The 70,932-nt window shown below is 43.8% G+C and overlaps 7 protein-coding genes across 7 annotated transcripts in view; 3 read left to right on the forward strand and 4 right to left on the reverse strand.

Moving 5' to 3' along the window:
* Positions 1–11,966: 11,966 nt before the first annotated feature.
* On the forward strand, positions 11,967–18,311 carry LOC111079392 (phospholipid-transporting ATPase ABCA3-like). Its single transcript, XM_041594781.1, has 7 exons — positions 11,967–12,303; positions 12,356–15,074; positions 15,131–15,439; positions 16,690–16,987; positions 17,052–17,690; positions 17,776–17,841; positions 17,905–18,311. The coding sequence occupies exons 1-7, from the start codon at positions 12,265–12,267 to the stop codon at positions 18,188–18,190; spliced, it is 4,356 nt and encodes a 1,451-aa protein (XP_041450715.1). The 5' UTR covers positions 11,967–12,264; the 3' UTR covers positions 18,191–18,311.
* A 1,700-nt stretch (positions 18,312–20,011) lies between these two features.
* Positions 20,012–26,792, forward strand: LOC111079359 (phospholipid-transporting ATPase ABCA3-like). The gene is given in 7 exon segments (XM_041594782.1): positions 20,012–20,297; positions 20,455–20,853; positions 20,906–23,660; positions 25,589–25,762; positions 25,764–26,202; positions 26,282–26,347; positions 26,409–26,792. Coding segments are annotated over 6 exon segments (3,732 nt in total). The 5' UTR covers positions 20,012–20,297; positions 20,455–20,841; the 3' UTR covers positions 26,695–26,792.
* A 2,258-nt stretch (positions 26,793–29,050) lies between these two features.
* Positions 29,051–32,303, forward strand: LOC121404715 (phospholipid-transporting ATPase ABCA3-like). The gene is made up of 3 exons (XM_041594783.1): positions 29,051–29,480; positions 29,533–31,297; positions 31,336–32,303. Exons 1-3 carry the CDS (start codon positions 29,262–29,264, stop codon positions 32,301–32,303), a joined length of 2,952 nt encoding a protein of 983 aa, XP_041450717.1. The 5' UTR covers positions 29,051–29,261.
* Positions 32,304–35,495: 3,192 nt separating this feature from the next.
* LOC111079447 (phospholipid-transporting ATPase ABCA3-like) lies at positions 35,496–40,780 on the reverse strand. Its single transcript, XM_041594784.1, has 7 exons — positions 40,769–40,780; positions 37,962–40,716; positions 37,644–37,889; positions 36,826–37,123; positions 36,123–36,761; positions 35,972–36,037; positions 35,496–35,910 (listed from the first exon to the last, which is right to left on the reverse strand). Exons 1-7 carry the CDS (start codon positions 40,778–40,780, stop codon positions 35,625–35,627), a joined length of 4,302 nt encoding a protein of 1,433 aa, XP_041450718.1. The 3' UTR covers positions 35,496–35,624.
* Positions 40,781–43,298: 2,518 nt separating this feature from the next.
* On the reverse strand, positions 43,299–58,463 carry LOC111079425 (phospholipid-transporting ATPase ABCA3-like). The gene is given in 10 exon segments (XM_041594785.1): positions 43,299–43,582; positions 52,843–52,942; positions 53,004–53,069; positions 53,148–53,665; positions 53,667–53,787; positions 53,852–54,158; positions 55,731–56,796; positions 56,850–57,842; positions 57,878–58,399; positions 58,452–58,463. Coding segments are annotated over 10 exon segments (3,891 nt in total). The 3' UTR covers positions 43,299–43,396.
* Positions 58,464–61,119: 2,656 nt separating this feature from the next.
* On the reverse strand, positions 61,120–67,314 carry LOC121403809 (phospholipid-transporting ATPase ABCA3-like). Its single transcript, XM_041594786.1, has 6 exons — positions 67,243–67,314; positions 64,523–67,190; positions 62,439–62,580; positions 61,737–62,375; positions 61,592–61,657; positions 61,120–61,530 (listed from the first exon to the last, which is right to left on the reverse strand). The coding sequence occupies exons 1-6, from the start codon at positions 67,279–67,281 to the stop codon at positions 61,245–61,247; spliced, it is 3,840 nt and encodes a 1,279-aa protein (XP_041450720.1). The 5' UTR covers positions 67,282–67,314; the 3' UTR covers positions 61,120–61,244.
* Positions 67,315–69,927: 2,613 nt separating this feature from the next.
* The window catches only part of LOC121404716 (phospholipid-transporting ATPase ABCA3-like), a 1,419-nt gene continuing 414 nt past the window's right edge, over positions 69,928–70,932 (reverse strand). Inside the window, exons 2-4 of the mRNA XM_041594787.1 lie at positions 70,541–70,932; positions 70,396–70,461; positions 69,928–70,334 (exon numbers count right to left, since the gene is read on the reverse strand). The exon at positions 70,541–70,932 is cut by the window's right edge and continues 247 nt beyond it. Coding sequence (XP_041450721.1) covers positions 70,049–70,334; positions 70,396–70,461; positions 70,541–70,932 — 744 coding nt within the window. The 3' untranslated portion in view covers positions 69,928–70,048. The remainder of the gene's footprint in view (positions 70,335–70,395; positions 70,462–70,540) is intronic.

Here is a 70,932-nt window from a genome sequence, read left to right on the forward strand (position 1 = left end):
CATTAAAGCCAATCGAAAGAGCTGTCAATAAGAGTGAAAATCTATACAAAAAGCAACGAAAACAGAAAACGAAAATTCTATATAAAAAATACAAATGAATGCAATAAAAAACAGAAGAAAGCTCCAAGAGGCTGTATTACTCATAAGAAATATACTCGTAGAATTCTTTTTTTCTGTTGACAAATTGTTTTTCTTGAGAGATTCCAAGGCAATGAATGTTTTTGGGAATACGTGAATACAAAAAACATATGACGTGACTGATGGATGAGGTCTACCACCTCCATGAAGAAGATTTTCACATTTCTACAAGAATCTTCTCTCAATCTGCCTGCCACAATCATCCTCTACAACCCAAAAGTTAATCCAAACCTAAGTCAACAAAATACACGTTCGTTCGCTGACGTCAAATCAATCCAAAAGTAACACAAATCAGGGGGCCAATAGAAATCATACCACCGACAATTAGCCATATGCGAAAATCCCCTCCGAGAATGTGTGAAAATCTAATCAAATCACACACGATTTCGATTCCACCCTCTATCCACCCATTAAAATATATCATTTAAAAAGTGACACAAAGTTGAATTATAAATGGGAAAAAAACTTTATGGATATTCTACGTATCGTTCGCTGCCTAAGTAATTAAATTTTATAAATGGAAATTTAGTTTGGGTCCAAAATTTTGAACATTTGCCAGCTGGCGCGAGCAACGCAACGGAACGCCAATCCATGCCACACGCATTGCAAAGAGGAAAGACCAAAAGTGTTTACGAGTGGGAAAGGTAAGTTCTGGGCCAAATAATACAATTTGGCTTAAGAGAGAAATTTAGTATGAAATGGGTTGAAGGTTTACAAACGTTATTATGGCCAAAGATTTTAGAGACATTTCAGTGAACAAATAGATTTAATTTGCATAATTTTGAGGCAGTTCTGAATGTGCCTAAACATCAGTACACATTTATATTTTCTTTCATTTAAAGTGAACTATTCAGGGATTATTTTGGGTATGATAACATTCAGAAAAATTATCTGGGATTGGTTTCCAATAAAAATACTTCATTCAGGAACACCTTAACCTATGACAATTTCCACTGCCTTTGACACGTGTTTCCAAGTCCCAAAATATATGCCACAAAGCGCTGCCCATCCGCAAGGTTGACAACCAATCCAAAATCCAAGCGCTAATCAAGTGTTAATTAGCCGCTGATCAGACATTACGTAGCGTCTGTGACAATATTGATCGAGTACTATTCAATTGACTTTTCGAACTGGGAAACACGAGAAGAAAACAAGCCGCTTACAAATATTATTCCATAATTTCCATAAGCGGAAACTTTTTTACAAATGAATTTCTGTGTTCGATTTTTGCGATTGTCATGGCATCTAATTCGAGAAAATCAAATGAATAAATAAATAAGTATTCGGAAGCCAAACAAATATCTGATATCTATATCTATCAATGTTTACTGTTGATATATTTTATGATTTGTTTGTTGATTTAGATACTTTTTTGGCGCTGCGTGGGAGATGTATGGAAAATTATGGATATTTTGTACCCTTCATTTGTCACTTGTAATTATTTTGTTTGTTTGGTTTTTAGCCACACAGAAATCCAGCCCCAGTTAGTGGACTAAAGCGCTTTAATTTTTTAGAGCAATACTTTTTAATTTCATTTTTTTACTAAGAATTCACGCAGGCAGTCGCTCGCTGTCTTTTAAAAATAAACACAGAAGACCCGAATCGAATGTGTATTTTGTATATTAATTTCAAGAGGGAAACGGCAGTCGAAACGCGGGTCGATATACTCGCGTGGTTTGAGTTGATTATTTGTCCATCAGGCAGCATAAATTGTAAGACGATCCCTGGCCCTGGGCGGTCTGTTGAAAATTGTATCCAATAATCAAAATATTGCACGACATTGCATATTAATAAGTAAAAAAAAGAGAAACAGAAACAGTCAACAAAACTTGGCTCACAACTCAAATGAACATTTATATACGAGGATTCTTGGAAATTTGGTAATTTAAAACGCTTTTCGTTGTAAGGAACGATGGAAAGACGTTTTTCTATGGAAAGAGCTGCAGGGAAAGGTTAAGGGACAACAATTTTCCATGAAAAGCGGAAAAGTTAAGGGGAAAAATCAAAGAAAATGATTTTTTTGAAGTTTTGCTCTCTCATGTCTCATTATAAGAGGGTACTCATGATACCCCTAATGGGCCAGCCGGCTAATGAAATCATAAATAATTCGAGAACATTTTCTGTGTGGGTGACTCGAGGGTGCGGAAAAAATTAACATTATAATAATCACAATCATCATTGAAGTCATTATCATTTGCCATTTCAGAATCCAGAAAGTATTCCCATGCTAATTGAAATTGAATTGAAATTAATAATTTATAACAATTAATGCATTTATTTAATGGAAAGCTGATTCGAGCGGAAATTAAATTGAATTTATTGGCTTTTCGGGAAACACGTATGTATGTATATACGTACATATATGTATACATATGTACAAATGAAGAAAGATATTTTTTTGTAATGATGTATCCCATATTCACTGTATTCCAGATACATTTATCATCTTCTGATATGAACTTCTCTCTAAAATTTCCTTAATTACTACACAGATGTACATAATTCCATAAAAAATCGGAAGTTCCCGGGAATGTGTATTACGATTACAAAAAGTGATTACCCTTTTCCCACTAATCAACAATTAAGTAATCGTATTTTAAACTAGTTTTCATTTGCTGTTTTCTTCTTTGTGGCCCGATTAAGCAATAGCAAAATCGCGAATCTCGTTTTGTGGTTCAGTAATGTCTATGATTTCCCCCCCATACATATACCACTGACTTACACTCTCTACCCCACTCTTTACACTCTGCATTTCTCTCTCATTCACTCTGCGGTCAAACAACAATTGCAAATTGCCCCTTTGGGTAATTAAAATGGAAAAAACAAGAGAAAAAAGTAGAGAAATAAATAAAGAAAAACGTAGAAAAATTAGATAGGCTAGTTTCAGCTGAACAACTCTTTGATACCCTGGATGATGCGTGCTTAGAAAAAGAGTCTTCGAAAAGAGTCTTAAGATTTTGATAAATGAAAAACATCAAGGAAGATTTTTTAATATTTTATGGTAACTCGTTTAATTCGAATATGTTTAAAAAGGGACAGATATCTCTGAAGGTTAGGGACTATATTAATAAGAATCAATGGTCATATCGACTATATCTTCATCGTGATCAATTGATACATATTTGATGGGGTCAGAGATTTAAAATCTGTTCAAGCCCATTATACCCTTCAATACAAAGGGTATATAAAAAGTGCAACACCAACACAAACGTTTAAGCAGGCGCCAGGTTTGTTTCTTCAACCCCCCAGCAACACCCCTCAACCACAACACAAACCACCCTACCCCTTCCAGCTGTGGCTTTTTCAGAATCAATTTTAATTCTATATAATTCTATATACTTATTGAGAGCTTGGAAAATTTTCCACGAGCACGGCAAACGGAAAACAGAGAATGGAGAATGGACGCACGCGACGGGCACCAGGCACGAAAACAAAAGAAGAAAAACAAAAGCAATAAGTAAACAAAACAAAGCAAAGCAAAGATAGGAAAAAGGAGGAACAGAGATAGGGATAGAGAAGAGAGAGAGAGAGAATTTCTGCATCTGCTCTGATATATAAATTAATGAAATCGTGTTTGATTTTTGTATAAACAAAATGAAGATTAATTGCAATTAAACACACAAAAGATATTCCATTCCATACATTATTAAAGCATATTAATTAGGAGCTGCTTCTTATATCAATTGGCTGCCAAAAAGAGAGAGGGAGAGTGATCTACAAGGAGAGACAGAGAGAGGAAGTCTGACCAAAAGACAGGGAGAGAGAGACCGCATGCAGCGTATCAACTGATAAGAGTATGGCACGGGCGAATGAAGGGGAGGAAGGCAAACCCAAAGCTGCGCGTCTCACTTTTGCGGCGAATTCGGACAAAAGTCAGACAAAGAGAGCAGCAGAGAACAGAAAAAGCGAAAAAGAGAGAAAACGGGAGAGAGAAAAAAAATCAGCTATCAGAAGAGAGAGATGGTGTATTCTAGACTGAAAAAGAACGCTTGCAAGAAGAGATTAATTCACGAGTGTAAAGATTTTTACAGCCAGGCTAAGGCTTCATCACTTCTTGCCTTTTATTTTTACCCTTTATCGCCCTGACATGCAACAGCGCACCTCGGTCTATCGCTCATTATGCATATCTTAAGATCTTTTTTCGTTCGGTTCATCAAATCGAATAACAATTGTTTTTTCCAGTGCACATGTATGACGACAGTGTATACCCCCTAGTGTGTGTGTGTGTGTGGGCAGCTGCCTCATTTCCATCAGATCGTATTTTATATATGAAAAAATACCATATATATGTACACACATACATACATATACCCATACGACTTTTAAATCGTTTATTTGGCACACATTTTGTTCTTTTGTTCCAATCTGCTGCTGCCTCTCGCTTTGGCGATCTGTGACGCAAGTCTCCCTGTCGGACGATCCCCCACGAACCGAAGCACACCTCCGCCCCTCTCTGTCTCTATGTGTGAAGGAAATGCCACAGAAATGACTCAATTTTCTATTGGATTTCCCAAGAAACAAATATACAAGCATACAATTTTCCAGGCAAATGAATGGAAGCAATTTTCTGGGCTAGAAAATGATGTCAAAAAGTTTACGATTTGCCTGGTAAATACGCGTACGATGCGACGATCGCTTGTTTACATATGCAGCTTCTCGGTGGTCTGTAGAATTCAGACATCGAACTGTGAATGAGATATACATATAAAAAATATATCTTATACATAAATTTGTAGGGCAATATTTTCAAGATTTTACGAGCTGAGCGGAACGGTGGTGTAAGATACAAAAAATTAAATCTTTTTCGTCAGTAATTTTTGAGAAAAATTGTGGGGGCATTTTCCATGCATTTAATATCTTGAAACTTGGTTTAAAAGGGCATGATTCACTTGAATATTGTTTGGGGTTATCTAAAGCATACAATGTATGCTTGTATGTATACAATGTGTATGATATGTGCATTTCCATAATTCCATATAAAATTTGCTGATAAATAGTTTACAATTTTTTATAATAAAAATCAGGGAATTTCCCTTAAAAACTAATCAAAAAAAGTCATGAAAATAAGCCCATTACAAGCATACCAATCTTCCAATATAATCCCAAACAAATATGATTTATACCAATGAATTAACAACCCAATAATTATACACTCTTCATACATAATGAAGAGGAAAAAAGCAGTTGGCATTCAAACAAATTTCAATATCAATATTTCATAGAAATCTTTTTGGGATTCCCCTTTGAAATCTCAAAAATGTTTAATAAGATACGAAAACTATAATGGTTATGGATGATTATATTCCAGGAATTCTGTGTCTTTAAAATGTGCGGGAGATTGAACTTCAATCTTTGAGGCATTTTTTCAACAGTTATCCATAGGGCTATCAAAAGAGTACTCAAATGATTCAATATATACTCGTAGCTGACGCCATGCTGCATAAATGGGTTCTCCTACCCCTTTCACCTTTCACTGCCAATCCATGTCTCAATAGCAGGTCTCGTGTGGCGTTGGAAATAGGCCCAATATACACGCATAAGTATAGCATATGCTGCGATATATGCGATATAAAAGATCTCAAGTTGATTGCAATGGCAAAAGTTGCACACATGTATACTCATACATACATATATGGTAATTACGACTGCCCCTGCCTCTGCTTGAGATTATTATGGCCAAATGCAGAAGGTGGTCCATGTGTTAGTAGCCGGAGGGAACTGGCTGCTTGCTTCCTGCTGCCCACATTTGGTCAGATTGTATGCGGATTGGCAAAGGCAAAGCCATGGCACAGGGGCTGAAGGAGGCATTAGAGCAGTGCAAGTAGGAGTGGCCTTTTTCAATGCGGGTTAACAATTCTTGGATGGTTTCCAATAATATCTAACAAAGGCTACGTATTTTTGCTGCCTCCCACGTTTCTGCTTTGATTATTAAAAATGTATTATTAGTTTAATTATGAGACATAAAAGCGAAAAAGAAGGCATTACTATCAGCAATCAATATACGAGTATGTATAATTTTTATGTTGTCCAAAAATAAATATATTTATATTCGTAAGAACGAGATAAAACTGCTAAAAAACGAAACAAAAATGTCTCGGAGTACATTAGCATGGATGTATTGCCATTTCCCAACGGAAACACCCGATTAAATAGTATTAATCGATTAAATATATTTTATTTTTATTCCATTCTATAAAATAAATTATATCGTATCTCCAATATTATTTTTTTTTCGCTTATTTTTTCGTGTATTTGCTTTGAACTTTTTCTTTGCTTATTATCTTGGTCTTTGTTTGACAGCTTTTGTTTTTGTTGTATACATTTGTTTCGTTCAATTTTTATTGATATTGTTGCATTTTATTGGGTAATGCCAAACAGCTGTTATTACTATTGTGCCCCACAAGTGCCACCAATTTTGTTTAATATTAGTTATAATTTCTTTTGTGTCGATCTCCTCTTTGGTATAGATTTTATTTTCATTTCTTGAGAAGATTATTTCTTCGCTCGTTTTTGTTATCATTATGTTCTTCTTTTCGTGGGTCTGTTGATTTATTCAATTTGCATCTCCTTTATGGTTTCATTTTGTCAAAGGTTTTTGCAGTGCGTACCATTATCATATGTCGGTGGGTGAGGAGGGGATTTCGTGCAAAACTCGTTTGAGTCTCCATCCCGAAATTTCAATCATGTGCAACATTTCAAAACAAATTATATAAATATTCTTCCCATTTTTTTCTTTTTTTTATTGCTCTTAAATTCCACTTCTATGTAGAGGTGTATGATAAAAATAGTTTGTATCCGAGAAGTGCAGACTTCAAGATAATTTATATTTATATAATTCATACCCTGGATACAAACACATTCGTCTATGATAATTTAAAATGTTAGAAATGCTTATTCATTGTATATTTTGCAGTTTGGATGAATGGAACTTTTCCTCAAGTGTTCGTCACACTTTTCTACAATCTCTCGTAATCTTTGCACTTCCCATGCCATAATTCTCGTGCTTCCCCTTCTGCTCAGCGAATGGACAATGACTATTTTGGCCAACTGACTAAATCATTCCAAATGTGAATGATATTCTGCCGGGCAGGCAGGCAGCTCCAAACAGTTAAGGCCTCCTTAAATGGTACTATCAGCATCTACCACCTTTTCGATAAGACAGCCACAGAGGGGGGGCAGGCAATGTGAGCAACGACTAGATTTAGCTGGATAACAATGGTAATTCCTTCTGATAATGACAATCATAAACAACAATGTCGTATGGGGGGTCCAGGTGGGGTTGTGGCTTTTGGGACTCCTACTGTCTGTCCATGCAGTGTTCGTGTGGCATAATATTTGGGTACCAGAGAAAGAGAAAACCGACAACAGCTGAATGTTGTTTTAAATATAAGAAATTTGTGGGACTTAAGAGATTCTATATGATTTTATTCTTTTGTTATATGCTTTGCCGAATGTTCCTTATGTTTTTGGAATGTTTCACAATTTAAAAGTCATGAGATCGATATTTCGCAGCGTTAGTTCTAAACCTACACGTTCTAACTATCTTTCCAAAATTATCTATATTTTTGTACATTTATAATCAGATTGTATGAAAATTACAGTTTATTGTGAAATTGTGCAAGTACGGCATTCGAAATTCGTTTTGAAAGTATTCTTTACTTGCTACTTTTATTTTGTGGGTGTCATATTACAGGAACATATTTGATCCGTATTTCTGCAATTTCCTTTCATTTTCTCACCTATTTATTTCGCACCCTACTTCTCACATCCCATGAAATCTTGTGACATTCCCATCTAACACTTTATTTATGCAAAAAATCTAAAGAATTCTTCATCTCTTTTTCGCTTCGCATCTCCCGAGAGAGGAGAGGTAGCATTTTTCACACTCTCAAATATGTTGGTCAAAAACTGCTCCCGAAAAAAAAAAAAACTTCTTCCTCTCAAAAGAGCAACAAAAACAGAAAAACAAAAACAAAACAAAAACCATTTCCGTTACAGCAAAAGCAATAAAAAAAAACAGCAACAACAACAACAACAAAACAACCGTAAAAAGACTTTAATGACTAAACTTTTCATGCACACATATGCAACTACGAGAGAGCATTATACATACATACATACATATGTGTGAGCATTGCTCTGTGAGACTGTGAGAGAGCCCGCGGGCGACAGAACAGCAAAATGACAACAAAGCGAATTGAACAGAGCAGAACGCACCTGTCCGAACGGGGAGGCAGACAGAGAGAGCGTTCGAGCGAACAAGAGTGGGTGAGTGGGTGAAGGAGAGAGATAGAGGCAAAGGGCTTGCTGCCTGCCCAGACAGCTTATCGCTAGACAGCTAGCGCACGCTCTCGCTCAACCTCTGCCGACCTCTCTTTTACACCCACTCCATGGTCTACTTTTTTTTAGGAAAACGCGCAGTTTCCGCCAAAAAAAATTAACAACAAAAAACGAGTGACCATCACAAATCACAATATAATAAGACCATAAATAAGGCTAATAAATGTTTAGAGGGAGAGGCGGAGTCGGTGGCAGAGGGAGTCAGTGATACTCTATTACGATTTTGCAGACGCTATTACGATGTGCCACAAATGATTGCAACGCAGAAGGTGAAGCACTTTTGATCCTATAAGGAATATACATACTCGTAGATTCTTAATCGACAAGAACATGCTGTAGGAAGGACAAGTCGAAGACCTCAACAAACTTAACTTTCCCATGTAGGAATGATATCAAATTTAGTTCTCTATATTGAATAAATAATATAAGTACGTTCAAACAACCGATCCAACCGATTTCCAAGGGTAACAAAAGCTTTGAAAGCAGGCCTTCCTTTTTTCTTGTTTAATTTAAATTTCGTTATAATTTTTTGCACGCTTGGACGCTTCTATAAACTCGCCGCGAGATACAATCCCCACAACAAAAGCAACAACTGCAATAATAAATAATAAACAACAAATAGTAAAAGGCACTAAAAAAAACACACACAGAGAGTGAGAGAGAAGAACAGAGAGCGATAAGCACCGAAGAAAATGCAAAGCTGGCAACGCTGTCCGCTTCAGGCAGAGAACGCACTGGCAGTTGAAGAGGGGGCGGAAGGGGAGTGGAGTCTAAGATCAGCTGCAACTGGCAAAAACAAAAAAAAAAGGAATACCAAGAAACTCTCTCAATTGAGAAACTCTGCGGAAATACTCTTTACTTTTTTTTTTGCTCACTTTTCTGGTTTAATTTTCTTGACTTTTCCAATTAGCGTTTTGCTGAGGGGCATAATTTTACGCCTTTTTTATTTGAATTTGTTGAATTTTTGTTGTTAATTGTAACACGAGCACTCGAACACTCGAAGAAACACCGCTATTATATGGCCGGGAGGTGGCATAGGGGTGTACCACTAGATCTATTATGTATATACTTTTTTTCACACCTTGGGGACACACACAAACACACACGAATACTCAGACAGCGAAGCGAAGCAGAAGAATTGAGCACGCGACCGACCCGACCGTTGGATCGCACAGAAAAACGTTTCATTGCCTCCTCTTTTGTAAATTCTTTTACTTTTTACTTTTCTTTTCCTTTTGATATATTTTTACACACGCACTGGTACAAAACTCTGGCCCGAACACGAAATCAATTTGATTTTTAAGGTTTTTATTTTCGAAATTAATTTGAATTTCTTTTCGGCCTGCTTTTGTGTGGCGCGTTCCGTTCCCGTGGACGATCAACAAACGTGCCACAAACGCGCGCGCGCTTCGTACGTGCAATGCTAACGGTGCGAATGAAAATGTTTTGAAATTTGAAAAGTCGTTTCGATGATTCTGAGCAACGTACGAAGAGAAACCGGTTGTATATGCCGAAGACAGCCGACGCTGGCTCTCTTTGGATTCACACTCAAAAATGAGTGACTTCGGCCTTAGCAGAGAGACAGCAGCTAAATGTGGGGCCGTGTGGGTGGGTAGTGGGGTTGTGTGTTGAACGAGAGCACGCACACAGGCATTAATGCTCACGGCGAATTCGCCCAAAATAAACAAAGCGAAAAACGCTACTCAAAATATGCATGTGAGTGGTGTGCGAGTGCTTTTGTGGAGTGTCTCTGAAATTTTGTTAGTGTGTCCGCTCTTTTGTTTGTATACCCATTACTCGAATAGTTTAGGGATTTATTCGTTTTGTGGTGGATGCGGAAAGTCCATCGCTTAATAAGTTAGCCCTGTGCCAACACTACCAATCAAACCCAACAATCAACCCAAAAAATAATAAAAAATTTGCTAATCAAGAAGTGTATCATAAAGGTAAATAAATTTTGAAAATTCGTCTTATTTTGACCTTTCTACAACTTGCAATGCATACGACTGTACCGGATCGACTTCAGAGACATGACCATTTATATTTATTTATTTTATTTTATTTATTTCAAATAGAAAGATAATCACCAATTTCATGGACACACTACATTAGAAGCGGAACACACCAAATTAGATAAATACTATATATAGCAGGTTTCAAAACGATTTGCGAATACATATTATCATCTAACCAACCATCGCCATCGCATAGATTAGACTATGAATCTTACAACTGTACTACTGCTCTTAGTTCTCATCGGTGGTGTAACGTCCGACTGCTGCCGTACCACTAACGGGTTTTGCGACGATGGGTATCGTCCCAAAGGAACCTATTGCGGCCGTGGCCCCTGTAATATCTTTGGATGTAACTGTGACGGCGGATGTAGAGGCGGAGAACGCCATCCCCTACCACAACCTGTATGCTGCTACACGGATAATTCTGGAAGCTGCGGTGATGGAAGTAAAGGAACCCCATATTGCGGTTATGACCAATGTAATATGTTAGGATGCAACTGCAACGGAGGTTGTAGAAAATAAAGTATCCTAAATCATCTGTGCAAATAAAAAAAAATAACTTCTTCTTTGGACTAATCTTTTCCTCAACGAAACAAACGTTAGACATTTCTAGTTAGTTGTTATCAACAAACAATCTTCACGGACACGCAACATTCGAAGCATACCAAAATTGCCTTAAAAATCTAATTGTCTGAAAACTCGGTCGGTCCTCTACGACTGACTGTGTGCATGACACAAGGATCTACAGCTTATCCCCTTATCCCCAAAATATAATTTACATACGAGTGTTCGTACGATTACTTTTTGTTGAAATCTAGTTAGTTCTGCCAAATTATTCGTCGATTTGTGGAAACTTTAGTCTCAGTCTCACTTAATTCGTTACGAAATTATATAATGTATTAAATCTTGCATAAGTAAATACAACACTGGGATCTGATACTCCCAAAAAGGATTCCATTAACGAGTGGCTTATATATTTCCTACCACAACACTGACTGATTTCAGACTGCGTTACATATATAAACTATGACAAATGAAGAGCAAGTGCCGGAGGTGTTGTCCTGCCCAAGGAAGTTTCTATTGATATTTTGGAAAAATCTATGTGTGTTTTTGGGGCGCAAATGCCAGTTGGCTTGTTTAATAATATTATCTTTTCTTATTCCGCTGGTGCCTTTTATATATGGGCAAGCCCTGCCAATCACAAGCTACGTTTCAAACGATAACTTTCAGCCTATGCTACCATAGTAAGTTGAAAAACCACTTCTAATTAAATAATATTGTGTTCATTGTGTGTGCTCCAAAAAGCGGAATTATCCTCTGTTACTCGCCGCAAAATGCAATTCTTGAGTTGCTTGTCACAGGAGTATCCTTTTCTGAAGTTGTTTCTGATGAAAATCCGGTACATGTGCAGGGCTTTGTCGATGCCAAGGCCTTGGATGAAGCGCTTACAAAAAATAGTTCGTACCGAGGGGCGTTCGGCATAGAGTTTCCCGACGAGTGGTCTGATATATCCGAATTGCCGCATAGATTCCGGTTTGCTCTTCGGTTTCCCGTCACCAAAGAAGGCAATTTTAAGATAAATCTCCAGCTATCGCAGAACGAAAGAGGATTTTATTACATATATAGTGGGTTTCTTTTTCTTCAGACGGAACTCAGCTTACAGTACCTGCAGAAAAAGAATTCAACCCATACTGTGATTCGACCAAAACTGGAGTCACTATATGATAAGAATATTAATATACCATTTTCCTACTATTTTGGTGTATTTATAATGTTTGCCTTTTTATGCCCGTTCGCAATGGATGTTAAGGTAAGACTAAGTCTTGTTCTTTTAGCAGTTCTTTAACTGTTTCATTTTGCAGAGCATTGTCGAGGAAAAGGAGCTTCAGCTGAAGGATATGCTGAACATCTCCGACGTAAGCAACTCTCTCCAATGGCTGGCCTGGTATGTCAAGTCCATGATAGTTCTATTCATAATATCGCTAGCTATTACTATATTTTGGACGATGATCGGTATACCCGGTGAGGAGGGGTCGCCATTTGCCGACATGCCCGTTCTCCCATATACCGACTCGTCTGTCTTTCTGTTATATCTGCTTGTGTGCAGTCACTCTTTCATATGTTTCGGCTTCCTGGTCAGCTCCTTCTGCACTCGCAGCAATTGGTGTGGCCTCATTGCCATACTTCTGTTCATAGCCAGCTGTGTTCCCAATTTTGTCACGGACAATGACAATACTGGGACACTGTTGAACATTCTGTGCAGCATTTTCGTCGTGTCAGCCATGAACATGGTCATGAATCGAATTGCCGCATGGGAACAAGCCGGTTTGGGCCTGCAGTGGAGCAATCTCTTTCAGACGTCATGGGCCCGAGACAGCATAAGCGTTGGTGCGATACTGTTTCTCATGATACTGTTTAGCCTGATCTCGATTCTCATCTGCCTGTACATGGAGCGGGTGAGGCCAGGGGAGTTTGGCATGCCACAGCCATGGAATTTCCCGTGCACCAAGCGCTTCTGGTGTCCGACCAAGAACATACGACGAGTAGTATCATTATCCCCGCCCGGGTGGTTCCCTGTCCAACCCACCGATGAGGAGCGACGTTCTGCGGATAAGTCTCCAGAGCGTAAGACCTCCAAGTTCGTGGATGCCAGCGCCAAAGGCAAAACCCCTGGTGTACAAATAAAAAATCTCAGCAAAAGCTTTGGCGAACGACAGGTGGTCGCTGGCCTCACATTCGATTTGTTTGAGAACGAGATCACGGTGCTCCTGGGACACAATGGAGCTGGCAAGACCACGACCATACAAATGTTGACGGGCACCATTCAACCCAGCTCCGGCACGGCGATCATCAATGGCTACGACATACAAACCGAACACCTCCAGGCCCGTCGATCCTTGGGCATTTGTCCGCAGAGAAGCGTCTTCTTTGCTGGTTTGAGTGTGGCCAGTCACCTTCGATTCTACAGCCGGCTCAGGGGTCTCAAGGGGGCAGCGGTCAAACAGGAGGTGGAAAAGTACTTGCAGAAGCTAAGCCTTAAGGAAAAGGCCAACACCGCGGCTCGGCGTCTCTCTGGGGGGACACAGCGTCGGCTTGCGTTGGCCTGTGCCCTGTGCGGCAACGTCAAGGTTCTGTTCTGCGACGAGCCCAGCTCGGGTCTGGATCCCAACTCGCGGCTGGAACTTTGGAAGCTGCTGCTGGATGAGAAGCAGGGACGCACTGTTCTGCTCACCACCCACCAAATGGACGAGGGCGAGGTATTGGCCGACCGCATTGCCATCATAAGCGATGGCCGGCTCCGTTGCCTGGGCACATTGGCGTTCCTCAAGAAACAGAACGAGACCAGCTATCTGCTCAGCTGCGAGAAGGGACCCAACTGCAATGTGTCCAGGTTGACCCAACTGATAGCCGCCCACGTGCCCAACACGCGGCCTCATAGCAACATTGGATCAGACGTGTCCTATCGACTGCCGCACCGCTTTTTGGGATCTTTTGGGTCACTCTTCAACGACTTGGAGCAACAGAAGGAGCAGCTGGATGTTGTGGGATTCGGTCTTAGCTCCACCAGTCTTTCAGAAATATTTATGTCGCACGGCGCGGAAGATCTTGGGGCTCGCACTAGCGGCGGTGGCGGATCGGTTCAGCAGAGGCGGAGTCAGAGGCAGAGCCAGGGCCAAGAGCAGAGCCGTCATCCGAACCGTTTCCTGCGCTACCTGGGCCAGTGGGAGGCCATGCTGCTGAAGAAGCTGCTCTACACATATGATAAGAAATGGATGTTTCTGGTTATGCTGCTGCTGCCCATAGTTCTCTTCGTTGTAGTTCTTATTCGTAGGCCATCGGCGAGCGCACTTCTGGCCAGACTTCCTCTTACTCTGGCCGATTATAATGGTGAGGACGTCAAAGTAATATTGCAATCAACATCGGACACTCGCCCTGTGCGGGATATAGCCAATGCCTACCAAGAGTTGGCCCAGCAGCACTGCACCGTCGAAAGAATTAGCCAGAATGTAATAGACTACATCGGCCCACAGGTGCAAGGAACGCCCGCGAGAATATACGAAATGAAGCAACGTCTTATAGCGGCAGCCACCTTCGACCAAGAAACGATTGTCTGGTGTAGACAGCGTCTGTTCCCGCATAGTGCTCCTGTGTCGCTCAACCTCGCGTTCAACGCCATGGCGAAAGCGATGGTGGGTCCCGAGGCGAGCATAGAGGTAACCAATGCCCCCTACGAAGGGTTGAGTCAAGTTGAGAATCGAATGATAATGATTGTGAGCGCCAGCATTTATGTTTTGCTATATCTGTCCATTGTCCTGGCGATATTCTCCATCTCAGTGGCGCAGGAGAGGGTAACGCAGATACGGATGCAGCAGCAGGTGTCTGGCGTGAGCTTGGCCACCTACTGGCTGACCCACTTTATCATCGACTTGTCCCTCTACTTTGCGTTTGCGCTGACACTGATTCTGGCGGTGCACGAGTTGTGCCATCCCGGGGAGATGCTGTCGATACTCATGATCATCGGAGTGGCGGGTCTGCCCTTTACCTATATTATGGCAAGCCTTTTCAGAGATGCTGGCACAGCCGTTATCATAATTGCAAACATCAACATGATATTCGGTATTATTGAGTAACTTTAGTCCGCAGACTAAAATTTTACTCCCAACGTTTCCCCGTCTTTGTAGGTGTGGTTTTTGCCTTCTTTATGACAGTAACTTGGGACATGTTAAATGATCATTTACCTTTTATCGGACCAATGATAAAAGTGTTTTACCTTCATCCTGTGTTTACTGGATTATATGCGGTAATCAACTGTTTTCAAAGGGTTATAAATTGCAATTTCTTTCCCGTGCCTCTTGAAGAAATGCAAGACGAATTAAAGTTGTATTGTACTCCCGGATTGACCACCGCATTAACGGGAAAAACCGTAAAATTCTGCCCTTGCCTGGGTAAGTATTAAGACACACACAATGAACAGACACATTCAAAGAATTTACAAAAATCGCAATATGGGAAATTCCAAATAATTTTCTAACGATTTTATTATCAAAATTAATTTAGTCCTAATTTTTATACCCGTACTCAAAAAAGAGTTATTAGATTAGATTAGATTAGATTAGATTTATATTAGATTATATTATATATATATATATATATATTATATTATTAGATTTGTGGTAAAATTGGATGTATGCAACGCAGAGAAGGAAACGTTTCCGACCCCATAAAGTATAAATATTCTTGATCAGCATCAATAGCCGAGTCGATATAGCCATGTCCGTCGGTCCGTCCGTCCGTCCGTCTTGATGAGCGCCTATATCTCAGAGACTATAAGAGGTAGAGCAACGAAATTTTATTTCCAGACTCATGTGATATCACACTGCTACAAGTGTATTTAAAAATTTCACAACACAAAGAACGAAAATTTGTGTCAGGCACAATTTTAAAGATACGATAAAACAAAAATAGCAGTATCGTAGAGAATGACCATATCTACCACCATCTCCTCCAGCAAGAGACCAATTCCCTTTTCTCGCTCGCACGCTCTGCCTCGTTCAGTAAGCGAGTGCCCGCTAGCGGAGGAGATGTATAATCTAAATGGTACATGTAGAATATACATGTTAGATGTATAATATACATTTTAGATGTAGATGTAGATAACAGATGTAGCAAAAAAAGTTAAATGTAAAATTTTTTAAAATTCTGCATAAATCATAAGCTCAAAAATTGATATACTGACTGAGTACGGGTATAAAAGTAGAGTCGCGTCCCCAGAAGCGACTCACACGTTCCTTCTCGTTTTTGCTACATCTGTCCTCTAGATATCTAAATATGTATCTCTTCTTACACCAATACGATCCCGATTTCCTCCGCCAGAGAGCTCACACTGCACAAGGCAGAGTGTGTGAGCTAGAAAGCGTAGCAACTGCATAATAATTTCTTCATTTTAGCTATAGTAATGATATGATCTGATTCAGGTTCGGCAATACAGGAGATACAGTTATTTTTTCGTACTTTAGAATTGTCGATTTTCGTCTTTTGTGTGGGCAGCGCGAAGTTTGGACATAAAAGGAGTCTGCATACAAAACTTGGTCACATATTACATTTTTAAGGAATTAGTGACTTAATTCAAAAAACCCGAATAACATAGATAACAATATAAAAATATATATTTATATGTTTGCTTTTTTTCTTACAGACATTCTGGATTGGGTGGAGGTGAGGTATATGCTTATTTCTGGTAGTTGCTACTTGTTGTGGCTGATTTTCGGCGAATACAGTACCAAGTTGTGGTATGGCCTAAAATATATTGCTTGTTTTTGTTGTAAACAAAATGCAAGAACCAACGATCAAGATGAAGATGTGACTGCTGCCGCCGAAAGAATAAGTAAAATGTCGAGCGAGGATCGCAAGGAGCATGCTTTAGTCCTGAACCAGGTCTCAAAGAGATACTGCCGCATGGCTGCCGTACGTGGAATATCCTTCGCTGTCCAGCCGTGAGTAGTAATTCAAGTGCAGCAATAACAATTACTTAAAAGCCAAGTCCCCAATTTACTGCAGGGGCGTGTGCTTTGGTCTGCTGGGTGCCAACGGGGCCGGTAAAACGACTACCTTCAAGATGATTGTGGGCGACATTGCCATGACGATGGGGAGTATTCACGTCAGAGGCTGCAGCATGAAATTCCGCCCCACGGCAGCGAGGCGGCAGATCGGCTACTGTCCCCAGCACGACACGCTCTTCGACTTCTGCACAGGCCGTCAAACACTCAGGATCTTCCTTTTGCTGCGCGGCACACGCCGGAATCTCCTCAAAAAAGTCTCGGAAAAACTGGCCACCGACTTTGGCTTTTTTGCGCACCTCGACAAAAAGGTCAAGGACTACAGTGGCGGCACTAAGCGAAAGTTAAACGCAGCGGTGGCCGGTGAGGGCTCATCGCTCATTTGTCTGGACGAGCCCAGTTCTGGGGTCGATCCGGCCTCCCGGCGCCATGTGTGGAATGTCCTCTCCTCGCTGCGGGACAAGGGGAAGGCGGTGCTGCTCAGCTCTCATAGCATGGAGGAGGTGGAGGCCCTCTGCACGCAGTTGGCCATTATGGTGGATGGGAAAATTCACTGCCTAGGATCGCAGCAGCGCATCAAGAATAAGTTTGCCCAGTGTCTGGTGCTCAAGTTACATGTGGATACCGGAAGTCTGGAAAGGTGAGACCAGTCCGTTTAAACTTTAAAGTGTATTCGATCTCCAGATCGTAAAGAGATAACCCCACAAACCCACCCACCCACACAGCATGGCGTACACTGTACAGAAGGTAAAGAATCAAATGGAATCGGACTTTCCCACGGCATCGCTAGAGTAAGTTGCATTTCAGACCAGCCAAACATACTCACCTCACCCGTAATGGTACTGCTCATTCAGGGAAGAGTTTGGTGGCAGGCTCAATTACCACATACCCATTGCCAAAATGAGATGGTCGAGGGTGTTCTCATACGTTGAGAGAAATCGCAGCCCTTGGAAGGTGGTGGACTACTCTCTGACGCAGCCGTCGCTGGAAGATGTATTTCTGGACATTGCCAAGAAGAAAGCGAACGAAAAGAAACAACAAAATAATCAAAATAGGCCGCCGAAGAGTCGTCCCACCAAAAAGGATTCTCCGAAATCTGATAAAGATAATAGCCGGGCCACTAGGGTAACCAAGACATAGCCCTGTAGAAATATAGCGAGTGAAGGCTGGCAGACAGCGAGCTGGCTGTCATAAGGGAATTGGACTAAAATAAAGTGCTTTCGGAGTTCTTTTTTTGAGGAGCGTCTCTGCCATTGTGTTAGTGTATCCGCACTTTAATTTTTTTTTTACCCAGTACTCGAAGAGGTTAAGGAGTGTGTGCATAAGTTGCCTAAGAGATAGCAGAAGGCGAAATGTCACTGCTGTAGTAATAAATCTTTCCACTAACATTACACGGATGACAGTATCAAAGGCATAAATAAAAAACCCGCGATTTCTTGAGAATTAACATGTATTTACTACTATTATTACTTAATTATTCAGAGTCCTCTTCGTTGTATGTAAGTACACTGACTGTTTATTTATTTTGAGGTTTAGCTAATTTTTGACAGGCTATGATCTGTGATGTGTACTGTACAAGATTATGGCAGCAACTGAGAATGGCGTTTTGTTGCCACTCCTTTCCTCATGTTACAAGTGAGTACGTATACTATCGATATATAACAGAAGAGACAGAGGATCTATTCCTACCTCATACCACAAACATTACACGGATGTGGTATTAATGGCATCAATGGTATGAATTTTGTTGTTGGTTAAGCGATTCGTTTTTTTCCATCTATTTCCAGTAGCAATACAAAATTATGATGTGTTAATAGGGCGAAGTGCGTGAAGGGTTGTGTGGGTTATGTAAGCGAAGCGAGTGCGCAGAGTCCCGTAGTATTTATGTATATATATGTATATATGTATATGTATATACTTTAAAATAAAAAAAAAATCACTCATTTCATGGACACACCACATTAGAAGCGTAACACACCAAATTAGATAAATACTATATATAGCAGGTTTCCAAAAGATTTGGGAAAGTATATTATCATCTAACCAACCATCGCCATCGCATAGATCAGACTATGAATCTTACAACTGTACTACTCCTCTTAGTTCTCATCGGTGGTGTAACGTCCGTCTGCTGCCCTGCCCATGGTGATAGATGGTGCCTGGATGGATCCCGTGTGGTAGGAAGCTATTGCGGCATTGGCTCCTGTAATATCTTCGGATGCAACTGTGATGGTGGATGTAAAGGCCCAAGACAAAAACCTGCCAAACCTGCCAAACCTGCCAAACCTGCCAAACCTGGCAAATCCTGCTGCTACCCTAGGCACTGGTCCTTAAAGTACGGAATACACCAATGCTATGATGGAACATGGACAACAAAGTATTGTGGTTATGGCCCCTGTAATATTTTTGGATGCAACTGCGACGGCGGATGTAGAGGATGAAGGATTCTAAATTTGTCAAATACGTTATCTTTATTGTAAAGATCATCTGTGCAAATAAAAGAGAAACTTCTTTGGGCGAAGCTTTTCTTCCACGAAACAAAGGTTTAGACATTTCTAGTTAGTTGTTATCAACAAATCAATTTCACGGACACACCACATTCGAAGCATAGCATACCAAAATACAAATTATATAAATACCAGATCTAGTATTGATTATAGGATTGATTGGCTTTAAAACCTAATTCTCTGAAAAGTCAGTATGTCCTCTACGACTGACTGTGTGCATGACACAAGGATCTACAACTTATCCCCTTATCCCTAAAATAAATTTACATACGAGTGTTCGTACGATTACTTTTTGTTGAAATCTAGTTAGTTCTGCCAATTTATTCGTCGATTTGTGGAAAACATTAGTCTCAGTCTCACTTAATTCGTTACGATATTATATAATGTATTAAATCTTGCATAAGTAAATACAACACTGGGATCAGATTCCATTAATGGATTCCAAGGATTCCATTAACGAGTGGCTTATATATTTCCTACCACAACACTGACTGATTTCAGACTGCGTTACATATATAAAACATGACAAATGAAGAGTAAGTGCCGGAGGTGTTGTCCTGCCCAAGGAAGTTTCTATTGATATTGTGGAAAAATCTATGTGTGTTTTTGGGACGAAAATGCCAGTTGGCTTGTTTAATAATATTATCTTTTGCAATTCCGCTGATGCCCGTTATAATAGGGCAAGGTGTGCCCATCATAGGCTACGAATTCAGCGAAAGCTTTCAGCCTTTGCTACCATAGTAAGTTGAAAAATAATTAAATAATATTGTGTTCATTGTGTGTGCTCCAAAAAGCGGAATTATCCTCTGTTACTAGCCGCAAAATGCAATTCTTGAGTTGCTTGTCACAGGAGTATCCTTTTCTGAAGTTTCTGATGAAAATCCGGTTCATGTGCAGGGCTTTGTCGATGCCGAGGCCTTGGAGGAAGCGCTTACAAAAAATAGTTCGTACAAAGGGGCGTTCGGCATAGAGTTTCCCGACGAGTGGTCTGATATATCCGAATTGCCGCATAGATTCCGGTTTTCTCTGCGGTTTCCCGTCACCAAAGAAGACCATTTTAATATAAATCTCCTGATAATGCAGTACGAGGAAGTAAAATATTACCGCAGAAGTGGGTTTCTTTATCTTCAGACGGAACTCAGCTTACAGTACCTGCAGAAAAAGAATTCGACCCAAACTGTTATTCGACCAAAACTGGAGTCACTATATGATAGGGATTATCATATGCCATTTTCCAAATATTTTGGTGTACTTTTAATGTATGCCTTTTTTTGCCCGTTCGCAATGGATGTTAAGGTAAGACTAAGTCTTGTTCTGTTAGCAGTTCTTTAACTGTTTCATTTTGTAGAGCATTGTCGAGGAAAAGGAGCTTCAGCTGAAGGATATGCTGAACATCTCCGACGTAAGCAACTCTCTCCAATGGCTGGCCTGGTATGTCAAGTCCATGATAGTTCTATTCATAATATCGCTAGCTATTACTATATTTTGGACGATGATCGGTATACCCGGTGAGGAGGGGTCGCCATTTGCCGACATGCCCGTTCTCCCATATACCGACTCGTCTGTCTTTCTGTTATATCTGCTTGTGTGCAGTCACTCTTTCATATGTTTCGGCTTCCTGGTCAGCTCCTTCTGCACTCGCAGCAATTGGTGTGGAATCATTGCCATCCTTCTGTTCATGGCCAGCTGTGTTCCCAATTTTGTCACGAGCAGAGACAGTACTGGGACACTGTTGAACATCCTGTGCAGCATTTTCGTCGTGTCAGCCATGAACATGGTCATGGATCGAATTATCTTATGGGAATACGAGGGTGTGGGCCTGCACTGGAGCAATATCTTTCAGACGTCATGGGCCCGTGACAGCATAAGCGTTGGTGCGATACTGTTTCTCATGATACTGTTTAGCCTGATCTCGATCCTCATCTGCCTGTACATGGAGCGGGTGAGGCCAGGGGAGTTTGGCATGCCACAGCCATGGAATTTCCCGTGCACCAAGCGCTTCTGGTGTCCGACCAAGAACATACGACGAGTAGTATCATTATCCCCGCCCGGGTTGTTCCTGGTGCAACCCACCGACGAGGAGCGACGTTCTGCGGATAAGTCTCCAGAGCGTAAGACCTCCAAGTTCGTGGATGCCAGCGCCAAAGGCAAAACCCCTGGTGTACAAATAAAAAATCTCAGCAAAAGCTTTGGCGAACGACAGGTGGTCGCTGGCCTCACATTCGATTTGTTTGAGAACGAGATCACGGTGCTCCTGGGACACAATGGAGCTGGCAAGACCACGACCATACAAATGTTGACGGGCACCATTCAACCCAGCTCCGGCACGGCGATCATCAATGGCTACGACATACAAACCGAACACCTCCAGGCCCGTCGATCCTTGGGCATTTGTCCGCAGAGAAGCGTCTTCTTTGCTGGTTTGAGTGTGGCCAGTCACCTTCGATTCTACAGCCGGCTCAGGGGTCTCAAGGGGGCAGCGGTCAAACAGGAGGTGGAAAAGTACTTGCAGAAGCTAAGCCTTAAGGAAAAGGCCAACACCGCGGCTCGGCGTCTCTCTGGGGGGACACAGCGTCGGCTTGCGTTGGCCTGTGCCCTGTGCGGCAACGTCAAGGTTCTGTTCTGCGACGAGCCCAGCTCGGGTCTGGATCCCAACTCGCGGCTGGAACTTTGGAAGCTGCTGCTGGATGAGAAGCAGGGACGCACTGTTCTGCTCACCACCCACCAAATGGACGAGGGCGAGGTATTGGCCGACCGCATTGCCATCATAAGCGATGGCCGGCTCCGTTGCCTGGGCACATTGGCGTTCCTCAAGAAACAGAACGAGACCAGCTATCTGCTCAGCTGCGAGAAGGGACCCAACTGCAATGTGTCCAGGTTGACCCAACTGATAGCCGCCCACGTGCCCAACACGCGGCCTCATAGCAACATTGGATCGGACGTGTCCTATCGACTGCCGCACCGCTTTTTGGGATCTTTTGGGTCACTCTTCAACGACTTGGAGCAACAGAAGGAGCAGCTGGATGTTGTGGGATTCGGTCTTAGCTCCACCAGTCTTTCAGAAATATTTATGTCGCACGGCGCGGAAGATCTTGGGGCTCGCACTAGCGGCGGTGGCGGATCGGTTCAGCAGAGGCGGAGTCAGAGGCAGAGCCAGGGCCAAGAGCAGAGCCGTCATCCGAACCGTTTCCTGCGCTACCTGGGCCAGTGGGAGGACATGCTGCTGAAGAAGCTGCTCTACACATATGATAAGAAATGGATGTTTCTGGTTATGCTGCTGCTGCCCATAGTTCTCTTCGTTGTAGTTCTTATTCGTAGGCCATCGGCGAGCGCACTTCTGGCCAGACTTCCTCTTACTCTGGCCGATTATAATGGTGAGGAGGTCAAAGTAATATTGCAATCAACATCGGACACTCGCCCTGTGCGGGATATAGCCAATGCCTACCAAGAGTTGGCCCAGCAGCACTGCACCGTCGAAAGAATTAGCCAGAATGTAATAGACTACATCGGCCCACAGGTGCAAGGAACGCCCGCGAGAATATACGAAATGAAGCAACGTCTTATAGCGGCAGCCACCTTCGACCAAGAAACGATTGTCTGGTGTAGACAGCGTCTGTTCCCGCATAGTGCTCCTGTGTCGCTCAACCTCGCGTTCAACGCCATGGCGAAAGCGATGGTGGGTTCCGAGGCGAGCATAGAGGTAACCAATGCCCCCTACGAAGGCTTGAGTCAAGTTGAGCAGCATTTAGAGATGATTGTGAGCGCCAGCATTTATGTTTTGCTATATCTGTCCATTGTCCTGGCGATATTCTCCATCTCAGTGGCGCAAGAGAGGGTAACGCAAATACGGATGCAGCAGCAGGTGTCTGGCGTGAGCTTGGCCACCTACTGGCTGACCCACTTTATCATCGACTTGTCCCTCTACTTTGCGTTTGCGCTGACACTGATTCTGGCGGTGCACGAGTTGTGCCATCCCGGGGAGATGCTGTCGATACTCATGATCATCGGAGTGGCGGGTCTGCCCTTTACCTATATTATGGCAAGCCTTTTCAGAGATGCTGGCACAGCCGTTATCATAATTGCAAACATCAACATGATATTCGGTATTATTGAGTAACTTTAGTCCGCAGACTAAAATTTTACTCCCAACGTTTCCCCGTCTTTGTAGGTGTGGTTTTTGCCTTCTTTATGACAGTAACTTGGGACATGTTAAATGATCATTTACCTTTTATCGGACCAATGATAAAAGTGTTTTACCTTCATCCTGTGTTTACTGGATTATATGCGGTAATCAACTGTTTTCAAAGGGTTATAAATTGCAATTTCTTTCCCGTGCCTCTTGAAGAAATGCAAGACGAATTAAAGTTGTATTGTACTCCCGGATTGACCACCGCATTAACGGGAAAAACCGTAAAATTCTGCCCTTGCCTGGGTAAGTATTAAGACACACACAATGAACAGACACATTCAAAGAATTTACAAAAATCGCAATATGGGAAATTCCAAATAATTTTCTAACGATTTTATTATCAAAATTAATTTAGTCCTAATTTTTATACCCGTACTCAAAAAAGAGTTATTAGATTAGATTAGATTAGATTTATATTAGATTATATTATATATATATATATATATATATTATATTATTAGATTTGTGGTAAAATTGGATGTGTGCAACGCAGAGAAGGAAACGTTTCCGACCCCATAAAGTATAAATATTCTTGATCAGCATCAATAGCCGAGTCGATATAGCCATGTCCGTCGGTCCGTCCGTCCGTCCGTCTTGATGAGCGCCTATATCTCAGAGACTATAAGAGGTAGAGCAACGAAATTTTATTTCCAGACTCATGTGATATCACACTGCTACAAGTGTATTTAAAAATTTCACAACACAAAGAACGAAAATTTGTGTCAGGCACAATTTTAAAGATACGATAAAACAAAAATAGCAGTATCGTAGAGAATGACCATATCTACCACCATCTCCTCCAGCAAGAGACCAATTCCCTTTTCTCGCTCGCACGCTCTGCCTCGTTCAGTAAGCGAGTGCCCGCTAGCGGAGGAGATGTATAATCTAAATGGTACATGTAGAATATACATGTTAGATGTATAATATACATTTTAGATGTAGATGTAGATAACAGATGTAGCAAAAAAAGTTAAATGTAAAATTTTTTAAAATTCTGCATAAATCATAAGCTCAAAAATTGATATACTGACTGAGTACGGGTATAAAAGTAGAGTCGCGTCCCCAGAAGCGACTCACACGTTCCTTCTCGTTTTTGCTACATCTGTCCTCTAGATATCTAAATATGTATCTCTTCTTACACCAATACGATCCCGATTTCCTCCGCCAGAGAGCTCACACTGCACAAGGCAGAGTGTGTGAGCTAGAAAGCGTAGCAACTGCATAATAATTTCTTCATTTTAGCTATAGTAATGATATGATCTGATTCAGGTTCGGCAATACAGGAGATACAGTTATTTTTTCGTACTTTAGAATTGTCGATGACACAGATTTTCGTCTTTTGTGTGGGCAGCGCGAAGTTTGGACATAAAAGGAGTCTGCATACAAAACTTGGTCACATATTACATTTTTAAGGAATTAGTGACTTAATTCAAAAAACCCGAATAACATGGTTAACAATTTAAAAATATATATTTATATGTTTGCTATTTTTCTTACAGACATTCTGGATTGGGTGGAGGTGAGGTATATGCTTATTTCTGGTAGTTGCTACTTGTTGTGGCTGATTTTCGGCGAATACAGTACCACGTTGTGGTATATTGTTGTATATATATATAAATATTTTGGTCGTTTTTGTAAACAAAATGCAACAATCAATTATGAAGATGAAGACGTGACTGCTGCAGCCGAAAGGCCGCTGCTGCTTTAGTCCTGAGCCGGGTCTCAAAGAGATACTGCCGCATGGCTGCCGTACGTGGAATATCCTTCGCTGTCCAGCCGTGAGTAGTCATTCAAGTGCAGCAATAACAATTACTTAAAAGCCAAGTCCCCAATTTACTGCAGCCCCTGCAAAGCCCCTGTGCTTTGGTCTGCTGGGTGCCAACGGGGCCGGTAAAACGACTACCTTCAAGATGATTGTGGGCGACATTGCCATGACGATGGGGAGTATTCACGTCAGAGGCTGCAGCATGAAATTCCGCCCCATCGCAGCGAGGCGGCAGATCGGCTACTGTCCCCAGCACGACACGCTCTTCGACTTCTGCACAGGCCGTCAAACACTCAGGATCTTCCTTTTGCTGCGCGGCACACGCCGGAATCTCCTCAAAAAAGTCTCGGAAAAGCTGGCCACCGACTTTGGCTTTTTTGCGCACTAAGCGAAAGTTAAACGCAGCGGTGGCCGGTGAGGGCTCATCGCTCATTTGTCTGGACGAGCCCAGTTCTGGGGTCGATCCGGCCTCCCGGCGCCATGTGTGGAATGTCCTCTCCTCGCTGCGGGACAAGGGGAAGGCGGTGCTGCTCAGCTCTCATAGCATGGAGGAGGTGGAGGCCCTCTGCACGCAGTTGGCCATTATGGTGGATGGGAAAATTCACTGCCTAGGATCGCAGCAGCGCATCAAGAATAAGTTTGCCCAGTGTCTGGTGATCAAGTTACATGTGGATACCGGAAGTCTGGAAAGGTGAGACCAGCCCATTTAAAGTGTATTCGACCTCCAGATCGTAAAGAGATAACCCCACGAAACCCACCCACCCACACAGCATGGCGTACACTGTACTGAAGGTAAAGAATCAAATGGAATCGGACTTTCCCACGGCATCGCTAGAGTAAGTTGCATTTCAGACCAGCCAAACATACTCACCTCACTCGTAATGACTGCTCATTCAGGGAAGAGTTTGGTGGCAGGCTCACTTACCACATACCCATTGCCAAAATGAGATGGTCGAGGGTGTTCTCATACGTTGAGAGAAATCGCAGCCCTTGGAAGGTGGTGGACTACTCTCTGACGCAGCCGTCGCTGGAAGATGTATTTCTGGACATTGCCAAGAAGAAAGCGAACGAAAAGAAACAACAAAAGAATCAAAACAGGCAACCGAAGAGTCGTCCCACCAAAAAGGATTCTCCGAAATCTGATAAAGATAATAGCCGGGCCACTAGGTTAACCAAGACATAGCCCTGTAGAAATATAGCGAGTGAAGGCTGGCAGACAGCGAGCTGGCTGTCATAAGGGAATTCGACTAAAATAAAGTGCTTTCGGAGTTCTTTTTTTGAGGAGCGTCTCTGCCATTTTGTTAGTGTATCCGCACTTTAATTTTTTTTTTTACCCAGTACTCGAAGAGGTTAAGGAGTGTGTGCCTAAGTTGCCTAAGAGATATGGCGAAATGTCACTGCTGTAGTAATAACTCCTTCCACTAACATTACACGGATGACAGTATCAAAGGCATAAATAACAAGAAGGAACGTGTGAGTCGCTTCTGGGGACGCGACTCTTCTTATACCCGTACTCAGTCAGTATATACACATTTTTGGGCATATGATTTTTTGGAATTTTAGAATACATATGCTATCTACAAATACATCCACAATGTATATTCTACATCTCCTCCGCTAGCGGGCACTCGCGCACTGAACGAGGCAGAGTGTGCGAGCGAGAAGGACAATGACTAGCGTGGTCTCTGGCTGGAGGAGGTGGGGAAGCAACTGAAAATTGTTTTCTTCAGTTTTATCGTATCTTTAAAATTGTGCCTGCCACAGATTTTCGTCCTTTGTGGGGCGGAAGGGGGCGGGAGAAATTTTGAAATACACTTGTAGCAGTGGATATCACATGAGTCTGGAAACCAAATTTGGTTGCCCTAACTCTCATTGTCTCTGAGATCTAAGAGATCATCGAGACGGACAGACGGACATGGCTATATCGACTCGGATATTGATGCTGATGAAGAATATATATGCTTTATGGGGTCGGAAACGTTTCCTTCTCTGCGTTACACACATCCACTTTTACCACAAATCTAAAATACCCCTTAACCCTTTTTTGAGTACGGGTATAATTATGATGTGTTAATGGGGCGAAGTGCGTGAAGGGTTGTGTGGGTTATGTAAGCGAAAATAAAAAAATCACCAATTTCATGGACACACCACATTAGTAGCGTAACACACCAAATTAGATAAAACCTATATATAGTAGATTTCAAAACGATTTGCGAAAGTATAGTATCATCCAACCCAATAGTAAAACCATCGCAATCGCATAGATCAGACTATGAATTCTTTGACTGTACTACTGCTTTTAGTTCTCATTGGCGGTGTGACCGCCTACTGCTGCCATGCCAGGAGTAATGGGCGTTGCTCGGATGGTTCGCGTGCCAAAGGAAGCTATTGCGCGTATGGCAAGTGTAATATCTTTGGATGTAATTGTGACGGCGGCTGTAGAGGCGAAAAAAAACCCAGGCTTACGTGCTGCTACGGGCACACCGACCTACTGCGCGGGAAATTCGTATGCGATGATGGAACCATCGCATCAAATTTTTGTGGGAAAGGCCCCTGTAATATTTTTGGATGCAACTGCGACGGCGGATGTAGAGGATGAAGGATTCTAAATTTTTCAAAGGTTATCTTTATTGTAAAGATCATCTGTGCAAATAAAAGAGAAACTTCTTTGGGCGAAGCTTTTCTCCCACGAAACAAAGGTTTAGACATTTCTAGTTAGTTGTTATCAACAAATCAATTTCACGGACACACCACATTCGAAGCATAGCATACCAAAATACAAATTATATAAATACCAGATCTAGTATTGATTATAGGATTGATTGGCTTTAAAACCTAATTCTCTGAAAAGTCAGTATGTCCTCTACGACTGACTGTGTGCATGACACAAGGATCTACAACTTATCCCCTTATCCCTAAAATAAATTTACATACGAGTGTTCGTACGATTACTTTTTGTTGAAATCTAGTTAGTTCTGCCAATTTATTCGTCGATTTGTGGAAAACATTAGTCTCAGTCTCACTTAATTCGTTACGATATTATATAATGTATTAAATCTTGCATAAGTAAATACAACACTGGGATCAGATTCCATTAATGGATTCCAAGGATTCCATTAACGAGTGGCTTATATATTTCCTACCACAACACTGACTGATTTCAGACTGCGTTACATATATAAAACATGACAAATGAAGAGTAAGTGCCGGAGGTGTTGTCCTGCCCAAGGAAGTTTCTATTGATATTGTGGAAAAATCTATGTGTGTTTTTGGGACGAAAATGCCAGTTGGCTTGTTTAATAATATTATCTTTTGCAATTCCGCTGATGCCCGTTATAATATGGCAAGTTGTGCCCATCATAGGCTACGAATTCAGCGAAAACTATCAGCCTATGCTACCATAGTAAGTTGAAAACCCACTTCTAATTAAATAATATTGTGTTCATTGTGTGTGCTCCAAAAAGCGGAATTATCCTCTGTTACTGGCCGCAAAATGCAATTCTTGAGTTGCTTGTCACAGGAGTATCCTTTTTTGAAGTTGTTTCTGATGAAAATCCGGTCCATGTGCAGGGCTTTGTCGATGCCAAGGCCTTGGAGGAAGCGCTTACAAAAAATAGTTCGTACAAAGGGGCGTTCGGCATAGAGTTTCCCGACGAGTGGTCTGATATATCCGAATTGCCGCATAGATTCCGGTTTGCTCTGCGGTTTCCCGTCACCAAAGAAGACCATTTTAATATAAATCTCCTGATAATGCAGTACGAGGAAGTAAAATATTACCGCAGAAGTGGGTTTCTTTATCTTCAGACGGAACTCAGCTTACAGTACCTGCAGAAAAAGAATTCGACCCAAGCTGTTATTCGACCAAAACTGGAGTCACTATATGATAGGGATTATCATATGCCATTTTCCAAATATTTTGGTGTACTTTTAATGTGTGCCTTTTTTTGCCCGTTCATAATGGATGTTAAGGTAAGACTAAGTCTTGTTCTTTTAGCAGTTCTTTAACTGTTTCATTTTGTAGAGCATTGTCGAGGAAAAGGAGCTTCAGCTGAAGGATATGCTGAACATCTCCGACGTAAGCAACTCTCTCCAATGGCTGGCCTGGTATGTCAAGTCCATGATAGTTCTATTCATAATATCGCTAGCAATTACTATATTTTGGACGATGATCGGTATACCCGGTGAGGAGGGGTCGCCATTTGCCGACATGCCCGTTCTCCCATATACCGACTCGTCTGTCTTTCTGTTATATCTGCTTGTGTGCAGTCACTCTTTCATATGTTTCGGCTTCCTGGTCAGCTGCTGCTGCGCTCGCAGCAATTGGTGTGGCCTCATTGCCATACTTCTGTTCATAGCCAGTAGTGGGCCCAATTTTGTCACGAGCAGAGACAGTACTGGAACACTGTTGAACATCCTGTGCAGCATTTTCGTCGTGTCAGCCATGAACATGGTCATGGATCGAATTGCCGCATGGGAACAAGCGGGTTTTGGCCTGCAGTGGAGCAATCTCTTTCAGACGTCATGGGCCCGAGACAGCATAAGCGTTGGTGCGATACTGTTTCTCATGATACTGTTTAGCCTGATCTCGATCCTCATCTGCCTGTACATGGAGCGGGTGAGGCCAGGGGAGTTTGGCATGCCACAGCCATGGAATTTCCCGTGCACCAAGCGCTTCTGGTGTCCGACCAAGAACATACGACGAGTAGTATCATTATCCCCGCCCGGGTGGTTCCCTGTCCAACCCACCGATGAGGAGCGACGTTCTGCGGATAAGTCTCCAGAGCGTAAGACCTCCAAGTTCGTGGATGCCAGCGCCAAAGGCAAAACCCCTGGTGTACAAATAAAAAATCTCAGCAAAAGCTTTGGCGAACGACAGGTGGTCGCTGGCCTCACATTCGATTTGTTTGAGAACGAGATCACGGTGCTCCTGGGACACAATGGAGCTGGCAAGACCACGACCATACAAATGTTGACGGGCACCATTCAACCCAGCTCCGGCACGGCGATCATCAATGGCTACGACATACAAACCGAACACCTCCAGGCCCGTCGATCCTTGGGCATTTGTCCGCAGAGAAGCGTCTTCTTTGCTGGTTTGAGTGTGGCCAGTCACCTTCGATTCTACAGCCGGCTCAGGGGTCTCAAGGGGGCAGCGGTCAAACAGGAGGTGGAAAAGTACTTGCAGAAGCTAAGCCTTAAGGAAAAGGCCAACACCGCGGCTCGGCGTCTCTCTGGGGGGACACAGCGTCGGCTTGCGTTGGCCTGTGCCCTGTGCGGCAACGTCAAGGTTCTGTTCTGCGACGAGCCCAGCTCGGGTCTGGATCCCAACTTGCGGCTGGAACTTTGGAAGCTGCTGCTGGATGAGAAGCAGGGACGCACTGTTCTGCTCACCACCCACCAAATGGACGAGGGCGAGGTATTGGCCGACCGCATTGCCATCATAAGCGATGGCCGGCTCCGTTGCCTGGGCACATTGGCGTTCCTCAAGAAACAGAACGAGACCAGCTATCTGCTCAGCTGCGAGAAGGGACCCAACTGCAATGTGTCCAGGTTGACCCAACTGATAGCCGCCCACGTGCCCAACACGCGGCCTCATAGCAACATTGGATCAGACGTGTCCTATCGACTGCCGCACCGCTTTTTGGGATCTTTTGGGTCACTCTTCAACGACTTGGAGCAACAGAAGGAGCAGCTGGATGTTGTGGGATTCGGTCTTAGCTCCACCAGTCTTTCAGAAATATTTATGTCGCACGGCGCGGAAGATCTTGGGGCTCGCACTAGCGGCGGTAGCGGATCGGTTCAGCAGAGGCGGAGTCAGAGGCAGGCCAGGGCCAAGAGCAGAGCCGTCATCCGAACCGTTTCCTGCGCTACCTGGGCCAGTGGGAGGCCATGCTGCTGAAGAAGCTGCTCTACACATATGATAAGAAATGGATGTTTCTGGTTATGCTGCTGCTGCCCATAGTTCTCTTCGTTGTAGTTCTTATTCGTAGGCCATCGGCGAGCGCACTTCTGACCAGACTTCCTCTTACTCTGGCCGATTATAATGGTGAGGAGGTCAAAGTAATATTGCAATCAACATCGGACACTCGCCCTGTGCGGGATATAGCCAATGCCTACCAAGAGTTGGCCCAGCAGCACTGCACCGTCGAAAGAATTAGCCAGAATGTAATAGACTACATCGGCCCACAGGTGCAAGGAACGCCCGCGAGAATATACGAAATGAAGCAACGTCTTATAGCGGCAGCCACCTTCGACCAAGAAACGATTGTCTGGTGTAGACAGCGTCTGTTCCCGCATAGTGCTCCTGTGTCGCTCAACCTCGCGTTCAACGCCATGGCGAAAGCGATGGTGGGTTCCGAGGCGAGCATAGAGGTAACCAATGCCCCCTACGAAGGCTTGAGTCAAGTTGAGCAGCATTTAGAGATGATTGTGAGCGCCAGCATTTATGTTTTGCTATATCTGTCCATTGTCCTGGCGATATTCTCCATCTCAGTGGCGCAAGAGAGGGTAACGCAGATACGGATGCAGCAGCAGGTGTCTGGCGTGAGCTTGGCCACCTACTGGCTGACCCACTTTATCATCGACTTGTCCCTCTACTTTGCGTTTGCGCTGACACTGATTCTGGCGGTGCACGAGTTGTGCCATCCCGGGGAGATGCTGTCGATACTCATGATCATCGGAGTGGCGGGTCTGCCCTTTACCTATATTATGGCAAGCCTTTTCAGAGATGCTGGCACAGCCGTTATCATAATTGCAAACATCAACATTATATTCGGTATTATTCGGTATTAGTCCGCAGACTAAAATTGTACTCCCAACGTTTCCTTTGTTTATTTTTTTTGTAGGTGTGGTTTTTGCCTTCTTTATGACAGTAACTTGGGACATGTTAAATGATATATCTTTGATCGGACCGATGATAAAAGTGTTTTACCTTCATCCTGTGTTTACTGGATTATATGCGGTAATCAACTGTTTTCAAAGGGTTATAAATTGCAATTTCTTTCCCGTGCCTCTTGAAGAAATGCAAGACGAATTAAAGTTGTATTGTACTCCCGGATTGACCACCGCATTAACGGGAAATCCAGCCATTGCATTCATATTTTCAGTTCAAGCTTAGTTTTTGCTTTGCTATCTTTGCTTTTTGTTTACTTTTTTTTTTTGTTGTTGCTTGTGCTTTGCGTTGTTTTCCGCCTTACTCCATTTCAACAGCCGGCATATTGGCATTGAGCAGAAGAGACCCAGCTCGCGACTCACTCAATCGTATATCGTAAGGGGAAATGAGAGAGCAAGCTTTTGGCGCAAAGTCAAAGCTTTGGTTCAGGGGCAAAAGTTTATCGAAAGTTTATCTGAAAACAGCTGTAAAGCGAACTTTTGAGTGGTTTTTTTTTCTGCTTTTTCTGCTGCTGTTTTCTGTTTCTGGTTTGATCAAAAAGCCGGTTCTTTTTGGCCAACTGACTTGAGTGCAAACACATGCTTACAGACAGATAGTTATGTACGTGTTGTTTGTGTGTTTTGCTTCTTTTGGACATGAAAGATAACTAACGGTGCATTTCTCGATACGATACATTCGGTTCGATTCGATTCGATACGTTGTCTGCTTTGAGTCATGCCATCCATATAAATGGCTTTTGTTCTTTTCTCTTTAGCTTATGTTTCGAAAGAGAAGAAGCGGATAAAAAAACAGCTGTTGCCTTTGTTTGATTTCAATATCCCATATCCAGAGACCCAGAAACAGACCCACAAAAAGCAACAGAGAAACAGAGTTCAAGTAAACTTCACATGAATATTTATTTTAATTTTAATATTATTATAAAATGCTTTCGGTTTTCCATTGTTTAAATAGAGCTTTGTCGTGGATTAACTTTGGGCTGTGATATGACATAATAATGTTGAGTAACTGTTGCAAATAATAACATTGTATGGGAAGCTATAATACTTAACAATTGTTCCAAATTATGACTGAATCAGATCCAGAATTTATAGAATTCCTTCGAAAGTAAAAAGTAACAAAAGTTTATTGACCCTTATGATAAAATGTATTTTTCCGGTTTTGAATAATAAACGTATTTTTTTTTGTTTTAAATAAAGCAAAATAATAGGTAGGAACAAAATATATAAATATTTAAGATTAAAATATACAATTTTATAATCTATTTAAATCAGACAGATTTAGTAAATTTTCAACGACATCTTTAAGGGAATATATAAAATATATAATATTAAATAATTAAGGAATCGCCAAGGAATAGGCTATTTGTGAGATTAGTAATGATGTGCATATAAGGGTTTATTAATTTACATTTCCAATTTAAGATTAAGCGCTTTAATGTGTCCTGACACTATTTAAAACATTATGTAGTATTTTTAATATATTTAGATAGTTTATGCTTGAAAAAAAAGAACTGGAGATGCCATTTTCTTCTAAAAAAAAAAAAAAAAACGAGAAGGAACGTGTGAGTCGCTTCTAAAGACGCGACTCTACTTATACCCGTACTCAGTCAGTATTTACATTTTTGAGCATATGATTTTCAGAATTTAGAATTAAAAAAAAAAATTTTACATATTACATTTTTTTGCTACATCTGTTATCTACATCTACATCTACAATGTATATTTTACATCTAACATGTAGATTATAGATGTACTATTCATATTCTACATCTTTTCCGCTAGGGGTTGCTCGCGCACTGAACGCGGCAGAGTGTGCGAGCGAGAAGGAAAATGAGTTTCGTTGTCGTTTGTGGGAGGGGGGGCAGGGGAAGCAACTGAAAATTAATTTCGTCATTCTGGCTATAATTATGATCCGATCTAATTCAGATTCAGCAGTCTGGTAGATATGGGCATTCTCTACGATACTGCGTTTTTAGTTTTATCGTATCTTTAAAATTGTGCCTGCCACAGATTTTCGTCCTTTGTGGGGGCGGAAGGGGGCGGGGCGAAATTCTGAAATACACTTGTAGCAGTGGGATATCACATGAGTCTGGAAACCAAATTTGGTTGCCCTAGCTCTTATAGTTTCTGAGATCTAGGCGCTCATCGAGACAGACAGACAGACAGACAGACGGACAGACAGACATGGCTATATCGACTCGGCTATTGATGCTGATCAAGAATATATATACTTTATGGGGTCGGAAACGTTTCCTTCTCTGCGTTACACACATCCACTTTTACCACAAATCTAATATACCCCTTAACTCTTTTTTGAGTACGGGTATAAAAACTGACTACTATTCCAACAGCGACTCAAATGTCGGCAAAAATCAATCCCCTAATATAAAAATGTAATGGCTGCATTTAGGAATTTAGGGATTTCAATTTATTGACCAGTTTCATTTGGACTGCAGGCGCAACAAAAGCCTCTTCAAGCTGATACTTTGGCGCTTCCGTTCCCACTGCCATTGCCACTGCCACAACTGTTGCTGTTGCGTCTGCTGCTGCTGCTGGTGGCTGTCCCATCAATTTATTAGGCTATCGGCAGTAGGCAGGCGGCAATCAATTACGGCCATGGTCACGTTAGCGTTAACAGCAGCAGCAGCAACAGCAACAGTAACGCAACGACACCTAACGGCAGGCAAAAATCGCACATTTCCCAGGTCACAGACACACAGACACACCGGCACACACAGCGACATACAGATACAGAAACAATTTGTTCTCGCCTGATAAGAAAAAATCTGACAAGAGCTGAGCAAAAGAAAAACGAAATAGCAGCAAGAAGAAAGAGGGGGAAAGAAAAATGGTGCGCTATCAACAAGTTGAATGCGAATGCCTGGGTGAAGGCAACCAAGAGCGGGAGAGAACGAATGGAAAAACTACAAAAGACAACAATCAGCAAAGACAGAGACAGGAGGCAGAGAGAGGTAGATAGATGGCAGAGAGAGCAGCCCACTGAGAGGGAGAGTAGAGTAGAGCAAAGCAAAAGTTCATTAGTCGCTCGCAATAAACTAAAAAACAAACAAAACAAAAGACACACGTAGATACGCTCCATACAAAAAGCACTCCAACAAAAGCACTCGGACGCCTCTCACTTGCGTATTTTGAGTAGCGTTTTCCGCTTTGTTTATTTTAGGCGAATTCGCCGTGCCCCCCACTCGCTACACTTCTACAGGCTTATGTCTTGGTTACCCTAGTGGCGCGGCCATTATCCTTATCAGATTTCGGAGAATCCTTTTTGGGGGGACGACTCTTCGGCTGCCTGTATTGATTCTTTTGTTGTTTCTTTTCGTTCGCTTTCTTCTTGGCAATGTCCAGAAATACATCTTCCAGCGACGGCTGCGTCAGAGAGTAGTCCACCACCTTCCAAGGGCTGCGATTTCTCTCAACGTATGAGAACACCCTCGACCATCTCATTTTGGCAATGGGTATGTGGTAATTGAGCCTGCCACCAAACTCTTCCCTGAATGAGCAGTCATTACGAGTGAGGTGAGTATGTTTGGCTGGTCTGAAATGCAACTTACTCTAGCGATGCCGTGGGAAAGTCCGATTCCATTTGATTCTTTACCTTCAGTACAGTGTACGCCATGCTGTGTGGGTGGATGGGTTTGTGGGGTTATCTCTTTACGATCTGGAGATCGAATACACTTTAAAGTTTAAACGGACTGGTCTCACCTTTCCAGACTTCCGGTATCCACATGTAACTTGAGCACCAGACACTGGGAAAACTTATTCTTGATGCGCTGCTGGGATCCCAGGCAATGAATTTGCCCATCCACCATGATGGCCAACTGCGTGCAGAGGGCCTCCACCTCCTCCATGCTATGAGAGCTGAGCAGCACCGCCTTCCCCTTGTCCCGCAGCGAGGAGAGGACATTCCACACATGGCGCCGGGAGGCCGGATCGACCCCAGAACTGGGCTCGTCCAGACAAATGAGCGATGAGCCCTCACCGGCCACCGCTGCGTTTAACTTTCGCTTAGTGCCGCCACTGTAGTCCTTGACCTTTTTGTCGAGGTGCGCAAAAAAGACAAAGTCGGTGGCCAGTTTTTCCGAGACTTTTTTGAGGAGATTCCGGCGTGTGCCGCGCAGCAAAAGGAAGATCCTGAGTGTTTGACGGCCTGTGCAGAAGTCGAAGAGCGTGTCGTGCTGGGGACAGTAGCCGATCTGCCGCCTCGCTGCCGTGGGGCGGAATTTCATGCTGCAGCCTCTGACGTGAATACTCCCCATCGTCATGGCAATGTCGCCCACAATCATCTTGAAGGTAGTCGTTTTACCGGCCCCGTTGGCACCCAGCAGACCAAAGCACACGCCCCTGCAGTAAATTGGGGACTTGGCTTTTAAGTAATTGTTATTGCTGCACTTGAATGACTACTCACGGCTGGACAGCGAAGGATATTCCACGTACGGCAGCCATGCGGCAGTATTTCTTTGAGACCCGGTTCAGGACTAAAGCATGCTCCTTGCGATCCTCGCTCGACATTTTACTTATCCTTTCGGCTGCAGCAGCCACGTCTTCATCTTCATCGTTGGTTCTTGCATTTCGTTTACAACAAAAACAAGCAATATATTTTAGGCCATACCACAACGTGGTACTGTATTCGCCGAAAATCAGCCACAACAAGTAGCAAATACCAGAAATAAGCATGAACCTCACCTCCACCCAATCCAGAATGTCTGTAAGAAAAATGTGTATATACATTAGCATGTTCAATTTAAATACTGTTACAAGAGTACATCCCATAGTGCCCTTAGCGATACCCTCATGCCCCGATACCTAACCTGATATCTTTTATGCAATATTATTGTGCGATAACTCTTATGCAACACTCTAGTGCGATAAGTCATTTATGTGATACTCCAGTGCGATAAGTCACGTATGCGATACTCGCTGTGATCGATAGTATGATGCGATAACAGCGAGAAGCGACGCGAGCATTCTGCGATCGACAAGAGAAAAAGAAAGACATGCCATAAAGGAAGAAAATAAAGAACCACCTCGGTACGTAGCGCAATAATTTTGTTGTTTTCGTGTAATTTAGTGCAAGTCATTTTCTTGGGTTAATAAAAGTGAGACTTTGTGGAAAAACTGTAATCTGTGTGGATAATCCGATTCTTCAGATTGTTTAATTAACTTAAGCTAACTAAGGACATGTGTGAATGTGTGTGTTCATATTGTGTGTGGCTTAATACATACCTCGGCAAGGGCATAACGGTGTTGTTGTGGTTAATCCCGGAATGCAAATAAAACTTAGTTCATTTTGTATTTCTTCAAGTGGTATGGCAAGAGATTGGCACTGTGTAAATCTTACAAAGCAGTTTGCGACCGCAAATGTGCCAGTAAACACAGGAAAAAGGTAAAAAATGCTTGGCATCCATGCGATTAGAGATATTTCATAGAAATTCTTCCAATTTAATGCTACCAATAGGGCAAAAGCCACACCTACGGAGAAGGGGAAACGATTGGGTGTTCAATTCAAATGGTTGTCTGACGAGTGAAATTACAAAATAATACCGAATATAATGTTGATGTTTGCAATTATGACCACGGCTGTGCCAGCATCTCTGAAAAGGCTTGCCATAATATAGGTAAAGGGCAGACCCGCCACTCCAATGATCATGAGTATCGACAGCATCTCCCCGGGATGGCACAACTCGTGCAACGCCAGTATCAGTGCCAGGGTAAACGCAAAGTAGAGGGACAAGTCGATGATAAAGTGGGTCAGCCAGTAGGTGGCCATGTTCACGCCAGACACCTGCTGCTGCATCCGTATCTGCGTTACCCTCTCCTGCGCCACTGAGATGGAGAATATCGCCAGGACAATGGACAGATATAGCAAAACACAGATGCCCGCGATTATAGACATCATTGTATTATGCTCAACCTGAACCGACACTTCGTAGGGGGCATTGGTTACCTCTATGCTCGCCTCGGGACCCACCATCGCTTTCGCCATGGCGTTGAACGCGAGGCTGAGCGACACAGGAGCACTATGCGGGAACAGACGATGTCTAACCCAGACGATCGTTTCTTGGTCGAAGGTGGCTGCCGCTATAAGACGGCGCTTCATTTCGTATATCCTCGCGGGCGTTCCTTGCACCTGTGGGCCGATGTAGTCTTTTACATTCTGGCTAATTCTTTCGACGGTGCAGTGCTGCTGGGCCAACTCTTGGTAGGCATTGGCTATATCCCGCACAGGGCGAGTGTCCGATGTTGCTTGCAATATTACTTTGACGTCCTCACCATTATAATCGGCCAGAGAAAGAGGACGTCTAACCAGATGTGCGCTCCCCGATGGCCTACGAATAAGAACTACAACGAAGAAGACTATGGGCAGCAGCAGCATAACCAGAAAAATCCATTTCTTATCATATGTGTAGAGCAGCTTCTTCAGCAGCATGGCCTCCCACTGGCCCAGGTAGCGCAGGAAACGGTTCGGATGACGGCTCTGCTCTTGGCCCTTGCTCTGCCTCTGACTCTGCCTCTGCTGAACCGATCCGCCACCGCCGCTAGTGCGAGCCCCAAGATCTTCCGCGCCGTGCGACATAAATATTTCTGAAAGACTGGTGGAGCTAAGACCGAATCCCACAACATCCAGCTGCTCCTTCTGTTGCTCCAAGTCGTTGAAGAGTGACCCAAAAGATCCCAAAAAGCGGTGCGGCAGTCGATAGGACACGTCTGATCCAATGTTGCTATGAGGCCGCGTGTTGGGCACGTGGGCGGCTATCAGTTGGGTCAACCTGGACACATTGCAGTTGGGTCCCTTCTCGCAGCTGAGCAGATAGCTGGTCTCGTTCTGTTTCTTGAGGAACGCCAATGTGCCCAGGCAACGGAGCCGGCCATCGCTTATGATGGCAATGCGGTCGGCCAATACCTCGCCCTCGTCCATTTGGTGGGTGGTGAGCAGAACAGTGCGTCCCTGCTTCTCATCCAGCAGCAGCTTCCAAAGTTCCAGCCGCGAGTTGGGATCCAGACCCGAGCTGGGCTCGTCGCAGAACAGAACCTTGACGTTGCCGCACAGGGCACAGGCCAACGCAAGCCGACGCTGTGTCCCCCCAGAGAGACGCCGAGCCGCGGTGTTGGCCTTTTCCTTAAGGCTTAGCTTCTGCAAGTACTTTTCCACCTCCTGTTTGACCGCTGCCCCCTTGAGACCCCTGAGCCGGCTGTAGAATCGAAGGTGACTGGCCACACTCAAACCAGCAAAGAAGACGCTTCTCTGCGGACAAATGCCCAAGGATCGACGGGCCTGGAGGTGTTCGGTTTGTATGTCGTAGCCATTGATGATCGCCGTGCCGGAGCTGGGTTGAATGGTGCCCGTCAACATTTGTATGGTCGTGGTCTTGCCAGCTCCATTGTGTCCCAGGAGCACCGTGATCTCGTTCTCAAACAAATCGAATGTGAGGCCAGCGACCACCTGTCGTTCGCCAAAGCTTTTGCTGAGATTTTTTATTTGTACACCAGGGGTTTTGCCTTTGGCGCTGGCATCCACGAACTTGGAGGTCTTACGCTCTGGAGACTTATCCGCAGAAGGTCGCTCCTCGTCGGTGGGTTGCACCAGGAACAACCCGGGCGGGGATAATGATACTACTCGTCGTATGTTCTTGGTCGGACACCAGAAGCGCTTGGTGCACGGGAAATTCCATGGCTGTGGCATGCCAAACTCCCCTGGCCTCACCCGCTCCATGTACAGGCAGATGAGGATCGAGATCAGGCTAAACAGTATCATGAGAAACAGTATCGCACCAACGCTTATGCTGTCTCGGGCCCATGACGTCTGAAAGAGATTGCTCCACTGCAGGCCCAAACCGGCTTGTTCCCATGCGGCAATTCGATTCATGACCATGTTCATGGCTGACACGACGAAAATGCTGCACAGAATGTTCAACAGTGTCCCAGTATTGTCATTGTCCGTGACAAAATTGGGAACACAGCTGGCTATGAACAGAAGTATGGCAATGAGGCCACACCAATTGCTGCGAGTGCAGAAGGAGCTGACCAGGAAGCCGAAACATATGAAAGAGTGACTGCACACAAGCAGATATAACAGAAAGACAGACGAGTCGGTATATGGGAGAACGGGCATGTCGGCAAATGGCGACCCCTCCTCACCGGGTATACCGATCATCGTCCAAAATATAGTAATAGCTAGCGATATTATGAATAGAACTATCATGGACTTGACATACCAGGCCAGCCATTGGAGAGAGTTGCTTACGTCGGAGATGTTCAGCATATCCTTCAGCTGAAGCTCCTTTTCCTCGACAATGCTCTGCAAAATGAAACAGTTAAAGAACTGCTAAAAGAACAAGACTTAGTCTTACCTTAACATCCATTGCGAACGGGCATAAAAAGGCAAACATTATAAATACACCAAAATAGTAGGAAAATGGTATATTAATATTCTTATCATATAGTGACTCCAGTTTTGGTCGAATCACAGTATGGGTTGAATTCTTTTTCTGCAGGTACTGTAAGCTGAGTTCCGTCTGAAGAAAAAGAAACCCACTATATATGTAATAAAATCCTCTTTCGTTCTGCGATAGCTGGAGATTTATCTTAAAATTGCCTTCTTTGGTGACGGGAAACCGAAGAGCAAACCGGAATCTATGCGGCAATTCGGATATATCAGACCACTCGTCGGGAAACTCTATGCCGAACGCCCCTTTGTACGAAATATTTTTTGTAAGCGCTTCCTCCAAGGCCTTGGCATCGACAAAGCCCTGAACATGGACCGCATATTCGTCTGATTCAAATTCAGGAAAAGATACCCCTTTAAAAAGCAACTCAAGTATTGCATTATGCGGCGAGTAGCATAAGATCATTGGGCTAAGATAATTGGGCACACAATGAACACTATATTATATAATTTTATTTAACTTACTATGGTAGACGGGGTACAAATCCGTAGTTTGGTTCGTAATTTATGATGGTCACTAATAGGGTTTTCCCTAGTAAAAAGGGCATAAGCGGAATTGCAAAAGATAATATTATTAAACAAGCCAACTGGCATTTGCGCCCCAAGAACACACATAGATTTTTCCACAATATCAATAGAAGCTTCCTTGGGCAGGACAACACCTCCGGCACTTGCTCTTCATTTGTCATGTTTTATATATGTAACGCAGTCTGAAATCAGTCAGTGTTGTGGTAGGAAATATATAAGCCACTCGTAAATGGAATCCTTTTTGGAGGTACCAGATCCCAGTGATGTATTCAGTAATGCAAGATTTAATACATTATATAATATCGTAACAAATTAAATGAGACTGAGACTAATGTTTTCCACAAATCGACGAATAAATTGGCAGAACTAACTAGATTTCAACAAAAAGTAATCGTACGAACACTCGTATGTAAATTCTATTTTAGGGATAAGGGGATAAGTTGTAGATCCTTGTGTCATGCACACAGTCAGTCGTAGAGGACAGACTGACTTTTCAGAGAATTAGGTTTTAAAGCCAATCAATCCTATAATCAATACTAGATCTGGTATTTATATAATTTGTATTTTGGTATGCTATGCTTCGAATGTGGTGTGTCCGTGAAATTGATTTGTTGATAACAACTAACTAGAAATGTCTAAACCTTTGTTTCGTGGAAGAAAAGCTTCGCCCAAAGAAGTTTCTCTTTTATTTGCACAGATGATCTTTACAATAAAGATAACCTTTGAAAAATTTAGAATCCTTCATCCTCTACATCCGCCGTCGCAGTTGCATCCAAAAATATTACAGGGGCCTTTCCCACAAAAATTTGATGCGATGGTTCCATCATCGCATACGAGTTTCCCGCGCAGTAGGTCGGCGTGCCCGTAGCAGCACGTAAGCCTGGGTTTTTTTTCGCCTCTACAGCCGCCGTCACAATTACATCCAAAGATATTACACTTGCCATATGCGCAATAGCTTCCTTTGCCATGCGAACCATCCGAGCAACGCCCATTACTCCTGGCATGGCTGCAGTAGGCTGTCACACCGCCAATGAGAACTAAAAGCAGTAGTACAGTCAAAGAATTCATAGTCTGATCTATGCGATTGCGATGGTTTTACTATTGGGTTGGATGATACTATACTTTCGCAAATCGTTTTGAAATCTACTATATATAGGTTTTATCTAATTTGGTGTGTTACGCTTCTAATGTGTAGATTTGTGGTAAAAGTGGATGTGTGTAACGCAGAGAAGAAAACGTTTCCGACCCCATAAAGCATATATATTCTTCATCAGCATCAATATCCGAGTCGATATAGCCATGTCCGTCTGTCCGTCTCGATGATCTCTTAGATCTCAGAGACAATAAGAGTTAGGGCAACCAAATTTGGTTTCCAGACTCAAGTGATATCCACTGCTACAAGTGTATTTCAAAATTTCGCCCGCCCCCTTCCGCCCCACAAAGGACGAAAATCTGTGGCAGGCACAATTTTAAAGATACGATAAAACTGAAGAAAACAGTTTTCAGTTGCTTCCCCACCTCCTCCAGCCAGAGACCACGCTAGTCATTGTCTTTCTCGCTCGCACACTCTGCCTCGTTCAGTGCGCGAGTGCCCGCTAGCGGAGGAGATGTAGAATATACATTGTGGATGTATTTGTAGATAACATGCCCAAAAATGTGTATATACTGACTGAGTACGGGTATAAGAAGAGTCGCGTCCCCAGAAGCGACTCACACGTTCCTTCTTGTTATTTATGCCTTTGATTCTTTCATCCGTGTAATGTTAGTGGAAGGAGTTATGACTACAGCAGTGACATTTCGCCTTCTGCTATCTCTTAGGCAACTTAGGCATAACACCTTAAACTCTTCGAGTACTGGCTAAAAAAAATTAAAGTGCGGATACACTAACAAAATGGCAGAGACGCTCCTCAAAAAAAGAACTCCGAAAGCACTTTATTTTAGTCGAATTCCCTTATGACAGCCAGCTCGCTGTCTGCCAGCCTTCACTCGCTATATTTCTACAGGGCTATGTCTTGGTTACCCTAGTGGCGCGGCCATTATCTTTATCAGATTTCGGAGAATCCTTTTTGGTGGGACGACTCTTCGATTGCCTGTTTTGATTCTTTTGTTGTTTCTTTTCGTTCGCTTTCTTCTTGGCAATGTCCAGAAATACATCTTCCAGCGACGGCTGCGTCAGAGAGTAGTCCACCACCTTCCAAGGGCTGCGATTTCTCTCAACGTATGAGAACACCCTCGACCATCTCATTTTGGCAATGGGTATGTGGTAAGTGAGCCTGCCACCAAACTCTTCCCTGAATGAGCAGTCATTACGAGTGAGGTGAGTATGTTTGGCTGGTCTGAAATGCAACTTACTCTAGCGATGCCGTGGGAAAGTCCGATTCCATTTGATTCTTTACCTTCAGTACAGTGTACGCCATGCTGTGTGGGTGGGTGGGTTTCGTGGGGTTATCTCTTTACGATCTGGAGGTCGAATACACTTTAAATGGGCTGGTCTCACCTTTCCAGACTTCCGGTATCCACATGTAACTTGAGCACCAGACACTGGGCAAACTTATTCTTGATGCGCTGCTGGGATCCCAGGCAATGAATTTGCCCATCCACCATAATGGCCAACTGCGTGCAGAGGGCCTCCACCTCCTCCATGCTATGAGAGCTGAGCAGCACCGCCTTCCCCTTGTCCCGCAGCGAGGAGAGGACATTCCACACATGGCGCCGGGAGGCCGGATCGACCCCAGAACTGGGCTCGTCCAGACAAATGAGCGATGAGCCCTCACCGGCCACCGCTGCGTTTAACTTTCGCTTAGTGCCGCCACTGTAGTCCTTGACCTTTTTGTCGAGGTGCGTAAAAAAGCCAAAGTCGGTGGCCAGCTTTTCCGAGACTTTTTTGAGGAGATTCCGGCGTGTGCCGCGCAGCAAAAGGAAAATCCTGAGTGTTTGACGGCCTGTGCAGAAGTCGAAGAGCGTGTCGTGCTGGGGACAGTAGCCGATCTGCCGCCTCGCTGCCGTGGGGCGGAATTTAATGCTGCAGCCTCTGACGTGAATACTCCCCATCGTCATGGCAATGTCGCCCACAATCATCTTGAAGGTAGTCGTTTTACCGGCCCCGTTGGCACCCAGCAGACCAAAGCACACGCCCCTGCAGTAAATTGGGGATTGGCTTTTAAGTAATTGTTATTGCTGCACTTGAATGACTACTCACGGCTGGACAGCGAAGGATATTCCACGTACGGCAGCCATGCAGCAGTATCTCTTTGAGACCCGGCTCAGGACTAAAGCATGCTCCTTGCGATCCTCGCTCGACATTTTACCTATCCTTTCGGCTGCAGCAGCCACGTCTTCATCGTTGATTGTTGCAATTGGTTTACAACAAAAACAAGCAATATATTTTAGGCCATACCACAACGTGGTACTGTATTCGCCGAAAATCAGCCACAACAAGTAGCAAATACCAGAAATAAGCATAAACCTCACCTCCACCCAATCCAGAATGTCTGTAAGGAAAAAAACAAACATATAAATATATATTTTTAAATTGTTACCCATGTTATTCGGGTTTTTTTTAATGAAGTAGCTAATTCCTAAAAAATGTAAAATGTCACCTATTTTAGTATGTTGTGCAATTTACCGAAAAACTATAAGTTACTTTTTGTATACCCTTATAATATTAAAGTTTTGGTGTAAGTGGATGTGTGGTACAGCTAAATGTCCACCCTTCCCGATGAGCGCCTAGATCTCAGAGACTATATATGCTTGAGAAAGCAAGTCTTGTATGCAGACTCCTTTTATATCCGAACTTCGCGCTGCCCTCGCAAAAGACGAAAATCTGTGTACATCCTCAATTGTAAAGGTATGAGAAACCCGAAAATCGTAAAAAATAACCATATCTCCTGTATTGTCGAATCTGAATCAGATCCGATCATTACACTATTCAACACGACAATTAGGCTGTGGCCCGAAATGACTTTCTTATAGATTTCGGGGTTTAACATTCTTTAACGAATTATGGTTTTTTTTTATGGTTTAGTTTTTTTTAAGAATTTTTAAAATCTGGTATTTTTTCACGGTTTTTTTCAGAGGTAGTGCTTGTATTTTTCACATAACTTAAGTATCTTATATCTATTGCATAGAAATTTGCAGTTCTGAAAAGCTGACAAATGCAGCTTTAAATCCGACCCAGACACTTTGTATCTACAGCTTAATGCCTGGAAGATATTAAGCTTTCAAATTCAAATTTCATAATTTTTTGCCGAAATTTTTTCGGAATTTTGACTTTAAAAACTCGGGAAAAGTCGAAAAAAAAATTATTATGGGCCAACATTTTTAGTTTAGATACGCATTAATTAGGCGTCATTTAAGGTATTGTTCATTAAAATCTATGGATATACGGTCAACTTTCAGCCGTTTAACCAAAACGACTGAAAAATAACGTTACTTACGTTACTTAAAAAATACCAGATTTAAAAAATTATTAACAAAATATTACACCATAAAAAAAAATAAAGTACTACAACAATCAGAAAAAGTCATTTTGGTTCACAGCCTAAATAAAAAGTTAAATTTTGTTGAGTAGTGCTATTAAAGCTATAATGAAAAAATTTATTTGCAGCTGTTAAGATGTCTAGCTCACACACTCTGCCTCGTGTTTGTGAAAACAAAATTTCGAATCATCATACGATACGCAAAAAAACCTTCGAACTGACTTTCTTGATTGTTTCGACTCCTGTGGCGTGATACTATATTCATCTTGTCCATTCCAGTAAATTATTGGATATTGAAGAGCGTCCAATAACACTACTCGACACGAGTTTTCCTCAAGGAACAAAACCAACTTTCACTTAAAGATTTGGGGCTTAGAAATGGTTTGATGATAATTTTTTTATGACAGAACTTTTTTTTTGAAGAATTTTTGAATCTGGTATTTTGTTTAAAGCTTTTTTCAGAGGTAGCGCTTCTTTTTTTCCCATAACTCTAGTAGCCTACGTCTGGTTGCAAAGAACTTTGCTATTTTGAAAAGATAATTAAAACAGCTAGAAGTCAAGCCCAAACACCTTGTAATTTTAGCTTACCGTCTGGGAAATATAAAGCATTGAAATGCAAAAACTATGATTTTTTTGCGGTATTATTTTTACGAAATTTTGAAACTCAGGAAAAGTCGAAAGAAAATTATATCCTGTGACCTCTATTTTGTTGTGTATAGGTGCATTAATTAGGCGTCGTTGAAGGTATTTAAGTTAAACTTTAACTTACTAAGAACATTTGTGAATGTGTGTTCATAGTGTGTGTGTCTTAATACATACCCAGGCAAGGGCAGAACTTAACGGTTCTTCGCGTTAATGCGGTGGTCAATCCGGGAGTACAATACAACTTTAATTCGTCTTGCATTTCTTCAAGAGGCACGGGAAGGAAATTGCAATTTATAACCCTTTGAAAACAGTTGATTACCGCAAATAAGCCAGTAAACACAGGATGAAGGTAAAATACATATATCAATGGTTTCATCAAAGTTAAGTTATCTATCAGCTCCCAGATCCCTGCCATAAAGATACCAAAAGCCACACCTACGGAAAAAATGAAACGGTTGGGGGTAAAATTTTAGTCTGCGGGCTAAAGTTAAAAAATAATACCGAATATAATGTTGATGTTTGCAATTATGACCACGGCTGTGCCAGCATCTCTGAAAAGGCTTGCCATAATATAGGTAAAGGGCAGACCCGCCACTCCGATGATCATGAGTATCGACAGCATCTCCCCGGGATGGCACAACTCGTGCAACGCCAGTATCAGTGCCAGGGTAAACGCAAAGTAGAGGGACAAGTCGATGATAAAGTGGGTCAGCCAGTAGGTGGCCATGTTCACGCCGGACACCTGCTGCTGCATCCGTATCTGCGTTGCCTTCTCCTGCGCCACTGAGATGGAGAATATCGCCAGGACAATGGACAGATATAGCAAAACACAAATGCTGGCGCCCACAATCATCTCTAAATGATGCTCAACTTGACTCAACCCTTCGTAGGGGGCATTGGTTACCTCTATGCTCGCCTCGGGACCCACCATCGCTTTCGCCATGGCGTTGAACGCGAGGCTGAGCGACACAGGAGCACTATGCGGGAACAGACGATGTCTAACCCAGACGATCGTTTCTTGGTCGAAGGTGGCTGCCGCTATAAGACGGCGCTTCATTTCGTATATCCTCGCGGGCGTTCCTTGCACCTGTGGGCCGATGTAGTCTATTACATTCTGGCTAATTCTTTCGACGGTGCAGTGCTGCTGGGCCAACTCTTGGTAGGCATTGGCTATATCCCGCACAGGGCGAGTGTCCGATGTTGATTGCAATATTACTTTGACGTCCTCACCATTATAATCGGCCAGAGTAAGAGGAAGTCTGGCCAGAAGTGCGCTCGCCGATGGCCTACGAATAAGAACTACAACGAAGAGAACTATGGGCAGCAGCAGCATAACCAGAAACATCCATTTCTTATCATATGTGTAGAGCAGCTTCTTCAGCAGCATGGCCTCCCACTGGCCCAGGTAGCGCAGGAAACGGTTCGGATGACGGCTCTGCTCTTGGCCCTGGCCTGCCTCTGACTCCGCCTCTGCTGAACCGATCCGCTACCGCCGCTAGTGCGAGCCCCAAGATCTTCCGCGCCGTGCGACATAAATATTTCTGAAAGACTGGTGGAGCTAAGACCGAATCCCACAACATCCAGCTGCTCCTTCTGTTGCTCCAAGTCGTTGAAGAGTGACCCAAAGGATCCCAAAAAGCGGTGCGGCAGTCGATACAGTCGGACACGTCCGATCCAATGTTGCTATGAGGCCGCGTGTTGGGCACGTGGGCGGCTATTAGTTGGGTCAACCTGGACACATTGCAGTTGGGTCCCTTCTCGCAGCTGAGCAGATAGCTGGTCTCGTTCTGTTTCTTGAGGAACGCCAATGTGCCCAGGCAACGGAGCCGGCCATCGCTTATGATGGCAATGCGGTCGGCCAATACCTCGCCCTCGTCCATTTGGTGGGTGGTGAGCAGAACAGTGCGTCCCTGCTTCTCATCCAGCAGCAGCTTCCAAAGTTCCAGCCGCGAGTTGGGATCCAGACCCGAGCTGGGCTCGTCGCAGAACAGAACCTTGACGTTGCCGCACAGGGCACAGGCCAACGCAAGCCGACGCTGTGTCCCCCCAGAGAGACGCCGAGCCGCGGTGTTGGCCTTTTCCTTAAGGCTTAGCTTCTGCAAGTACTTTTCCACCTCCTGTTTGACCGCTGCCCCCTTGAGACCCCTGAGCCGGCTGTAGAATCGAAGGTGACTGGCCACACTCAAACCAGCAAAGAAGACGCTTCTCTGCGGACAAATGCCCAAGGATCGACGGGCCTGGAGGTGTTCGGTTTGTATGTCGTAGCCATTGATGATCGCCGTGCCGGAGCTGGGTTGAATGGTGCCCGTCAACATTTGTATGGTCGTGGTCTTGCCAGCTCCATTGTGTCCCAGGAGCACCGTGATCTCGTTCTCAAACAAATCGAATGTGAGGCCAGCGACCACCTGTCGTTCGCCAAAGCTTTTGCTGAGATTTTTTATTTGTACACCAGGGGTTTTGCCTTTGGCGCTGGCATCCACGAACTTGGAGGTCTTACGCTCTGGAGACTTATCCGCAGAACGTCGCTCCTCGTCGGTGGGTTGCACCAGGAACAACCCGGGCGGGGATAATGATACTACTCGTCGTATGTTCTTGGTCGGACACCAGAAGCGCTTGGTGCACGGGAAATTCCATGGCTGTGGCATGCCAAACTCCCCTGGCCTCACCCGCTCCATGTACAGGCAGATGAGGATCGAGATCAGGCTAAACAGTATCATGAGAAACAGTATCGCACCAACGTTTATGCTGTCACGGGCCCATGACGTCTGAAAGATATTGCTCCAGTGCAGGCCCACACCAGCTAGCTCCCATGCGGCAATTCGAGCCATGACCATGTTCATGGCTGACACGACGAAAATGCTGCAAAGGATGTTCAACAGTGTCCCAGTACTGTCTCTGCTCGTGACAAAATTGGGCCCACTACTGGCCATGAACAGCAGGATGGCAATGATGCCACACCAATTGCTGCGAGTGCAGAAGGAGCTGACCAGGAAGCCGAAACATATGAAAGAGTGACTGCACACAAGCAGACAGAACAGAAAGACCGACCAGTCGGTATATGGGAGAACGGGCATGTCGGCAAATGGCGACCCCTCCACACCGGGTAGACCGATCATCGTCCAAAATATAGTAATAACCAGCGATATTATGAATAGAACTATCATGGACTTGACATACCAGGCCAGCCATTGGAGAGAGTTGCTTACGTCGGAGATGTTCAGCATATCCTTCAGCTGAAGCTCCTTTTCCTCGACAATGCTCTGCAAAATGAAACAGTTAAAGAGCTGCTAAAAGAACAGGACTTAGTCTTACCTTAACATCCATTATGAACGGGCAAAAAAAGGCACACATTAAAAGTACACCAAAATATTTGGAAAATGGCATATGATAATCCCTATCATATAGTGACTCCAGTTTTGGTCGAATAACAGTTTGGGTCGAATTCTTTTTCTGCAGGTACTGTAAGCTGAGTTCCGTCTGAAGATAAAGAAACCCACTTCTGCGGTAATATTTTACTTCCTCGTACTGCATTATCAGGAGATTTATATTAAAATGGTCTTCTTTGGTGACGGGAAACCGCAGAGCAAACCGGAATCTATGCGGCAATTCGGATATATCAGACCACTCGTCGGGAAACTCTATGCCGAACGCCCCTCGGTACGAACTATTTTTTGTAAGCGCTTCCTCCAAGGCCTTGGCATCGACAAAGCCCTGCACATGGACCGGATTTTCATCAGAAACAACTTCAGAAAAGGATACTCCTGTGACAAGCAACTCAAGAATTGCATTTTGCGGCGAGTAACAGAGGATAATTCCGCTTTTTGGAGCACACACAATGAACACAATATTATTTAATTAGAAGTGGGTTTTCAACTTACTATGGTAGCATAGGCTGATAGTTTTCGCTGAATTCGTAGCCTATGATGGGCACACCTTGCCCTATTATAACGGGCATCAGCGGAATTGCAAAAGATAATATTATTAAACAAGCCAACTGGCATTTTCGTCCCAAAAACACACATAGATTTTTCCACAATATCAATAGAAACTTCCTTGGGCAGGACAACACCTCCGGCACTTGCTCTTCATTTGTCATGTTTTATATATGTAACGCAGTCTGAAATCAGTCAGTGTTGTGGTAGGAAATATATAAGCCACTCGTAAATGGAATCCTTTTTGGAGGTACCAGATCCCAGTGATGTATTCAGTAATGCAAGATTTAATACATTATATAATATCGTAACAAATTAAATGAGACTGAGACTAATGTTTTCCACAAATCGACGAATAAATTGGCAGAACTAACTAGATTTCAACAAAAAGTAATCGTACGAACACTCGTATGTAAATTCTATTTTAGGGATAAGGGGATAAGTTGTAGATCCTTGTGTCATGCACACAGTCAGTCGTAGAGGACATACTGACTTTTCAGAGAATTAGGTTTTAAAGCCAATCAATCCTATAATCAATACTAGATCTGGTATTTATATAATTTGTATTTTGGTATGCTATGCTTCGAATGTGGTGTGTCCGTGAAATTGATTTGTTGATAACAACTAACTAGAAATGTCTAAACCTTTGTTTCGTGGAAGAAAAGCTTCGCCCAAAGAAGTTTCTCTTTTATTTGCACAGATGATCTTTACAATAAAGATAACCTTTGAAAAATTTAGAATCCTTCATCCTCTACATCCGCCGTCGCAGTTGCATCCAAAAATATTACAGGGGCCTTTCCCACAAAAATTTGATGCGATGGTTCCATCATCGCATACGAATTTCCCGCGCAGTAGGTCGGTGTGCCCGTAGCAGCACGTAAGCCTGGGTTTTTTTTCGCCTCTACAGCCGCCGTCACAATTACATCCAAAGATATTACACTTGCCATACGCGCAATAGCTTCCTTTGGCACGCGAACCATCCGAGCAACGCCCATTACTCCTGGCATGGCAGCAGTAGGCGGTCACACCGCCAATGAGAACTAAAAGCAGTAGTACAGTCAAAGAATTCATAGTCTGATCTATGCGATTGCGATGGTTTTACTATTGGGTTGGATGATACTATACTTTCGCAAATCGTTTTGAAATCTACTATATATAGGTTTTATCTAATTTGGTGTGTTACGCTTCTAATGTGGTGTGTCCATGAAATTGGTGATTTTTTTATTTCGCTTACATAACCCACACAACCCTTCACGCACTTCGCCCCATTAACACATCATAATTATACCCGTACTCAAAAAAGTGTTAAGGGGTATTTTAGATTTGTGGTAAAAGTGGATGTGTGTAACGCAGAGAAGGAAACGTTTCCGACCCCATAAAGCATATATATTCTTCATCAGCATCAATATCCGAGTCAATATAGCCATGTCCGTCTGTCCGTCTGTCCGTCTCGATGATCTCTTAGATCTCAGAGACAATGAGAGTTAGGGCAACCAAATTTGGTTTCCAGACTCAAGTGATATCCACTGCTACAAGTGTATTTCAAAATTTCGCCCCGCCCCCTTCCGCCCACACAAAGGACGAAAATCTGTGGCAGCCACAATTTTAAAGATACGATAAAACTGAAAACGCAGTATCGTAGAAAATAACCATATCTACCAGATTGCCGAATCTGAATCAGATCGGATCATAATTATAGCCAGAATGAAGAAATGAATTTTCTGTTGGTTCCCTCTCCTTCTAAAGCGCTGCTGACGCTACTGATTCTCTTTCTCGCTCGCACACTCTGCCGCGTTCAGTGCGCGAGCAACCCCTAGCGGAAGAGATGTAGAATATACATTGTGGATGTATTTGTAGATAACATATGTATTCTAAAATTCCAAAAAATCATATGCCCAAAAATGTGTATATACTGACTGAGTACGGGTATAAGAAGAGTCGCGTCCCCAGAAGCGACTCACACGTTCCTTCTTGTTATTTATGCCTTTGATACTGTCATCCGTGTAATGTTAGTGGAAGGAGTTATTACTACAGCAGTGACATTTCGCCATATCTCTTAGGCAACTTAGGCACACACTCCTTAACCTCTTCGAGTACTGGGTAAAAAAAAAAATTAAAGTGCGGATACACTAACAGAGACGCTCCTCAAAAAAAGAACTCCGAAAGCACTTTATTTTAGTCGAATTCCCTTATGACAGCCAGCTCGCTGTCTGCCCGCCCTCACTCGCTATATTTCTACAGGGCTATGTCTTGGTTAACCTAGTGGCCCGGCTATTATCTTTATCAGATTTCGGAGAATCCTTTTAGGTGGGACGACTCTTCGGTTGCCTATTTTGATTTTGTTGTTTCTTTTAGTTCGCTTTCTTCTTGGCAATGTCCAGAAATACATCTTCCACCTTCCAAGGGCTGCGATTTCTCTCAACGTATGAGAACACCCTCGACCATCTCATTTTGGCAATGGGTATGTGGTAAGTGAGCCTGCCACCAAACTCTTCCCTGAATGAGCAGTCATTACGGGTGAGGTGAGTATGTTTGGCTGGTCTGAAATGCAACTTACTCTAGCGATGCCGTGGGAAAGTCCGATTCCATTTGATTCTTTACCTTCAGTACAGTGTACGCCATGCTGTGTGGGTGGGTGGGTTTGTGGGGTTATCTCTTTACGATCTGGAGATCGAATACACTTTAAATGGGCTGGTCTCACCTTTCCAGACTTCCGGTATCCACATGTAACTTGAGCACCAGACACTGGGCAAACTTATTCTTGATGCGCTGCTGGGATCCCAGGCAATGAATTTGCCCATCCACCATAATGGCCAACTGCGTGCAGAGGGCCTCCACCTCCTCCATGCTATGAGAGCTGAGCAGCACCGCCTTCCCCTTGTCCCGCAGCGAGGAGAGGACATTCCACACATGGCGCCGGGAGGCCGGATCGACCCCAGAACTGGGCTCGTCCAGACAAATGAGCGATGAGCCCTCACCGGCCACCGCTGCGTTTAACTTTCGCTTAGTGCCGCCACTGTAGTCCTTGACCTTTTTGTCGAGGTGCGCAAAAAAGCCAAAGTCGGTGGCCAGCTTTTCCGAGACTTTTTTGAGGAGATTCCGGCGTGTGCCGCGCAGCAAAAGGAAGATCCTGAGTGTTTGACGGCCTGTGCAGAAGTCGAAGAGCGTGTCGTGCTGGGGACAGTAGCCGATATGCCGCCTCGCTGCGATGGGGGCGGAATTTCATGCTGCAGCCTCTGACGTGAATACTCCCCATCGTCATGGCAATGTCGCCCACAATCATCTTGAAGGTAGTCGTTTTACCGGCCCCGTTGGCACCCAGCAGACCAAAGCACACGCCCCTGCAGTAAATTGGGGACTTGGCTTTTAAGTAATTGTTATTGCTACACTTGAATGACTACTCACGGCTGGACAGCGAAGGATATTCCACGTACGGCAGCCATGCAGCAGTATCTCTTTGAGACCCGGCTCAGCACTAAAGCATGCTCCTTGCGATCCTCGCTCGACATTTTACTTATCCTTTCGGCCGCAGCAGTCACGTCTTCATCTTCATCATTGATTGTTGCATTTTGTTTACAAAAACGACCAAAATATTTATATATATATACCACAATATACCACAACGTGGTACTGTATTCGCCAAAAATCAGCCACAAAAAGTAGCAAATACCAGAAATAAGCATAAACCTCACCTCCACCCAATCCAGAATGTCTGTAAGAAAAAAAGCAAACATATAAATATATATTTTTAAATTGTTAACCATGTTATTCGGGTTTTTTGAATTAAGTCACTAATTCCTTAAAAATGTAATATGTGACCAAGTTTTGTATGCAGACTCCCTTTATGTCCAAACTTCGCGCTGCCCACACAAAAGACGAAACTGTGTCATCCACAATTTTAAAGTACGAGAAAATAACCGTATCCCCTGCATTGCCGAACCTGAATCAGATCATATCATTACTATAGCTAGAATGAAGAAATTATTATGCAGTTGCTACGCTTTCTAGCTTAAACACTCAGTCAGTATATCAATTTTTGAGCTTATGATTTATGTAGAATTTTAAAAAATTTTACATTTAACTTTTTTTGCTACATCTGTTATCTACATCTAAAATGTATATTATACATCTAACATGTAGATTCTACATGTACCATTTAGATTATACATCTCCTCCGCTAGCGGGCGCTCGCTTACTGAACGAGGCAGAGCGTGCGAGCGAGAAAAGGGAATGGGTAGCGTGGTCTCTTGCTGGAGGTGATGGGGGAAGCAACTGAAAATTAATTTCTTCATTCTGAGTATAATTATGATCCGATCTGAAACAGATTCGGCAATTGGTAGATATGGTCATCCCTACGATACTGCGTTTTTTGTTTTATCGTATCTTTAAAATTGTGCCTGCCACAAATTTTCGTTCTTTGTGTGGGCGGAAGGGGCGGGGCAAAATTTTGAAATACACTTGTAGCGGTGTTATATCACATGAGTCAGGAAACGAAATTTCGTTGCTCTAGCTCATATAGTCTCTGAGATTTAGGCGCTCATCAAGACGGACGGACGGACGGACGGACAGACGGACGGACAGACGGACATGGCTATATAGACTCGGCTATTGATGCTGATCAAGAATATATATACTTTATGGGGTCGGAAACGTTTCCTTCTCTGCGTTGCACACATCCACTTTTACCACAAATCTAATATACCCCTTAACTCTTTTTTGAGTACGGGTATAAAAATTAGGACTAAATTAATTTTGATAATAAAATCGTTAGAAAATGATTTGGAAATTCCCATATATTTAGGTATTGCGATTTTTGTAAATTCTTTGAATGTTTGTGTTCATTGTGTGTGTCTTAATACTTACCTAGGCAAGGGCAGAATTTTACGGTTTTTCCCGTTAATGCGGTGGTCAATCCGGGAGTACAATACAACTTTAATTCGTCTTGCATTTCTTCAAGAGGCACGGGAAGGAAATTGCAATTTATAACCCTTTGAAAACAGTTGATTACCGCAAATAATCCAGTAAACACAGGATGAAGGTAAAACACTTTTATCATTGGTCCGATAAAAGGTAAATCATTTAACATGTCCCAAGCTACTGTCATAAAAAAGGAAAAACCCACACCTACAAAGAAAATAAACAAAGGAAACGTTGGGAGTACAATTTTAGTCTGCGGACTAAAGTTAAAAAATAATACCGAATATAATGTTGATGTTTGCAATTATGATAACGGCTGTGCCAGCATCTCTGAAAAGGCTTGCCATAATATAGGTAAAGGGCAGACCCGCCACTCCGATGATCATGAGTATCGACAGCATCTCCCCGGGATGGCACAACTCGTGCACCGCCAGTATCAGTGTCAGCGCAAACGCAAAGTAGAGGGACAAGTCGATGATAAAGTGGGTCAGCCAGTAGGTGGCCAAGCTCACGCCAGACACCTGCTGCTGCATCCGTATCTGCGTTACCCTCTCCTGCGCCACTGAGATGGAGAATATCGCCAGGACAATGGACAGATATAGCAAAACATAAATGCTGGCGCTCTCAATCATTATCATTCGATTCTCAACTTGACTCAACCCTTCGTAGGGGGCATTGGTTACCTCTATGCTCGCCTCGGGACCCACCATCGCTTTCGCCATGGCGTTGAACGCGAGGCTGAGCGACACAGGAGCACTATGCGGGAACAGACGCTGTCTACACCAGACGATTGTTTCTTGGTCGAAGGTGGCTGCCGCTATAAGACGTTGCTTCATTTCGTATATTCTCGCGGGCGTTCCTTGCACCTGTGGGCCGATGTAGTCTATTACATTCTGGCTAATTCTTTCGACGGTGCAGTGCTGCTGGGCCAACTCTTGGTAGGCATTGGCTATATCCCGCACAGGGCGAGTGTCCGATGTTGATTGCAATATTACTTTGACCTCCTCACCATTATAATCGGCCAGAGTAAGAGGAAGTCTGGCCAGAAGTGCGCTCGCCGATGGCCTACGAATAAGAACTACAACGAAGAGGACTATGGGCAGCAGCAGGATAACCAGAAACATCCATTTCTTATCATATGTGTAGAGAAGCTTCTTCAGCAGCATGGCCTCCCACTGGCCCAGGTAGCGCAGGAAACGGTTCGGATGACGGCTCTGCTCTTGGCCCTGGCTCTGCCTCTGACTCTGCCTCTGCTGAACCGATCCGCCACCGCCGCTAGTGCGAGCCCCAAGATCTTCCGCGCCGTGCGACATAAATATTTCTGAAAGACTGGTGGAGCTAAGGCCGAATCCCACAACATCCAGCTGCTCCTTCTGTTGCTCCAAGTCGTTGAAGAGTGACCCAAAGGATCCCAAAAAGCGGTGCGGCAGTCGATACAGTCGGACACGTCCGATCCAATGTTGCTATGAGGCCGCGTGTTGGGCACGTGGGCGGCTATTAGTTGGGTCAACCTGGACACATTGCAGTTGGGTCCCTTCTCGCAGCTGAGCAGATAGCTGGTCTCGTTCTGTTTCTTGAGGAACGCCAATGTGCCCAGGCAACGGAGCCGGCCATCGCTTATGATGGCAATGCGGTCGGCCAATACCTCGCCCTCGTCCATTTGGTGGGTGGTGAGCAGAACAGTGCGTCCCTGCTTCTCATCCAGCAGCAGCTTCCAAAGTTCCAGCCGCGAGTTGAGATCCAGACCCGAGCTGGGCTCGTCGCAGAACAGAACCTTGACGTTGCCGCACAGGGCACAGGCCAACGCAAGCCGACGCTGTGTCCCCCCAGAGAGACGCCGAGCCGCGGTGTTGGCCTTTTCCTTAAGGTTTAGCTTCTGCAAGTACTTTTCCACCTCCTGTTTGACCGCTGCCCCCTTGAGACCCCTGAGCCGGCTGTAGAATCGAAGGTGACTGGCTACACTCAAACCAGCAAAGAAGACGCTTCTCTGCGGACAAATGCCCAAGGATCGACGGGCCTGGAGGTGTTCTGTTTGTATGTCGTAGCCATTGATGATCGCCGTGCCGGAGCTGGGTTGAATGGTGCCCGTCAACATTTGTATGGTCGTGGTCTTGCCAGCTCCATTGTGTCCCAGGAGCACCGTGATCTCGTTCTCAAACAAATCGAATGTGAGGCCAGCGTCCACCTGCCGTTCGCCAAAGCTTTTGCTGAGATTTTTTATTTGTACACCAGGGGTTTTGCCTTTGGCGCTGGCATCCACGAACTTGGAGGTCTTACGCTCTGGAGACTTATCCGCAGAACGTCGCTCCTCGTCGGTGGGTTGCACCAGGAACAACCCGGGGATATTGGTACTACTCGTCGTATGTTCTTGGTCGGACACCAGAAGCGCTTGGTGCACGGGAAATTCCATGGCTGTGGCATGCGAAACTCCCCTGGCCTCACCCGCTCCATGTACAGGCAGATGAGGATCGAGATCAGGCTAAACAGTATCATGAGAAACAGTATCGCACCAACGCTTATGCTGTCACGGGCCCATGACGTCTGAAAGAGATTGCTCCAGTGCAGGCCCAAACCCTCGTATTCCCATAAGATAATTCGATCCATGACCATGTTCATGGCTGACACGACGAAAATGCTGCACAGGATGTTCAACAGTGTTCCAGTACTGTCTCTGCTCGTGACAAAATTGGGCCCACTACTGGCCATGAACAGAAGGATGGCAATGATGCCACACCAATTGCTGCGAGCGCAGCAGCAGCTGACCAGGAAGCCGAAACATATGAAAGAGTGACTGCACACAAGCAGACAAAACAGAAAGACAGACCAGTCGCTATATGGGAGAACGGGCATGTCGGCAAATGGCGACCCCTCCTCACCGGGTATACCGATCATCGTCCAAAATATAGTAATAGCTAGCGATATTATGAATAGAACTATCATGGACTTGACATACCAGGCCAGCCATTGGAGAGAGTTGCTTACGTCGGAGATGTTCAGCATATCCTTCAGCTGAAGCTCCTTTTCCTCGACAATGCTCTGCAAAATGAAACAGTTAAAGAGCTGCTAAAAGAACAGGACTTAGTCTTACCTTAACATCCATTATGAACGGGCAAAAAAAGGCACACATTAAAAGTACACCAAAATATTTGGAAAATGGCATATGATAATCCCTATCATATAGTGACTCCAGTTTTGGTCGAATAACAGTTTGGGTCGAATTCTTTTTCTGCAGGTACTGTAAGCTGAGTTCCGTCTGAAGATAAAGAAACCCACTTCTGCGGTAATATTTTACTTCCTCGTACTGCATTATCAGGAGATTTATATTAAAATGGTCTTCTTTGGTGACGGGAAACCGCAGAGCAAACCGGAATCTATGCGGCAATTCGGATATATCAGACCACTCGTCGGGAAACTCTATGCCGAACGCCCCTTTGTACGAACTATTTTTTGTAAGCGCTTCCTCCAAGGCCTTGGCATCGACAAAGCCCTGCACATGGACCGGATTTTCATCAGAAACAACTTCAGAAAAGGATACTCCTGTGACAAGCAACTCATGAATTGCATTTTGCGGCGAGTAACAGAGGATAATTCCGCTTTTTGGAGCACACACAATGAACACAATATTATTTAATTAGAAGTGGGTTTTCAACTTACTATGGTAGCATGGGCTGATAGTTTTCGCTGAATTCGTAGCCTATGATGGGCACACCTTGCCCTATTATAACGGGCATCAGCGGAATTGCAAAAGATAATATTATTAAACAAGCCAACTGGCATTTTCGTCCCAAAAACACACATAGATTTTTCCACAATATCAATAGAAACTTCCTTGGGCAGGACAACACCTCCGGCACTTCCTCTTCATTTGTCATGTTTTATATATGTAACGCAGTCTGAAATCAGTCAGTGTTGTGGTAGGAAATATATAAGCCACTCGTAAATGGAATCCTTGGAATCCATTAATGGAATCTGATCCCAGTGTTGTATTTACTTATGCAAGATTTAATACATTATATAATATCGTAACAAATTAAATGAGACTGAGACTAATGTTTTCCACAAATCGACGAATAAATTGGCAGAACTAACTAGATTTCAACAAAAAGTAATCGTACGAACACTCGTATGTAAATTTATTTTAGGGATAAGGGGATAAGTTGTAGATCCTTGTGTCATGCACACAGTCAGTCGTAGAGGACATACTGACTTTTCAGAGAATTAGGTTTTAAAGCCAATCAATCCTATAATCAATACTAGATCTGGTATTTATATAATTTGTATTTTGGTATGCTATGCTTCGAATGTGGTGTGTCCGTGAAATTGATTTGTTGATAACAACTAACTAGAAATGTCTAAACCTTTGTTTCGTGGAAGAAAAGCTTCGTCCAAAGAAGTTACTTTTTTATTTGCACAGATGGTCGTTAAAATAAGAATGACGTCGTTGACAAATATACTTTATTTTCTGCAACCTCCGTCGCAGTTGCATCCAAACATATTACAGGGGCCATAGCCACAATAAAATGTTGTGTAAGTTCCATCCTTACATACGTTCATTACTTTATTTAGACGCGGGTTGAAAGTAACTTTCGAATAGCAGCACGTAAGCTTGGGTTTTTTTTCGCCTCTACAGCCGCCGTCACAATTACATCCAAAGATATTACACTTGCCATACGCGCAATAGCTTCCTTTGGCACGCGAACCATCCGAGCAACGCCCATTACTCCTGGCATGGCAGCAGTAGGCGGTCACACCGCCAATGAGAACTAAAAGCAGTAGTACAGTCAAAGAATTCATAGTCTGATCTATGCGATTGCGATGGTTTTACTATTGGGTTGGATGATACTATACTTTCGCAAATCGTTTTGAAATCTACTATATATAGGTTTTATCTAATTTGGTGTGTTACGCTTCTAATGTGGTGTGTCCATGAAATTGGTGATTTTTTTATTTTCGCTTACATAACCCACACAACCCTTCACGCACTTCGCCCCATTAACACATCATAATTATACCCGTACTCAAAAAAGTGTTAAGGGGTATTTTAGATTTGTGGTAAAAGTGGATGTGTGTAACGCAGAGAAGGAAACGTTTCCGACCCCATAAAGCATATATATTCTTCATCAGCATCAATATCCGAGTCAATATAGCCATGTCCGTCTGTCCGTCTCGATGATCTCTTAGATCTCAGAGACAATGAGAGTTAGGGCAACCAAATTTGGTTTCCAGACTCATGTGATATCCACTGCTACAAGTGTATTTCAAAATTTCTCCCGCCCCCTTCCGCCCCACAAAGGACGAAAATCTGTGGCAGGCACAATTTTAAAGATACGATAAAACTGAAGAAAACAATTTTCAGTTGCTTCCCCACCTCCTCCAGCCAGAGACCACGCTAGTCATTGTCTTTCTCGCTCGCACACTCTGCCTCGTTCAGTGCGCGAGTGCCCGCTAGCGGAGGAGATGTAGAATATACATTGTGGATGTATTTGTAGATAACATATGTATTCTAAAATTCCAAAAAATCATATGCCCAAAAATGTGTATATACTGACTGAGTACGGGTATAAGAAGAGTCGCGTCCCCAGAAGCGACTCACACGTTCCTTCTTGTTATTTATGCCTTTGATACTGTCATCCGTGTAATGTTAGTGGAAGGAGTTATTACTACAGCAGTGACATTTCGCCATATCTCTTAGGCAACTTAGGCACACACTCCTTAACCTCTTCGAGTACTGGGTAAAAAAAAAAATTAAAGTGCGGACACTAACAAAATGGCAGAGACGCTCCTCAAAAAAAGAACTCCGAAAGCACTTTATTTTAGTCGAATTCCCTTATGACAGCCAGCTCGCTGTCTGCCCGCCCTCACTCGCTATATTTCTACAGGGCTATGTCTTGGTTAACCTAGTGGCCCGGCTATTATCTTTATCAGATTTCGGAGAATCCTTTTTGGTGGGACGACTCTTCGGTTGCCTGTTTTGATTCTTTTGTTGTTTCTTTTTGTTCGCTTTCTTCTTGGCAATGTCCAGAAATACATCTTCCAGCGACGGCTGCGTCAGAGAGTAGTCCACCACCTTCCAAGGGCTGCGATTTCTCTCAACGTATGAGAACACCCTCGACCATCTCATTTTGGCAATGGGTATGTGGTAAGTGAGCCTGCCACCAAACTCTTCCCTGAATGAGCAGTCATTACGAGTGAGGTGAGTATGTTTGGCTGGTCTGAAATGCAACTTACTCTAGCGATGCCGTGGGAAAGTCCGATTCCATTTGATTCTTTACCTTCAGTACCGTGTACGCCATGCTGTGTGGGTGGGTGGGTTTCGTGGGGTTATCTCTTTACGATCTGGAGATCGAATACACTTTAAATGGGCTGGTCTCACCTTTCCAGACTTCCGGTATCCACATGTAACTTGAGCACCAGACACTGGGCAAACTTATTCTTGATGCGCTGCTGGGATCCCAGGCAATGAATTTGCCCATCCACCATAATGGCCAACTGCGTGCAGAGGGCCTCCACCTCCTCCATGCTATGAGAGCTGAGCAGCACCGCCTTCCCCTTGTCCCGCAGCGAGGAGAGGACATTCCACACATGGCGCCGGGAGGCCGGATCGACCCCAGAACTGGGCTCGTCCAGACAAATGAGCGATGAGCCCTCACCGGCCACCGCTGCGTTTAACTTTCGCTTAGTGCCGCCACTGTAGTCCTTGACCTTTTTGTCGAGGTGCGCAAAAAAGCCAAAGTCGGTGGCCAGCTTTTCCGAGACTTTTTTGAGGAGATTCCGGCGTGTGCCGCGCAGCAAAAGGAAGATCCTGAGTGTTTGACGGCCTGTGCAGAAGTCGAAGAGCGTGTCGTGCTGGGGACAGTAGCCGATCTGCCGCCTCGCTGCCGTGGGGCGGAATTTCATGCTGCAGCCTCTGACGTGAATACTCCCCATCGTCATAGCACTGTCGCCCACAATCATCTTGAAGGTTGTCGTTTTACCGGCCCCGTTGGCACCCAGCAGACCAAAGCACACGCCCCTGCAGTAAATTGGGGATTGGCTTTTAAGTAATTGTTATTGCTGCACTTGAATGACTACTCACGACTGGACAGCGAAGGATATTCCACGTACGGCAGCCATGCAGCAGTATCTCTTTGAGACCCGGCTCAGGACTAAAGCATGCTCCTTGCGATCCTCGCTCGACATTTTACTTATCCTTTCGGCCGCAGCAGTCACGTCTTCATCTTCATAATTGATTGTTGCATTTTGTTTACAAAAACGACCAAAATATTTATATATATATACAACAATATACCACAACGTGGTACTGTATTCGCCGAAAATCAGCCACAACAAGTAGCAACTACCAGAAATAAGCATATACCTCACCTCCACCCAATCCAGAATGTCTGTAAGAAAAAAAGCAAACATATAAATATATATTTTTAAATTGTTAACCATGTTATTCGGGTTTTTTGAATTAAGTCACTAATTCCTTAAAAATGTAATATGTGACCAAGTTTTGTATGCAGACTCCTTTTATGTCCAAACTTCGCGCTGCCCACACAAAAGACGAAAATCTGTGTCATCCACAATTTTAAAGTACGAGAAAATAACCGTATCCCCTGCATTGCCGAACCTGAATCAGATCATATCATTACTATAGCTAGAATGAAGAAATTATTATGCAGTTGCTACGCTTTCTAGCTCAAACACTCAGTCAGTATATCAATTTTTGAGCTGATTTGTGTAGAATTTTAAAAAATTTTACATTTAACTTTTTTTGCTACATCTGTTATCTACATCTAAAATGTATATTATACATCTAACATGTAGATTCTACATGTACCATTTAGATTATACATCTCCTCCGCTAGCGGGCGCTCGCTTACTGAACGAGGCAGAGCGTGCGAGCGAGAAAAGGGAATGGGTAGCGTGGTCTCTTGCTGGAGGTGATGGGGGAAGCAACTGAAAATTAATTTCTTCATTCTGAGTATAATTATGATCCGATCTGAAACAGATTCGGCAATCTGGTAGATATGGTCATTCTCTACGATACTGCGTTTTTTGTTTTATCGTATCTTTAAAATTGTGCCTGCCACAAATTTTCGTTCTTTGTGTGGGCGGAAGGGGGCGGGGCAAAATTTTGAAATACACTTGTAGCGGTGTTATATCACATGAGTCAGGAAATGAAATTTCGTTGCTCTAGCTCATATAGTCTCTGAGATTTAGGCGCTCATCAAGACGGACGGGCGGACGGACGGACGGACAGACGGACATGGCTCTATCGACTCGGCTATTGATGCTGATCAAGAATATTTATACTTTATGGGGTCGGAAACGTTTCCTTCTCTGCGTTGCACACATCCAATTTTACCACAAATACAATTTGCCCCTAATCTCTTTTTGAGTACGGGTATAAAAAATGGAAATTTTAACATTCCATTTAATAAAAGGTCACATATACTGACTGAGTACCAGGTATAAATGTAGGGGCGCGGCTTTTGCCGCGACGCACAACGTTCCCCCTCGTTTCTTGTTTAATTTAATGCTAAACATGTTGGGGGTAAACAAAAGTTATATCGAAAGATGCTGTAAATTTTTTAAAAGTTCTCACATCAAAGCTAATGAAAAAAATTAGGACTACATTAATTTTGATAATAAAATCGTTAGAAAATTATTTGGAAATTCATATATATTTAGGTATTGCGATTTTTGTAAATTCTTTGAATGTTTGTGTTCATTGTGTGTGTCTTAATACTTACCTAGGCAAGGGCAAAATTTTACGGTTTTTCCCGTTAATGCGGTGGTCAATCCGGGAGTACAATACAACTTTAATTCGTCTTGCATTTCTTCAAGAGGCACGGGAAGGAAATTGCAATTTATAACCCTTTGAAAACAGTTGATTACCGCAAATAATCCAGTAAACACAGGATGAAGGTAAAACACTTTTATCATTGGTCCGATAAAAGGTAAATCATTTAACATGTCCCAAGCTACTGTCATAAAAAAGGAAAAACCCACACCTACAAAGAAAATAAACAAAGGAAACGTTGGGAGTACAATTTTAGTCTGCGGACTAAAGTTAAAAAATAATACCGAATATAATGTTGATGTTTGCAATTATGATAACGGCTGTGCCAGCATCTCTGAAAAGGCTTGCCATAATATAGGTAAAGGGCAGACCCGCCACTCCGATGATCATGAGTATCGACAGCATCTCCCCGGGATGGCACAACTCGTGCACCGCCAGTATCAGTGTCAGCGCAAACGCAAAGTAGAGGGACAAGTCGATGATAAAGTGGGTCAGCCAGTAGGTGGCCAAGCTCACGCCAGACACCTGCTGCTGCATCCGTATCTGCGTTACCCTCTCCTGCGCCACTGAGATGGAGAATATCGCCAGGACAATGGACAGATATAGCAAAACATAAATGCTGGCGCTCACAATCATTATCATTCGATTCTCAACTTGACTCAACCCTTCGTAGGGGGCATTGGTTACCTCTATGCTCGCCTCGGGACCCACCATCGCTTTCGCCATGGCGTTGAACGCGAGGCTGAGCGACACAGGAGCACTATGCGGGAACAGACGCTGTCTACACCAGACGATTGTTTCTTGGTCGAAGGTGGCTGCCGCTATAAGACGTTGCTTCATTTCGTATATTCTCGCGGGCGTTCCTTGCACCTGTGGGCCGATGTAGTCTATTACATTCTGGCTAATTCTTTCGACGGTGCAGTGATGCTGGGCCAACTCTTGGTAGGCATTGGCTATATCCCGCACAGGGCGAGTGTCCGATGTTGATTGCAATATTACTTTGACCTCCTCACCATTATAATCGGCCAGAGTAAGAGGAAGTCTGGCCAGAAGTGCGCTCGCCGATGGCCTACGAATAAGAACTACAACGAAGAGAACTATGGGCAGCAGCAGCATAACCAGAAACATCCATTTCTTATCATATGTGTAGAGCAGCTTCTTCAGCAGCATGGCCTCCCACTGGCCCAGGTAGCGCAGGAAACGGTTCGGATGACGGCTCTGCTCTTGGCCCTGGCTCTGCCTCTGACTCCGCCTCTGCTGAACCGATCCGCCACCGCCGCTAGTGCGAGCCCCAAGATCTTCCGCGCCGTGCGACATAAATATTTCTGAAAGACTGGTGGAGCTAAGACCGAATCCCACAACATCCAGCTGCTCCTTCTGTTGCTCCAAGTCGTTGAAGAGTGACCCAAAAGATCCCAAAAAGCGGTGCGGCAGTCGATAGGACACGTCCGATCCAATGTTGCTATGAGGCCGCGTGTTGGGCACGTGGGCGGCTATCAGTTGGGTCAACCTGGACACATTGCAGTTGGGTCCCTTCTCGCAGCTGAGCAGATAGCTGGTCTCGTTCTGTTTCTTGAGGAACGCCAATGTGCCCAGGCAACGGAGCCGGCCATCGCTTATGATGGCAATGCGGTCGGCCAATACCTCGCCCTCGTCCATTTGGTGGGTGGTGAGCAGAACAGTGCGTCCCTGCTTCTCATCCAGCAGCAGCTTCCAAAGTTCCAGCCGCGAGTTGGGATCCAGACCCGAGCTGGGCTCGTCGCAGAACAGAACCTTGACGTTGCCGCACAGGGCACAGGCCAACGCAAGCCGACGCTGTGTCCCCCCAGAGAGACGCCGAGCCGCGGTGTTGGCCTTTTCCTTAAGGCTTAGCTTCAGCAAGTACTTTTCCACCTCCTGTTTGACCGCTGCCCCCTTGAGACCCCTGAGCCGGCTGTAGAATCGAAGGTGACTGGCTACACTCAAACCAGCAAAGAAGACGCTTCTCTGCGGACAAATGCCCAAGGATCGACGGGCCTGGAGGTGTTCGGTTTGTATGTCGTAGCCATTGATGATCGCCGTGCCGGAGCTGGGTTGAATGGTGCCCGTCAACATTTGTATGGTCGTGGTCTTGCCAGCTCCATTGTGTCCCAGGAGCACCGTGATCTCGTTCTCAAACAAATCGAATGTGAGGCCAGCGACCACCTGTCGTTCGCCAAAGCTTTTGCTGAGATTTTTTATTTGTACACCAGGGGTTTTGCCTTTGGCGCTGGCATCCACGAACTTGGAGGTCTTACGCTCTGGAGACTTATCCGCAGAACGTCGCTCCTCATCGGTGGGTTGGACAGGGAACCACCCGGGCGGGGATAATGATACTACTCGTCGTATGTTCTTGGTCGGACACCAGAAGCGCTTGGTGCACGGGAAATTCCATGGCTGTGGCATGCCAAACTCCCCTGGCCTCACCCGCTCCATGTACAGGCAGATGAGGATCGAGATCAGGCTAAACAGTATCATGAGAAACAGTATCGCACCAACGCTTATGCTGTCTCGGGCCCATGACGTCTGAAAGAGATTGCTCCACTGCAGGCCAAAACCCGCTTGTTCCCATGCGGCAATTCGATCCATGACCATGTTCATGGCTGACACGACGAAAATGCTGCACAGGATGTTCAACAGTGTTCCAGTACTGTCTCTGCTCGTGACAAAATTGGGCCCACTACTGGCTATGAACAGAAGTATGGCAATGAGGCCACACCAATTGCTGCGAGCGCAGCAGCAGCTGACCAGGAAGCCGAAACATATGAAAGAGTGACTGCACACAAGCAGACAAAACAGAAAGACAGACCAGTCGGTATATGGGAGAACGGGCATGTCGGCAAATGGCCACCCCTCCTCACCGGGTAGACCGATCATCGTCCAAAATATAGTAATAGCTAGCGATATTATGAATAGAACTATCATGGACTTGACATACCAGGCCAGCCATTGGAGAGAGTTGCTTACGTCGGAGATGTTCAGCATATCCTTCAGCTGAAGCTCCTTTTCCTCGACAATGCTCTACAAAATGAAACAGTTAAAGAACTGCTAAAAGAACAAGACTTAGTCTTACCTTAACATCCATTGTGAACGGGCATAAAAAGGCACACATTAAAAATACACCAAAATAGTTGGACAATGGTATAAAAATATTCTTATCATATAGTGATTCCAGTTTTGGTCGAATAACAGTTTGGGTCGAATTCTTTTTCTGCAGGTACTGTAAGCTGAGTTCCGTCTGAAGAAAAAGAAACCCACTCTTTATGTAATATGTTCCTATTTCGTTCTGCGATATCCGGAGATTTATCTTAAAATGGTCTTCTTTGGTGACGGGAAAGCGCAGAGCAAACCGGAATCTATGCGGCAATTCGGATATATCAGACCACTCGTCGGGAAACTCTATGCCGAACGCCCCTCGGTACGAACTATTTTTTGTAAGCGCTTCATCCAAGGCCTTGGCATCGACAAAGCCCTGCACATGGACCGGATTTTCATCAGAATCAACTTCAGAAAAGGATACTCCTGTGACAAGCAACTCAAGAATTGCATTTTGCGGCGAGTAACAGAGGATAATTCCGCTTTTTTGAGCACACACAATGAACACAATATTATTTAATTAGAAGTAGGTTTTCAACTTACTATGGTAGCATAGGCTGAAAGTTTTCGTTTGAAACGTAGCTTGTGATTGGCATGGCTTGCCCCCACATAAAAGGCACCAGCGGAATTGTAAAAGATAATATTATTAAACAAGCCAACTGGCATTTGCGCCCCAAGAACACACATAGATTTTTCCAAAATATCAATAGAAACTTCCTCGGGCACGACAAGACTTCCGGCACTTGCTCTTCATTTGTCATGTTTTATATATGTAACGCAGTCTGAAATCAGTCAGTGTTGTGGTAGGAAATATATAAGCCACTCGTTAATGGAATCCTTGGAATCCATTAATGGAATCAGATCCCAGTGTTGTATTTACTTATGCAAGATTTAATACATTATATAATATCGTAACGAATTAAGTGAGACTGAGACTAATGTTTTCCACAAATCGACGAATAAATTGGCAGAACTAACTAGATTTCAACAAAAAGTAATCGTACGAACACTCGTATGTAAATTTATTTTAGGGATAAGGGGATAAGTTGTAGATCCTTGTGTCATGCACACAATCAGTCGTAGAGGACAGACTGACTTTTCAGAGAATTAGGTTTTAAAGCCAATCAATCCTATAATCAATACTAGATCTGGTATTTATATAATTTGTATTTTGGTATGCTATGCTTCGAATGTGGTGTGTCCGTGAAATTGATTTGTTGATAACAACTAACTAGAAATGTCTAAACCTTTGTTTCGTGGAAGAAAAGCTTCGTCCAAAGAAGTTACTTTTTTATTTGCACAGATGGTCGTTAAAATAAGAATGACGTCGTTGACAAAGTTAGTATACTTTATTTTCTGCAACCTCCGTCGCAGTTGCATCCAAACACATTACAGGGGCCATAGCCACAATAAAATGTTGTGTAAGTTCCATCATTACATACGTTCATTTTTCTATTTAGTGACAAGATGAACCTATTTTTCGGATAGCAGCACGTAAGCCTGGGTTTTTTTTCGCCTCTACAGCCGCCGTCACAATTACATCCAAAGATATTACACTTGCCATACGCGCAATAGCTTCCTTTGGCACGCGAACCATCCGAGCAACGCCCATTACTCCTGGCATGGCAGCAGTAGGCGGTCACACCGCCAATGAGAACTAAAAGCAGTAGTACAGTCAAAGAATTCATAGTCTGATCTATGCGATTGCGATGGTTTTACTATTGGGTTGGATGATACTATACTTTCGCAAATCGTTTTGAAATCTACTATATATAGGTTTTATCTAATTTGGTGTGTTACGCTTCTAATGTGGTGTGTCCATGAAATTGGTGATTTTTTTTATTTTCGCTTACATAACCCACACAACCCTTCACGCACTTCGCCCCATTAACACATCATAATTATACCCGTACTCAAAAAAGGGTTAAGGGGTATTTTAGATTTGTGGTAAAAGTGGATGTGTGTAACGCAGAGAAGGAAACGTTTCCGACCCCATAAAGCATATATATTCTTCATCAGCATCAATATCCGAGTCGATATAGCCATGTCCGTCTGTCCGTCTCGATGATCTCTTAGATCTCAGAGACAATGAGAGTTAGGGCAATCAAATTTGGTTTCCAGACTCATGTGATATCCACTGCTACAAGTGTATTTCAAAATTTCTCCCGCCCCCTTCCGCCCCACAAAGGACGAAAATCTGTGGCAGGCACAATTTTAAAGATACGATAAAACTGAAGAAAACAATTTTCAGTTGCTTCCCCACCTCCTCCAGCCAGAGACCACGCTAGTCATTGTCCTTCTCGCTCGCACACTCTGCCTCGTTCAGTGCGCGAGTGCCCGCTAGCGGAGGAGATGTAGAATATACATTGTGGATGTATTTGTAGATAGCATATGTATTCTAAAATTCCAAAAAATCATATGCCCAAAAATGTGTATATACTGACTGAGTACGGGTATAAGAAGAGTCGCGTCCCCAGAAGCGACTCACACGTTCCTTCTTGTTATTTATGCCTTTGATACTGTCATCCGTGTAATGTTAGTGGAAGGAGTTATTACTACAGCAGTGACATTTCGCCTTCTGCTATCTCTTAGGCAACTTAGGCACACACTCCTTAACCTCTTCGAGTACTGGGTAAAAAAAAAAATTAAAGTGCGGATACACTAACAAAATGGCAGAGACGCTCCTCAAAAAAAGAACTCCGAAAGCACTTTATTTTAGTCGAATTCCCTTATGACAGCCAGCTCGCTGTCTGCCCGCCCTCACTCGCTATATTTCTACAGGGCTATGTCTTGGTTAACCTAGTGGCCCGGCTATTATCTTTATCAGATTTCGGAGAATCCTTTTTGGTGGGACGACTCTTCGGTTGCCTGTTTTGATTCTTTTGTTGTTTCTTTTCGTTCGCTTTCTTCTTGGCAATGTCCAGAAATACATCTTCCAGCGACGGCTGCGTCAGAGAGTAGTCCACCACCTTCCAAGGGCTGCGATTTCTCTCAACGTATGAGAACACCCTCGACCATCTCATTTTGGCAATGGGTATGTGGTAAGTGAGCCTGCCACCAAACTCTTCCCTGAATGAGCAGTCATTACGAGTGAGGTGAGTATGTTTGGCTGGTCTGAAATGCAACTTACTCTAGCGATGCCGTGGGAAAGTCCGATTCCATTTGATTCTTTACCTTCAGTACCGTGTACGCCATGCTGTGTGGGTGGGTGGGTTTCGTGGGGTTATCTCTTTACGATCTGGAGGTCGAATACACTTTAAATGGGCTGGTCTCACCTTTCCAGACTTCCGGTATCCACATGTAACTTGAGCACCAGACACTGGGCAAACTTATTCTTGATGCGCTGCTGGGATCCCAGGCAATGAATTTGCCCATCCACCATAATGGCCAACTGCGTGCAGAGGGCCTCCACCTCCTCCATGCTATGAGAGCTGAGCAGCACCGCCTTCCCCTTGTCCCGCAGCGAGGAGAGGACATTCCACACATGGCGCCGGGAGGCCGGATCGACCCCAGAACTGGGCTCGTCCAGACAAATGAGCGATGAGCCCTCACCGGCCACCGCTGCGTTTAACTTTCGCTTAGTGCCGCCACTGTAGTCCTTGACCTTTTTGTCGAGGTGCGCAAAAAAGCCAAAGTCGGTGGCCAGCTTTTCCGAGACTTTTTTGAG

The sequence above is a fragment of the Drosophila obscura genome, unplaced genomic scaffold, assembly GCF_018151105.1.
Source record: "Drosophila obscura isolate BZ-5 IFL unplaced genomic scaffold, ASM1815110v1 contig_36, whole genome shotgun sequence".
Taxonomy (NCBI): Eukaryota; Metazoa; Arthropoda; class Insecta; order Diptera; family Drosophilidae; genus Drosophila; species Drosophila obscura.

Coding starts and splice junctions, on each gene's coding strand:
- LOC111079392 (XM_041594781.1), top strand. CDS start 12,265: ATGTTTGCCTTTTTATGCCCGTTCGCAATGGATGTTAAG. Junction 12,304..12,355: donor CGTTCGCAATGGATGTTAAG/GTAAGACTAAGT, acceptor TTCATTTTGCAG/AGCATTGTCGAGGAAAAGGA. Junction 16,988..17,051: donor ATATCCTTCGCTGTCCAGCC/GTGAGTAGTAAT, acceptor AATTTACTGCAG/GGGCGTGTGCTTTGGTCTGC.
- LOC121404715 (XM_041594783.1), top strand. CDS start 29,262: ATGCAGTACGAGGAAGTAAAATATTACCGCAGAAGTGGGTTTCTTTAT. Junction 29,481..29,532: donor CGTTCATAATGGATGTTAAG/GTAAGACTAAGT, acceptor TTCATTTTGTAG/AGCATTGTCGAGGAAAAGGA. Junction 31,298..31,335: donor TGGGGCTCGCACTAGCGGCG/GTAGCGGATCGG, acceptor AGTCAGAGGCAG/GCCAGGGCCAAGAGCAGAGC.
- LOC111079447 (XM_041594784.1), bottom strand. Junction 37,890..37,961: donor AAACATCAACATTATATTCG/GTATTATTTTGT, acceptor CCTTCTCCGTAG/GTGTGGCTTTTGCCCTATTG. Junction 37,124..37,643: donor ACCGTTATGCCCTTGCCGAG/GTATGTATTAAG, acceptor TTTTTCTTACAG/ACATTCTGGATTGGGTGGAG.
- LOC121403809 (XM_041594786.1), bottom strand. CDS start 67,281: ATGTGTGCCTTTTTATGCCCGTTCACAATGGATGTTAAG. Junction 62,581..64,522: donor CATGATCATCGGAGTGGCGG/GTCTGCCCTTTA, acceptor TCAATTATGAAG/ATGAAGACGTGACTGCTGCG. Junction 61,658..61,736: donor GATACCGGAAGTCTGGAAAG/GTGAGACCAGCC, acceptor CCACCCACACAG/CATGGCGTACACGGTACTGA.